Here is a 70,711-nt window from a genome sequence, read left to right as displayed (position 1 = left end):
TTGCCCATAAAATGTTCTTCTTTTTTTCTTTTTTTTCTTTTTTTTTCTGTTTTACGCTTTACTGGTCTTTTGGTATGTTACGATATTTATGAACTGATTTAATGTCTACAACTCTATCCAGCATTAATATATTACCATATTAACCAATGTAATGTCCATATCAACTGCAACTCTATCCAGCATTAGTTAGTCAGCTCTCGAAATTGAAGAGGGGACGAAAGGACTAGCTTGAGAATGGCCTGGATAGAGTTGTCGGGAAAAGAACAAGAGGAATCACCGCGCAGCAAAGGATAGCAACAGCACTTGTATGAGTAATGCTATATTAGAGGCAGCATTTCATGCTACAAAGAACCTACCGGAAATAAGTAAACCCAAGGTATGACAAAAAATCTTCGAGAATGTCTAGCATCTTAGTCATTTGCGAGAATATTATTACGCGATTTCGCCTTTCTTTCAACCTCGGCAGCAACTGCAGAAGGAAACAATCAAAATATTCCCAATATTCAGATATAATTGTGGATCCAAGTCATCTATACAAATATAATGTGTCACTTTATGTCAAATATTTGACTCTGTGATATTAAGTAATAGTGTACATTTTTAAATTATCAGACCTTTTCTAAGAGCAGCAGCTTTCCTGATTTTGCAACAAGTGATAGAAAAGCAGATTCCCGTGATGACTGATACTCTTCCTGTCCTGGAAAAAGATACTGAAAGGAGCATGCATACTGTTAAATACTCAAGTCTTAAATTAAGTAATAGAATGAGAATGCTAGCTACAACACATAAAACCAAAAAAAAAAAAAAAAATCTTATAGAGAAGAATTGAAAAAGTAGTTTCATTCTGTTTTTTGGAAGAAAAAAGCACATAATGACATAATTATGTGTTTGCAGTCTAGTATACCTATATTAATGACATAGATTCATAATGGTGTAGTTATATTAAAATTATTAAAATTACAAATATAATTTACATCATGAAGCATTCTAGTATCTCTACCGCGAAGCATGCTCTACACCCCTTTATTACAATCTCAACAAATGCCAACAACTTAAAGAAAAACCAGCAGGGCATGCATTTTAGGAGACACAAAATCTGCAAACAAAATCAAGGTGATCCAATAATGGTCAACTTCTTGTGCTAGCAGCTCAAAAACAAAAAACAATGTAAATACTCAAAAGTTCCTAGTGTGATTTGATACTCAAGATATCACCACCAGTCAACTGGTGTTTGATCAAAAGTTTATACACTTCCAAGGGGAGGAAGGCACATTGACGCAGGAGGAGCAGAGACCACAAACTTGAGAATAGAAAAGTTTCAGTTTATTGATGTCAACTTGACTATGTTGAGAGAATTAGTCAACTATTCCATTGGACCTTTTAAAACATGGAGTTCTCTGCAGGCCAATCCTATACTGCTGAGGAAAGGAGTAGGTGCTATTGGTGATTGTTTCTTACTGTGTACATTCTTTTACCTTTTCCTCTCGCAAATTGCACGATAACAGGAAGAGGGAAAAAAAAAAAGGAGAGGGAAGCACAGAGGCAACTGTTTAAAACATAATACACATAACCCTAAAGACTAGAAATTCAAGATTTGATAACACCACCATGCTAGGATTACACCATAAAAGAACAAACTAAGATAGCAAGTAAGAGGGACCTCAAAATCACACAACAAATAGCGATCTGGTTCTTAGAGTTACAAGGTAACCTACAGGGTGATTACAACACTTCCGCAGTGCTGAAAGGATGACGTTCAAAGTAATCTTCCTACCTGTTAAAATGTGTGTAGCAGTAATCAGCATAAAGGACATTACATGCGATGATAATATGCATTAAAAGAAGATAAAGCAAACGAACCACTTTGGATTCCCTTATTCAGCTTTTTGTAATTCTTTTCCAAAATATCTATGTAAAGTTCCCTTTGGAAACCCGTGAGGGCGCATGGAACTTCCACCCACTTTTTTGTCGGTATAGACTGAGGAAGAACATCAGATTTCATTCTTCTTAGCATCCTGGATTTCATTATAAAAAACAACTTCATAATCCCAATCAAATAATTGATAGAATTTTAAAAAAGAACTTAACATAAAAAAAATTGCCAGAGACAACACAAACACCTGGGTTTCAAAAGCTCATGGATCTGAGCAACTTTCGTTTCAGAATAATAGGTTTCGATGGCTGAGAAGGATTCGGCTTCAGACTTTGGGTCAGAGAATTCTTGCGGATCAATAAAGTGAAGCAGTGCAAACAATTCAAGCAATGAATTCTGAAGAGGTGTTCCCTGCATTAGAAATAATAATAATAATAATGAAGGGGCTTTCCCTGAGTCAGAAAAGAATGTTTTAAGGTCTTAAGATTTCATCCAGGCAATCATACGTATGCTTAGCAAGGAAGGAATACGGTTGGTGTCCGAGAAAAAAATCACAGGGGAGTAACAAATTACCATATATGCAAAAGATCGAAAAGAAATAGAAAAAACGAGAGGAATTACTAGCATTTTCAAGAAGTAATTTGACATTATTGTGGTATAGTCATAGTTGGGCTGAGTGTTCTGCCCAAGAAATCATTAACTGGAATTGAAGTAAGTCAAGCTATAAATATACAAAAGGAAAAAAGTTTATTTATAAGCATAAAATATCATGAATATGTGAGTCCCAAATTAAGAAAAGTAAAAAAGCAAGACTTCTCACTATAGTAGAGGATAAATAGACAGATTTAGAAAACAAATAACGTACAGTTAGTAGCAACCGAAATTCTGAGTTATACTGCTTAAGGCAGTTGACGAGCTTGCAGTCGAGTTTCTTTATTTTGTGAGCCTCATCAACTACAAGGATTAAAGAGTGATATAAATTACACAATCATGGAATATCAGATAAAAAAAAAGAAAGGAAAAAAATATGAGGAAAAGTCAAGCTCAGATATTTTCTGCTGTAAAAGTATTTGAAAAGACAGCTGATTAGATCAATATTTACAATGTTCAAAAAATCTGTCCGCCAAACCAGAAATGCAGTGAATATAAATGAACCAATAATTCATGTCATTTCTGACAGAAAACACAATGACAATAGAACAAAAGAAGAAATTCAACTAGATTGCTGGTGCAGCTTACTAATTATAGCAGACCACTTAAACTTCTTCAGAACTGCACTATCCAAATGAACAAAATTGTAGCTTGTCACCAAAGCATCAAATAAGGCCCCCTTTTCTGAAGAGTACATCTCATATGTCTGGATGTAATGGCGTGACTGTTTATCTCCTTCATAGATAATAACATTCAGGTCTTTGGCCCAATATCGAAATTCCTACGACACAGAACAAAAATATATATCATTACAAAGCAATGGTCTAATCATTTCAGCAATTTATCTCATCAAACATATATACCTCATGCATGTTTTAAGCGCTTCTACAAAGGCATGAGAATCGGGTTAAATATAACAGTAAGTTAATTTACATAGTAGACAGGAGATTATTAAAGAAGATCCTTCTTGAATACAAGTAACAAAAGGAAACACTCATCCCATCAAAGAGATTGTGAGTTAGGACTATCTATCTCATACGTTATCAGTGGTTCTGATGATCTTAGTAATGGATACACAGTGGCAGTTGTTAGTTCAGAAGACATTACTCAAAGCATGTTCCCCTCGGAAATTACAACTAATGTTTTCGTATATTTTAATTTTCAAAGCTAACAATATATTAACAGACAAAGATCGCAAACCTATAGAATATTCATTTGTATCGTGAATCAAAATAATGCCTTGGAAATGCATTAAGGAACAGAAAATATAGAATAATGATAATCTATCATTGTATATAGCATATGTAACCGATGCCAGGCATCAATTTGACATGCAGCAATGATTATCATTGGAGAAAGACTTGGGGCAGGGTGAGGAGGGAGAGGGGGTATGCAGTTGTACTAAAAGAGAAGAGAATCGGAACTCAGAAGTATCGAACCTTCTCCCACTGTAGGAGGATACTCTTAGGAGCAATAATTAATACAGGGTTGGCATTGAAACTCTCCTGCATTATAAAGTGAACAAAGCAAACAGCTTGAACAGTTTTGCCCAAACCCATTTCATCTGTAAAAAGAAAAGTGGGAAACCGAATAACAACATTAATACTTTATCATGAATGAATGATGATAATGAATAAATTCTAAACACAACATCTAAAGAGAATAATAGGAAATAGCAAAAATAAATTTGTTATGCAATAGTGCAAAAGCATATGCAACAAAATTATGTAGCATGAGTAAATTAGAGAAATAAGAGAAAATTGTTTGAAGATATAACCATTATCTCTAGTTGATTACATAGTTGCAATTACTATTACAACTTAGAAATACTGTTTACTCTTTCAAGCATCGTATAGACTGAAATTGACTAAATATTTTTCAAGTCTAGAATTCAGCCCAGTCTGGAGGCACCTATAGAGAAAGGCTGTTGCCTCCAAATCTCCTTTGTCTTCAAAATACAGAATATTCTTCTGAGTGCCAGATTCATCTTATAAGTTCGAGCAATTTATATTTTTCACAATAATCACTAATATGTTTCTACGATTCAAAAACTTTAAAACTGTCTAGTTATTATTTTCAATTTTAACCAGGTTCTTGACTCATTAATCCACTTGAATATATGTCAAAGAGATCCACACTCAGCTGGGTTTGAGAGCTAAAATTTCGAGTGAACTCTCATCAGAAAAAACAGATTTTCCTTTTGGAAACAGAACTAACAAAAACAATGACAATTCAGCATAAATCAGGTAACACAATCCACAAAAATTAGCTCAATATATGGGGACCCAAATAAAATAATAGAAAGCGTTAAGATAACAACTCATCGTCAATTATGGCCTATAAATCCTTTCGATGGTCACAGAGAGGCAGATTTCTGATTGCACAAACAAACTCTAATATGCCTTTATCACTATAATAATGTTGCATGGACACATGAGGCCTTATTTGGATGCAAATAAATGAGCATTTTACACATGGTCAAAAAGCACCATGGTCTAATAACCTTATATTAATCTTCCTAACCAAAGATTCATTCTAAATTAGTAAGGGTTATCAAGCTAATCTACGTAAAAAAAAATAAAAACAAGCGAACTTTCTGCTTATGAAAACAAGAATATAAAGTATGGTATCCAAACTTTCAAACAGTCTTATCGTGTAATATTATCAGAAAGAAAAATCAAACAATTCAAGGATGTAACAGTAAAAGTAAGCAAGTTTAATAAGATTGGAAAATTTTACATATTTCCAATGAGTCAAAAATAAGAACCTGCAAGAATAACATTCCTCCTGGCTCTAAAATTACTCAAAATCCACTTTAGCCCTTGAAGCTGATAGTCATAGAGAGCATTCCCATACAAGTCTTCTGGGCAAAGAGAGATTGTTGGTTTATGATCATCAGCCCTCTCAGATGCCTTTTGATGCCTTTGAACTAGTTTACCAACAGCAGCCAGCAATTCATCGGTACAGGTGGATTCCCAAGTTGCATTGGTATAATCAAGTCCTTTCCATTTTACAAGAAATTCAAAATCCCCAGCGTGCTCTTTGGTTTGAATGACACTCAAGATTTCACATGACAAGTCAGAACTAGACTTCCTTCGACATGCAATTATACGGTCAATTTCAAGCCACTCAGACTTCCTTTGATCAAATGAATCAGCAATTTTTGATGCGCTGTCAATGAGAATTTTAGATTTAGTAGGAAGCATCGAAAATAATAAGCACCACAGGTTAGCCTAAAAATAAGGGCATGCTTGGGCCAGCTAGAGCTTTTCCAGAGATGCAGTTTGGGTTGAGCAGCTCGAAGAAACACTGAGAGGCTTTCTAGAGCAGCAAAAGAAGAAGCTAGCACCTGTTTTTGGGCCTCAAAGGTAATTAGTTTCCCATTATGGCATAAATTCTAGAATTTTGGTTTGCCAAACAACTATTTGTTGCTTCTCGGAGTAGAGAAGCTCTTCCAAAAGTCTGGCCAAACAGGTCGTAAATACAAGGAACTTTATGAAGTAGACAAAAGCAATAGCAAGAAGCAAGAAATAACAAGAAGCAACAAACAGTTCACTCAGAAAAAAAAAAAGAAGCAACAAACAGGCCGTGACGACATACGGGTATTTCTTCTGATAGCTACGTAGCCTAGCACGATCAAAGATGTAAAGCCACTCCAATGGTACCTACAGCAAATAAAATGCTAGAAGTAAAGACAAAGGATTCTAGAGAAAATCCATGCTATATATTGTGATAGAAAACCGAAAGTATGGACATGTTAGTACAATCTAGAAATCAGTGCAAATACTAGAACATTGAAGAAAATCAGGTTGACCTAGAACAGTGAGGGAAAAAGTAGCACAATTCGTCAAAATGCAGATAGTCCATGCAGGGCAAGTTACAGTCGATAGAGAAAAACTACCCATTATTTCGCACAGTTTTATCAATTTAGTCAACTTTTTAAATGCAATTGAATCGAGAGTTACTAATAGGAAAGCAAAATTTTCGCCAATATAATCAGGTGACTGAATTGCATTACTCGGATATGCAAGCAATAGGAGAACTTGAATTTACTATCTGTTACTTCAGAAATTTAAAAGAAGGGGGTGAGGGCAGATATGGGGTTTGGGCTGAGCTATCAGTACATGAGAATTGTGGATACAATGTAGACATAAAATGTGTTGCCATAGTGGCGTAGATGTCGTGATCAATTCATGCTAAAGCTTGCATAAATCAATGTAATTCATCTGTTCATATTATCTATTAACCAGAGAGAGCATAAATCTACATAACTGCTAAATTGACCAGGCTTTAATTATTCATACTTTTACATCGATCCTTTTGGCCAATTCTTTTCCCTGTTTCTAACCTCATTCATCAATCATATCCTAAATCACAAGCAGGTATGCCCTGAATTTTTTGGTCCCTTTTATCTTTTCTATCTTTTTTTTTTCCATACTCACAATATGGCGAAAAATAGGAAAATAACTTTGTCAAATGGCAGCATAAGTCTAAGGAAGTCCAACTGATGTTGATAGAATAGCACAACAATGTCAGGCTTCTCTCTCAAACCATCCAATTTTTAAGATGTTCCAATAGTTGAAAAGTATGGTAGTAACATTGTAAAAGAAACAATCAAGTAGTACTTAGCATATCATACAAAATGCTGGAAGCAGTTAAAAGCTGACTGGAAACCAAAGAAAACCAAAGAATGAAAACAAAGCAACTGTGAACTTTGTTGGATCTTCTAACACCAAATTCCAATAAAACAAAGAACCAGGAAAGCATACCCAAGAATCATGGTGATGCGAGAGTGATTCCCATTTTACTAAGAATTGAACTTGAGATACATTCTTTGCGCTTTTCAAAATCACTTGCCTATGACCAACAATGTTTTGAATTTTTCTCAGAAGTACTTTCTTCACATTAGTAAGCTTCAAGGAAAAGCGAGCTCTTTCGCATAAGGGGCACGCCCAATCTTCTTCAATATCTTTCAATGGAGGATGGAGGCAAAATGCGTGGAAAGCAAAACAACAGCTCGCATTCTTACATTGGACAAAAAGATTACTGGCAACACCCGTCTGCATAAAGGAGCAAATAAACAGAACAATAGAACTTAGGAAACGGGGGGGGGAGTGAACCTCACAAACAGAACAAATATAGAGAGAGAGAGAGAGAGAGAGAGAGAGAGAGAGGGGGCAAACCTCACAAACAGAACAAATAAGACCATTCGTACTGCATATGCCAGCTTCTATAGCATCACCAGACGACTCATCATCTGAAGGATCAAAAAGTTTATCAACTAACTCATAAAAACTGTCATGTCCGTTCATCTTCTTAATGAATGAAGCGGTAGCAAGCTACCCATTTCTCAAAAAAAAATCAAATAAAAACCAGCGAAGACAATACATCCATGCTAAAAGTCATTTTGTTAACATATAAGAGCACCAGCAATCTGAAAAACTAAGCCCATAAAGTTTCTTGGCAGCTCAAAACCTTAGGCCAAACCAAAGGCTGAAGACAGCAGTGACAGCAATGATAATTCCATAGTGACAAATGAAAAGGTAGATGAGATCCAACATGTAGCAAACAACCGGAAAGGAATAGTAAGGATACATCAAAGACTTCCGAGCCCAAATATACTTATGCTGCAATGGACTATGGAGTGTGCTATTGACTATAAAAAGTTATAGATTGATGCACCCAAATCATGTCTGACTGGTCATTCAGTCATACAAATAGATATGTTAGAACCTCCGCATAAGTCAAGTGTGTGGTAAACAAAAAAGTGTAGTGCTTCAAGCTAATGCAGGAAGCATCTATGAATTTTTAGCACCAAACACAAAAGCACCAATTTGAAGCTTCCATCTAAATGTTGTTAGGGGCGTTTATATGAAAGCTTCTGGGAAGCATTAGAAAGGCAACTACTTTACACAAAAAACAAGGGTCCAAATTTTCACATGCATGCATATATAGGTAAAAATACATAGTTACATACCAGTGAGGGTTCAGGAACAACTCAATAAACCTTACCCGAGATTGAGCACTCTTCTAAGGAGACAGGGAGACAAGCAGCTTTCAAATTGCCTTCCTGAAATAAAATGACTCATGAATTATATACATATGTTATATGAAGTCAACAGTTTCACAAATAATGATCATATACTAACAGAGCAGTTTGAAATTGAAGTATCCTTCATCATTGATCTCTCCTGAAGGCGACTCGACCTCCTGCAAGCACCAGTCTGCTTTTTCCCTGCGTAAGAAAAGTTTGGAGTACTATGTAAGTTACCTGAAATGAGATATCTAATTAAGTAATTATAATTTACAATAAGTTATGCCTCCATAGAAGTTAAACATATATGAAAGCTTCAAGGATACTTTTTTATGCAGGAAGACACAACCATTAGGCCAATTTATCAGGAAAGGGTAAAAGAATGACACCAATTAATTAAGAAGGAAAAATGGCCGCATACATGATAAAAAGAACCCAGAAAGAGTTGAAGCGATAGATACAAACAAAGGTTAAAAAAGGGCATTACTTTAGCAGCTAGCTAAAACCTACACAGCAAACTAGTTGCATACTTTCGGTAAATGAATAAGTGTGAGTAGCTCATGACAGTGATAGTTACATATTTAAGCAAGAACCTAAGTGAAGCAATTTCAGTTGTAATCCTATGTTGTGATGATATGGTTTCACCTAAGACAAGCTTATAGAATGTTACCAAATATTATTTCTATCAAGAAAGCACTGCAAAAACTTCATCAAAAGGAATGGCACTGACGATACATTGTTTGATATTTGTATATTTCTTTCTCTATCATTAATTAACCTCCATTTTCAAGCAGCAATGCAAGCTTTTGGAGTATAAAAATGCCTAAAAGAAAGCTAAAGCTGAAGAAAAGAAATATGTAAAGCTCATAGTAACAACAACCACATTCTGAAGTCAATTTGGTCGCAAAATTTTCCCAGCAAAATGTAGGAAGGTATATGATGGGTTCTAATATGGAGTAATATCACAAATTTGAAATATATTGTGATCTTTTGATGGTACGCGTGCTTCCTCATATCTAGGTTATAAACTAATCAGGATCCAAAACCTTTCCAATATATATGGCATTACAAGAAAATCCTATAGTAATCAAACAATAAGAACCATACAAAGATGTAGAAACCATTAGTTATCAGCACAAACAGAGATTTATAATCATAATGAATAAAGCAGCACAACATCAGAGAACAAGAAGACATCTTTTTCCAATTACCACTGTCGACATTATCGATCTCGTCGATCTCTTTCTCCTCCTCGCTCCTCCCCCTACTATTCCCCCTCCCCCGCATCGACCTCTTCCAATCCCTGCTCACGACATAGCCAACCCTATCGAGCGAAACCCATCGCCGCTCCCCGTCCTCGTACACGACCTCGCACCTGTGATCGCCCTCGGCGGCAGCGACCTCCGCGGGGCGCCACCTCCGGGAGCCGCCGGAGAAGACGACGATGCTGTCGCCCACCGAGAGGCAATGCAGGGGTAGCGCGTACGAGGAGGAGGAGGTGGGAGGGGAATCCATCGAGAAACGAAGGGCCTCAGGAGAAGGAGAGGGGAGAGCTCTTCTTCGCCATTAATGGAGATCGGAGAGATCGGAGCAAGGGTTTTAGAAGGGGTTTTTTTTTTTTTTAATATTTTTTTTGTTGGGGGGGGGAGGGTTTTGAAGGAGAAAGAGGACGATGGGACGGGGCGACGGTTGGGCGTAAAACTGGCGCGCACCGAAGGAGTAATTTACGTGAGCCTGGTTCACCACGTCACCCGTGGACCGGTACTCTAAACACCATCCCATANATATATATATATATTTGCCCCCTCAACTTTTATTTTGAACGCAGCCTCTCGACTTCTAACTATTTAGAATAAAGGATTAATTGCATACAAGTCTCTACAAATATAGTGAATTGTAAATACATTCCTATAAAGTTCAACTTTTAAATATTGTTGAATTGTAAATACATCCCTACAAAGTTTAACTTTTAAATATTGTCCCTACAAATGTCTTAATATTTTCAAATATGTTCATGCCGTTAGAATCCGTTAGAAAAAATTAGTTATTCATAAATTAAATACTTAACCTTGATTAGTTTATGAGATAACTTGATATTTTTACCTCTCTTATATTATACTGTTGTGACTTGTAAAGGGATATATTTGTGATGACAAAATTAACATTTCACTTACTTGCTGTTACAATATAAATATTTCTCTAACGGTAAAAAGCCAGAGAGACATATTTGAAATTATTAAAATTTTTGCAGGGACAACATATAAAAGGTAAACTTTAGAGGAATATATTTACAATTTACTATATTTATAGAGACTTGTATGCATTTAACCTTAGAATTAAATAACTTCAATCAAAATAATTAAGAATTTTTTCAAAGTTACTAGTAATTAGTTTACAAACTTAATGACTTCAATCACTTTTTAGCAAATTTAACTCGACTTATTAGCAGTTACTAATTAAAAAAATTATTAAATTTGATAAATTTTTTGATATAGGCAAGCATAGAAACACAAATCAAAAGAAAAAAAAAAATTTTGAGGGGGAATCACAATCAAAGAAATAAAAGTTGAAGAGTCTCATTCAAAATAGTATATAGGTGAGGGATCTCCATACATATTTTTTTACTTTGCACATATCATACGACGGTCCACAGCTGAAGTGGTGAACTAGTCCAAGCAATTAAAGGGGCCTGAGAAGGTGCAATAGATGTGAGCTCGGTACGAATAGCCGCATAGAAATTCGTACAGTCATGCGTTAATCTACTTACACGTGGCGGATAGCCGCACCTTCTCGGCTAACGAGCTTGCTCGCATATAATTTCCTATAGGACTCGTCACGAAGTACAACTATTATGCGGCGTACTTCCTGGTTAATTTCCAAAGTTAGCAATTCGCTAGGAAACAGGTATAAAGCATTCGGGTAAATTACACCATTAGTCCCTAAACTTTCAATAACTTGCCAATTAATCCTTAAACTTTTAATTTCGGCATTACTGATTTTTAAACTCTTCAAAAAGTCTTATTTGAGTCCCAAAAATCTATCTTACGACTAGACGGTGGATTCACGCCATATATAAATTGTGGAGATAACTCTTACTCAATTCTCAAATTTTCTCGAAGTTGTGAGCGTCCATCACATCTCCGGACATCGGTGATGCCGACTTTTGCCCACTTGGCACTTCTGTACGTAGCCAAATTAAACAGAAACAAATGCGCTCTAAGTTACCGCCGAAGCATCAACACGTATTAAAACTCGTAGCAATTCGCAAGTTCTTTTAAAACAAATCGCATATTCGAGTCGTATATAAACTGTGGAGGTAATTTTTACGCAATTCTCAAATTTTCTCAAAGTTGTGAGCATCCATCACACCTCTGGACATCGGTGATGCCGACTTTTGCCCACTTGGCACTTCTGCATGTAGCCAAGTTAATCAGAAACAAATGCGCCCTAAGTTACTGCCGAGGCATCGACATGCATTAAAACTCGTAGCAACTCGCAAGTTCTCCTAAAAGAAGTTGCATATTCGAGTCGTATATAAATTGTGGAGATAATTTTTACGCGATTCTCAAATTTTCTCGAAGTTGTGAGCATCCATCACATCTTCGGACATCAGTGATGTCGACTTTTGCCCACTTGGCACTTTTGTACGTAGCCAAGTTAACCAAAAACAAACGCACCCTAAGTTACTGCTGAAATATCGATACGCATTAAAACTCGTAGCAACTCGCAAGTTCTCCTATACGAAGTTGCACTTTTGTACGTAACCAAGTTAACCAGAAACAAACACACCCTAAGTTACTGCAGAAGCATCGATACGCATTAAAACTCGTAGCAACTCGAAAGTTCTCCTAAGCAAAGTCACATATTCGCGCCATATATAAACTGTGGAGATAACTCTTACACGATTCTCAAATTTTGTCGGGGTTGAGAGCATCCATCACATCTCTGAACATCGGCGATTCCGACTTTTGCACACCTGCCACTTCCCTAGCCAAGTGAATCCGGAACAAACACACCCTAAGGTACCATCGAAGCATCGATTGTTGATGCGCATTAAAACTCGTAGCAAAACCTAGAAAACTAGAGGGCCCATAGGAAAAATAAGGTCACAATGAGAACCCTCTCATGCATGGCAACGTTAATTACTTCATAGTTTAGCTACCTCTAAATTTCCCAAAATAATATAAACCTTTGTAACACGTCGCATTTAATATTACAACATCCAATTAATGCTAAGATATATATATATATATGTATATATATATATATATATATATGTATATATATATATATATATATATATATATACTAATGCAATGTGATGAGGGGAATGGTACATGCATTTAAATTCTACTATAACTTTATTTACTAGCGGCTAACCCACGTGATGCCGCAGATACTTATATAACGTTATAATGAAAGAGTTAATTAATTTATTTATTATTAATATCTAATTTACAATCTGATTTCTAAATAACTAATATTAAAAAATTTTATATAAAACTGATACATAATTATATGTCTTTAAACACTCTATAAATTACTATATCTACTCTCCGAAACTTAAATCTCTTTAGTACACTGAACAACCATTTTTATTCTTAAATTTATCATATTTATAAAATCTATTAAATCTATCATATCATACAGATGTTTAGAAAAATGTAGCTATGATATTTAAACATATAGACTAAGCTAATAGCATATATCAATTTTTTACCCCGCTAATTATTATTTTTATATAAAAATATTTTTTCAAAAAAATGGTGCAATTTATATTAATAAAAAATATTAAAGTTTACATATATTTTGACTCATATTATTATATTAGCATACTTATATGCATATAAAAATGAAGAAAGTAAAAAAATAAAAAAAATAAAAAAAAGGAAAATTGCATCGTCTCCGCTACGATATGAATATAGGTGAGGAGATTATATGCAAATTTTCCAGTAATGCATTAGGACCTCATTTGGTGCTCAGCGTTATCTAATGCGCCTATTAAACAATACAGAATTAGGACGAAAACATAAGAAAATATATTTCTTCAATTATTATAAAATTTATGAAAAAATATATATTGTACGTAGCCGATCCATTGAGATAAGTATAACGTGACAGTACGTATTAAAACAATTAAAATACTTTTCAATCGTACTTTCTCAATCCATATAATGCATTTTCTCTATAACCCGAAAAAGTCTAATAGATAAATCATTACATATTAATCCATTTGTATTGAATTCATTAAATGCATGCATGCACTTTGGAGTTTACCTGAAACCAAGGGCATATAATAAATAAAGCAATAGAAAAAAAAGCAAAAATAAAATTTCATCCTTAATTTCTACACTACACAAAACTTAGTTTAATGCCATAAATAAGAATTAAAGAGTTTGAATAAAAAATTTAAGAATACACAGAAAATACTTGTTGATTATTCGAGAGTATTTAATTTGATTGGAACAACGTTATATTATTAATTGGATTTAAGAACAATTTGAATTAGATTAAATCTTACTTAAATGGATTGCAATATTTGAAATGATGAATATATTAATTTGATTTACACAGCAAAAGTATTTCCTAAAGTATATAGAAATAATTTTTGAAAATCATTTAAAAGACGAATTTAAGTTCCTCCCCACACGCAATACTATTAATCTTAACCTAGTGCAAAAGAATTGTCTGTAACGTCCGCATCACGTGATCGATCAACATCGTAAGTCAATATCATAAAATACAAAACAATAAACAATAATATGCTTATCTTTTGCTATTTCTTTTAATCTACTTTAAATTATGGGATGCTCTTAATCTCACCAAACCAATGGCCTACATATATTTGAAGGCATAGAACTAATCTAATCAAAGTTTAATCATATGAAGTAGCCTCTACGTAATAAAAGTCGACAAGTAACCTAAGAAATCGATCCAATAGAAAATAGGTTCACGACTAATTTTAAAACTCTCGCTTACGTGTACGGTGGATATATATCAGCACTGACTAAAGACGTAATTGAAAAAGTAATAAAATGATACATATATAAGAATATATATATCATAAAATAGCGAATGAGGGAATCAGATTTTGATACATATTATTTAAAAGATTGATTTACCGACCATTTCTAGTGAAGATGGCGAAGGGCTTAAATGATTAGTAACTGAGGCTCTAAGTTCGAAACTTAGTCGCTTCACATTTTTAGCTAAGCTATATTTTTCTGTGGAAAAAATGTTATAATAACTTATTAATTCCCTACGAAACTTTTCAAATAATTACATGTAAAGAAGTTCACTAATCATTAAACAAATTATATATGTAAATTGCATAGAATCAAGTGGGGCGTAGAACAAATTAAGCACTTAAGCTAAAGAGTTTAAATATGCAGCTCCAATTGTAGGTCCCAAGAGATCACTTGTTAATTTAGAAACTTATATATGTATATATGGATTCATGAATTTAAAACAATGAGAAGAGGTTGGTGAGAGGAACCAAACCCACCGTCTATTTCAACTGGTGAAACATGGGGCCATGCATGATCAAAGAACCGTGTACCGTACGTGTACCGTGGGGTCATTTGGACGGTGATAGATGCGTGGAATATATCTATGAGCATTATTGCATGTAAGTTGTTCACACAATTAATCAAAACTAGTGTTTTAAATGTGCAGAGTTGAGCGAGAATACTATTTGAAATGCACCAAACTTAATTTAATAAATAATGTCGAAACATTACGGAATAAGTACCGCAAATTATATTTACCGATATTGATCATCGATTCGGATGCTCCAGTATCATATACGACGTGGATGTATCAAGGACTTGATTAACTCGATGCAACTAAGGATTTGCTGGTTAGATGCAGTAGAAAACGTTGCGACTGTGAATTAATTGTTTGATTGTTTGCAGTTGAGTAATGTATTTATAAAATTTTATCACTTTATATATAGGGTGGCAATACATAGGTAAGGTTACACTTTGTTTAAAGTTATTTTTTTCAATTTCTATAGTTAGTTGGACGTGGTTCTAATTACTGCAGTTGAGCCTCCTCGTGTGTTTTTAACTGTAAGTATTGAATTCAAATATATCAAATCAAACACTGAATTTGAATTTAGGTATAATTATATAACTGTTATATAGTAACAACTATCTATAACCAAACCAGTCGCATAAAAGAAAAGGATCATCTGAAAAAACTACCGTCCCAACCGGTCAATAAAACTTTGTCATTAACCGCAGACATCTGAGCTACTATCACTGTTGTCTGGAATATTTTCTCGCTAAATGCTTGCACTCCGCGGCCGTATCATTCATACGTGCATGCTAGTGGTTTCACCCCTCGTCCGTCCGAACGTTAGTAGCTACTACTGAAGGCTCTCCCTCCCCTGTAGATTCTGACATAAAAGTACTGTTCTTCTGCTATAGCGACTTTGTTATCTTCTAAGAGTAATATTCATATCGCTTTCGCAATCGATGATTGTATCTTTCTTTTTTCCTTTTCCTTTTCCTTTTTTTGTGTTTTGGTAGGCCTAGAATGTGGACTTTCGTCTCGAACCTAATCTAGGGCACAAGTACCGCAAATTATCTATGAGCATTATTGCATGTAAGTTGTTCACACAATTAATCAAAACTAGTGTTTTAAATATATATGCAGAGTTGAGCGAGAATACTATTTGAAATGCACCAAACTTAATTTAATAAATAATGTCGAAACATTACGGAATAAGTACCGCAAATTATATTTACCGATATTGATCATCGATTCGGATGCTCCAGTATCATATACGACGTGGATGTATCAAGGACTTGATTAACTCGATGCAACTAAGGATTTATTGGTTGGATGCAATAGAAAATGTTGCGACTGTGAATTAATTGTTTGATTGTTTGCAGTTGAGTAATGTATTTATAAAATTTTATCACTTTATATATAGGGTGGCAATACATAGGTAAGGTTACACTTTGTTTAAAGTTAATTTTTTCAATTTCTATAGTTAGTTGGACGTGGTTCTAATTACTGCAGTTGAGCCTCCTCGTGTGTTTTTAACTGTAAGAGTTGAATTCAAATATATCAAATCAAACACTGAATTTGAATTTAGGTATAATTATATAACTGTTATATAGTAATAACTATCTATAACCAAACTAGTCTCATAAAAGAAAAGAATCATCTGAAAAAACCACCGTCCCAACCGGTCAATAAAACTTTTGTCATTAACCGCAGACGTCTGAGCTACTCTCACTGTTGTTTGGAATATTTTCTCGCTAAATGCTCGCACTCCGCGGCCGCATCATTCATACGTGCATGCTAGTGGTTTGACCACTCGTCAGTCCGGACGTTAGTAGCTGCTACTGAAGGCTCTCCCTCCCCTGTAGATTCTGACATAAAAGTACTGTTCTTCTGCTATAGCGACTTTGTTATCTTCTAAGAGTAATATTCATATCGCTTTCGCAATCGATAATTGTATCTTTCTTTTTTCCTTTTCCTTTTCCTTTTTTTGTGTTTTGGTAGGCCTAGAATGTGGACTTTCGTCTCGAACCTAATCTAGGGCACAAGTGACAATGTGCTTGTTCCAAACTCCTAACTGTTTGTAGCATCTTTTTGACCCATCGCATCTTATACTTTAGTGACATCAATAACACAGTAACACACACCCCCCCCCCTAAAAAAACTATGAGATATATAACATTTTAGTTTCGAACTTTCTGAATTATAGTAATATCCTACTTAATACTGCAATAATAATTAAAATACTAAGTTATTTCAATATAATTCCACCAATATTTATTAAAAAGAAATATATATTGTGAGACTTGATTACAATAATTTAAAAATTGGATAACTAAAATATCACATATATATCTTATAATTCAAGTCAAAAATTATAATTAATTAAAGTTTGAGAACTAGAATATCACGCACCTCATAACTCAAGTCAGAAATTATGAGGAATTAAAGTTAATATGATTGCAGAAAATAAAAGGTTGGAAACTAAAGTAAAAAAAAGTAAGTAAAAGTTAGGGACCAATAATGCACTTAGCCCATTCGAGAAAAATTTTAGGATGCACTATATATATTAGTGACGTGACGTTTAGAATCAATCAAATAAATTTTTTTCGATTAATCCAACATATCATGATTATAAAAAAATATTCTTATTATATTTTTTTTAAATAAAAAATATAATTGATTTGTTATTATTGATGTGATACAAATATGACATAATAGTTTTTTTCTTTTCTTTTTCGATACATAGCCCTTGACTGCGCGACACATGACCAACTTTAGGTCACACCAGATGACTTAGTCTTGCAACTTAATTACCTAAATACATGATTGGACACAAATTAGCCCCGAATCTCCCACGTGTGCTCGATCCCCATACTATAACTCCCCACTTTTTAACAAAGGAACAAAATAACACTAATAAATAAAACGAATAACATGCTATTACTGTAGTTCGTTGTTTGTGAGCTAACTCGTCTTTGGCTCGAAATGAGCGCAAAATTGATTATTCGTTTAATAAATGAAGCGAATGCCAGCTGAATTTGTTAGCTCAAATCTAAATGAGCCGAACATGAGCTGGGATCAGCTAGCGCGCTTGTGTTCAGCCTAATACATGTATATATGCTTTGCAAATTTTTATTATTTGAATTTTAGCTCAATCTAAATGCAAAGAAATTTATATTTTGTGAATTTTAATTATTAAATTAAGATTCTAATTTTTTTAATTTGCTTCTAATTTTTCACCTAGTAGTAAAGCCGACAATCTACTTACTGCTCACAAATCATCTTGTGTTAGGCTCGTTAATAAATAAGCCGAACACGAGCTAAATTTTTCAGCTTAGACATTTATTAAACGAGTCGAATACGAGCTAGCCCCAGCTCACTCGTGTTTGGCTCGTTGACGGCTCTAGTGTCCCGTACTTTAACCCAAAGTTATTTGAAAAATTTTAGAATACATGTATTAGGGGAAAATTGCATTATACTAGTCCCTGAGCACTAAGTCAAATTTTTATTTTGATTTTTAAATATTTCATTTTAGCTATTTCCTGAGGCAAAAAATTGTTGATTACATTGAGTGAATCATTTATTTGTACACCATGTATAGATTCTATCGATTCTTTGTGATGATGAATAGATGTATAGTATATGAATATACTGATGCAATTATATATAGGTGATGGTGTTTATTGTGTTGTCTCTTTCTAAAGGTTTTGAAACTTATCCTCCTTTAATTGGTTACATTAATATTCTATATGATTAGCTAGCTTTATATATAGATCAAATATGCCAAGGTGTACTTTAAAATTTAATTAAAAAAATTAAAAAAAAATTGCACTTTGGGCTTAATTAATTTAATTGTCATGTCACAAAAAATGTAGGCATATATATACATTATTAATGAATCTAACATTTTAAGTTCATTTGTTAAACAAATATTAACATGACCACTTATGCTCTAATCAGGTGTAAAGTCACATGTTGGGCAGTTATGAAACATAAAGTTCATTTGTTTTTTTATGATTTTTTGTTCAGCTCAAATTTGCATTTGAATTTGCATTAATTTGAAAATATTAAACTCTATACATCCAAATGAAGGGCCCAAATGATCATCATCTACTAAAAACAAATATGTAATAGATGCATTTTTTATGTATATATTGCTAAGCCAATATATTTTCCCTGCTAACTTTGGTAGTGTATTTATTTTTGAAGCTACTAGGAAAATATTAATTAGTTAAACGAATATTTACTACTCTAAACACTAACAACTGATAAATGTTGTACTCCTACAACACGGAGCAAAACAAGTTAAAGAATTCGAGACGCATCTAATAACATTAATATCTGATCGAGCCATTATTCGAGACTGATCGGATCAGATTCGCAAATCACGCAAAATGGTGACAACAAAACCTAATAGCTTGATCAAGTTCATAATGTTTGTACAACTATATATTCTTATTCCACTAAAATTTGTTCTCAATCATTTATGCAGGTGAATCAGATTCCCTGCATTTTGCTAGATATTGATTCTATACTTATTTTTCACTTTATGTTCATATCATCATGTTTTGTCACATTACTTTATTTAATTACCCTCAAATCAAATTAATGTGGACCTCTTTTCATGTGAGAAACTCTACTACAATTGGAGTAAATTTATTCTAAACTTAAAATTTAAATGTAGTGATCTCTACTCTTATAATTTTTTAAAATTAATTTTTTACTATTAATACTATTCAAATTAATCTAGCCTGCCTAGTTACATGATATAAGATAGTTCAAAATTAAAATATGTTTAACCAAAAAATTTAGAAACTAAAGCATATACCATATACTTTGTACCAAAATATTATTGTATTTGTACTGTGCTAAATACTTTTCGGTTTGAATTTGTATTTATTTCTGACCGTATTTTCTAGAGAAAAATGTAAAATGTATAAAACTTATCTAAACTATGAACCAATTTGAAATGATTATCAAATCTTTCAAAACTTTAATTTATTATCCAACTTTTCAATTTATTTGATTTAAATGAGCCAATAGTACTTTGACTTCAAAATTTAAGCTAATTACTTATTTTAATAAATTTATAGTTATGAAAATTGCACGAAGTAACTAATTAAATCTGTAAAATTAAATAATGCATTCAAAATTTTAGTCAATTGAAAAGTTAAATAGTAAAATTAAAATTTTGAATTGCATGTTGGGTAGCCATTTCAAAATGATGTATAGTTCAGAAAGTTCAGATAAATTTTGAATTGTTGGGTAGCCATTTCAAAAGATATAGAGTTGGACTGGGCTACTATTAGTAGCAAAATTCTATTGTTGCTATCAGTTTTTTAGCCTTTGAATCAATTCTTTTCATTATTTCTAACCATTAGATTAAATATTATAACCCAGTGGGGACCATTCAACCCTAGGGGGACCACTCAACTCTAACCGACTAATATCATCCTGACCCTACAATTTTCATCCAGGGGTTAAAAACTTGATAGCAATTAAAAAGAGCTTTTTACTATTAATAGTATTCCAGCCTAATTATATATATATATATATATATATATATATATATAGGCCTGGGCTACTATACTCTTATGAGTATAGAGCACTTCGTACTCAAAAGTTGTTTTCAATGATAGAGTTTCTGAATCGACTCACTATGTTAAATATGATCTAGATATTTTAAACTTCTAGAAAATAAATTTCATAATTTTTCAAAATCATAATAAAGTTCATCAAGGGGGTATAAAATGAACGGTCAAGAACGACGTCTTAAAAATGAATGATCGGATCCTTCAATTTAAGATCGGAGTAATTGATCTTTATCTATGTAGTGAATAGAATTTTCTATCAAAAATTCAGCTGATTTCGATTTTTTTACACCGTTAAACTAGCAAATATCCCATACCGGCCGTTAAAAATTATCAATTTTATGACCTTTTGATTGTAAGGTAAATGATGTCGAAAAATTATAAATTTTGATTTCTAAACGTATTAAATGCTCTAGATAACGTTTAACGGTGTGGATCGTCAATTCGGAAGCTCTATCATCGAAAATAATTTATGCGTACGAGGACGATCGTACTTATAAGAGTATAGTAGCCGAACTCTCTCTCTATATATATATATATAGTATTTTACTTTGTTATTATTTTTTGAAGTTGTGAGAATGTTTCAACATGTTGGACAACATATGTAGTTACGTCCATGCAGTGTAGAGTGACGTATAATTGTAACAGATTATCCTCATCCAAACATGCATAAATACGTACATGCACGAACTTTAATATATATTTAGTAATATTCATAAGTATAATAATAATAATAATAAAATACGTAACATGCACCCAAAATATTCACACCCAAAATCTCACCTTTCTACTGACATGTGGGACCCATTAGGTGTGTTAAAACTAAAAAACGACAAGTAGTGTTGTAAAACTACAATATTAATTATTATTTCCCACATTATCTATTCTTATTATTATTATTGGTTTTATTTTGACTACTATGTTGTTCTCTTGTGGATACCTATTAATTACCAAATTTGAATGGTGCATGGATTTATATAGAAATAAATATATATAAATATATGCATACCCTAACCTCTTTGTTCCCTTCCACGTATCATGCACGCATTAAATACGACCACTACTGATATAACATATATATAAATGGTGCAGTGGATAAAACTTCTATTTTTTTGGAGGAAAAAAAAAAAAGAAAAATACTTAGATTCCTTGCATGAAACAGTTCCGTTGTTGTCGATCTTATTGTGTACACGAATCAATCAGAAGTTTTTCTATCTATCATATACGACGACGCAGCGATCAACAGCCCATAAAGATTGCATTTTGAAGGACTCGAAGCCATGCCTACGTTCATAAATCTATTTTGGCTCCTTTATAGAATTGTTACATATTAAAATGCTATTTGAGAGAGTAAAACCTGTGAAATAATATTTAAACTTATCATATACGGCGATGCAGCGATCAACGGTCCATAAGGATAACATTTTGAAGGATTCAGCAGCTATGCCTATGCTTATAAATCTGTTTTAGCTCGTTTATAGTATTATTATTAATTATTAAAATGCTATTTGAGAGAGTAAAATTTGTGAAATAATATTTGAAATAATTATTGTTGTTGTTCTTCAAAAGCTTAAGGTATTAATTAGAGAGTATTATTTTTTAGTATTTATATTCAACACTGCCTAAGGCGTGAACTTCTATTAAATAAGAGAGAATTAAATGAAGTTTGGCACTTAGGGGAGCTTAAACATGGAACCTTTTATTTTTAATATCATGCGAAATAATATTAACCAATCTTTGCTTTTTCAAAACTTAAGTTATTAGGGAATTTATGAAGACGCCCCCTTTAACTCTCTCAATTTTTGTATGCAAAGAACAAAAGGAGATTTCCTCTTTCCTCTCTTTTCTCCGCGTTCTCTCTCGGCTATATTTTTGAAATTTTGGAGTGTGAATATAGAAGATATCGAACTCTGATAGGATTCTTCGTATCCCATCCGATTCGTAGCACATCATCCGATCCTCAACTTGTATCCGATTCGTAACGCGTAGGAGAAAGCGCGATACGTGGAAGATCTAGAATAAGGATTTAAGTGCAGTGGTATGTCACTACAACAGAATTAGGTTATAGGGACACATGTTTGGGACACTTTTGAGTAAGTGTCCTATTTATGCTAAAACTTAAAAAAATATCTACTAATGCCTAAATATAAAGCCCAATCCAACCAAAAATAAAAGATTACTCCACTCAACCCACCACACCCAGTCCATTTGGCCCGATTACAAATAGAAAAGAAAAAAAAAAAGAAAAATCAATTACCATATTTTCTTCTCTCTTCACTCAATCTACTCAAATTCTAGACGAAGAGTCATTCCTGTCGTCCTCCTCCGCCACCGCAGCCAACGAGATAGAGTTTCGACGGTTGCTAAATGCTTAAATAAGTTGTTGGTAAATTAGCAGCACTCTTTTAAGTTATAGCGACACTCTTTAACTGTCACTATATACCTAGCGACCCCACATATAGCAACACTTTTTAAAAGTGTCGGTAATTTTAACTCGCAGCACTTTTTTGACATGTCCCTACACTTAAAAGTGTCGCTATAGACCGTTTTTGTTGTAGTGTGTGGTCGTGTCGGAAACTTGTCGGTACGGTACAACACAGTGCAAGTCGGGCCATGCCGATGCTTGTCAGTCACAAAAAATTCGTATGTGGCCGACACATAATAGCATTAAATATATTTATTTTTTAGCAAAAATTTTTTTAACTATTTATTATGCATTTTTATCAAATTTTTTGAATTTTGTTGAGAAAATTACTTATTAATTTAAAAAATAGAGGGTTTTAAGCTGTATCATCAGTATGGGGACTGTATCGTGCTAATATTTTGTTGACATAATATAGCAAAGTAGATACTGCCTATGCCAATGGGCATTTAAAATTCTTGATCCAGAAGCATCAAACAAGAATGATCTAAAAAGGATAGTAAAACAAACAATTCGATCCCATTTCGATTTCTAAATATGTTGACTATTTAGTTTGTGAGATTTTATTGTCTATTTATATTCGACATAATTAACTTTATTACGTAGCTTCTCCACTTTTTAGCAGAATAAAAAATGCAATTTAAATATATTTTACTTTTTTGGGTTTTAAAATTTTATTTTTTGTTCTCACATGTAGCAAAAGCTTTTCCTAAAGAGACAGATACGAAAATACTAGGCGAAACAACCAGACACTAATTATTATTATTATTATTATATTAGAAAAAATTTCAAATACCATTTTGTGGTTTCGTATTTTTTACTTTAGTACCTTGTGATTTAACGTGTATCATTTTTATACCCTGTAATTTTTTTATAATTTTTGTTATCTCCTTTACTAATTTATTTCGTTAAATAAGTAACGAAGGTAAAACTAAAAGGTATTAAAGTGAATATTCGATAAACTATAGATAGGGTAACTGAAGTTTTTTATGTATGATTTAATGAAAATCTAGCAGAAAAACTGACGAAAAGAGAAAAATAAAATCACACGGTGCTAAATTGATATATTTTAAACTATAAAATACTAAAATGAAAAAGCGTGAAACCACAAAAATGTTATTTAAAGTTTACTCTTATTATTATTATTATTATTATTATTATTATTATTATTAGTGAGGCTACTATGTTATCGGAAGCACAGAACCTTCCGTGCTTCCAGCTCGTTTTCGATGTTGCGACTTTCGAATCATCGATCGACTCCGTTAAACTTGATATAAAGTATTTGAAGTATCTAGAAAATAAATTTTATGATTTTACGATATCATTTGCCTAGTGAACGAAGGGGCTCAAAATCAACGGCTGAAAATAAAAATCTTACAAAATGCAATAATATGACATTAAAATTTTAAATCAAAGATATTGATCTTGTTTTATATAGTATAAAGAATTTTCTATCAAAATTTCACGTGATTTGGATATTTCTACACCGTTAAACTTGCAAACGGCTCACTACGGCCATTGAAATTTGTTGATTTTGAGCCCATTCGATCACTAGGCAAATGATATCGAAAATAATAAATTTTATTTTCTAGATATTCCAAATACTTAGATCAAGTTTAACGGAGCCGATCGACGATTCGAAAGTCGCAACATTGAAAACGAGCTGAAAGCGCGGAAGGCTCCGTTCCGATAGCATAGTAGCCTCACTCTATTATTATTATTATTATTATTATTATAGTAATTTGCATAAGCTCGAGGTAGAGGTCAAACCGACACTTATCCACTATAACTAAGACAATGTGGAAATGCGAGCTTCACATGTTTCAAAGCCCACGTGGCGTTTAAGCGTGATTCGTAATCAAAATGATTTTATCATCTGCCTAATTTTAACTTGCTCTTAAGCATATACACACTGGCTTCTCAACGGGTTGAATTTGGTGCGGATTTTCAACAAATCCGAATCCAATTGGACTCCAAATCCCAAATATAAATTTGAGTCTAAATGGACGGATTTTTAAAAATTCATATTCAAATTCGAATTCAACCAAAAATTTAAAATTTGAACCAAAATAATTATTTTTCTTTGCAATATTCAAAATATCTATCTATCTATATATATATATATATATATATATATATATATATATATATATATATATATATATTATGAATTCTTAGTTTGGGGGGATGTTGTTTTCATCTTATTTTTTTCCTCTCTCTCTACTGATATTGACGGAAAAAAATAAAATCAAGCATTTTTTTAATCCAATCTAATTTTTCTCTTTTTATTATAAAAATTTTATAGATAATTTTTTAAATAATTTAGATTGCGTGCATTAAATATAAATTTTGGTTTTATAATATTGATCAAAAGAAGGATTGATGGGGTTTAAATTAATTACTTATTTTAATAAATTTAATTGTGAGAGTTGTACGAAATATACTAAAATTAATTAATTAATTGTTTTAAAGTCAAAGTACTATTGATCGACTCAAATCTAAATATTTTTTTTTTTTTTTGAGAGATAGGTAGCACGCTACCTGCTTCGTTTACTTCATTTAGAAATGTGAGAGATAGGTACTATTGATCGACTCAAAACTACATATTAAAATGTTGGATAGAGATTTTTTTTTTTGAAAGGTTAGATAGCTAATTCAAAATGATTCATAGTTCAAGAAAATTCAATGCGTTTTTAGTTTGATTCTAATATCAAACTTCAATGCCATATTTGTAGTCTGATAAGTAGTCCAACGTCACATTTAAATATTCTAGAATACCTAAACAATGATTAGTTAACTTTTAATTTTAACAATTAGACATTCTAAAATTTATTAGATAGTTTAGTAGATTATTTTGTCGAATGTATATATATATATATATAAAAGATAAATTATAATTTTGGTTCTCAAACTATAAGACACGTGACACTCTAGACCAACCTCGAACTTTAATGCATTATAATTTCTGGATCAAACTATGAGACACGTTACACTTTAATCCATAAACTTTAATAAGTCGCAATTTCTAACTTGCACAATGAAGCACATGACATGTTTTTGCGAAATTTCAGGCTTGCACATGACATGTTAGTCCTCAATTTTTACTACTGTTATAAATATAATTTATTATTTTTATAATTTTTTCTTACTTTTTATATTTTTCTCATATTTTTATTTTTATTCTTTTACTGCAGCAGCTATTGTTTTTTTTTAATTTTTTTAAATTTTTTGACTCTTTTTTTTTGCCTTTTTTCTTTAATTTTATTTATTTATTTATTTATTCGAAATCAACCCGCAACTATGTGCGGATGTCTACACTAGTATTATATTAAATTTGAATTATTAAAATATAAATTTAAATATAATATCAAATATTTATATATATAAAATATAATGTAAAATAATTTCGAGGTCGGGGTCAGGGTCGGGGTCGGATTCGGGTTTGGTTTCGGGTCGGGTATAATCAAAATATATACCCGAATCCAAATTCGTTGGATTTTCATTTTTTATATTCATATCCGAAAGTATATCCATTTAGTAACGGATAAATTCACTTCATTTGGGTTTGGATTTAGATAAAATTTTGGATTTTCATATCCATTATTGACATCCCTATATCACACCCTCTCTAAAAAAAATAAATATTTTAAAAAATGATAAACTTATCTGAACTGTAAATCATTTTGAGTCGGCTGCTAACTTTTTATAAATTTAATTTTACTATCAAATATTTTAATTTATTTGATTTGTCTTATTCAACAATTTAAAATTTAAATTAATTATTTATGTTAATAAATTTATAGTTGTGAGAATTGCATGAAGGATACTAATTCAATCTAAAAAAATAAGCAACGCATTTAAATTTTAAAGTCAATATCAGTGACTGACTCAAATTAAAAAATTAAAAAATCAGATAGTAAAATTAAAATTTTGAAATGTTGAATAGTCGACTCAAAATAGCTTATAATTTAGATAAATTCTGTATGTATTTACCAAAATTAAATAAAAAAAATAAGAAAAAATAAAACAAAGGCATTAATTATCCCTCGTGAAAAATAACTAGGAGAGCTTTCACAATAGGAAAAATTAAAGGCAAACACAAAAAGCATAAAGGTCAAAAGAGTACATGGACTTCAACACATTTGTAATAAATTTTTTGACTATTGATAAATAGTTTTATAATTAGCTTTTGATTTTTCCAATCTAACTCATCTTTATTGCTTAAATGAAAAGAAAATGTGTTTAATTATAGATTCTATAAAAAATTAACTATTCTGAATATATACTTTTCAATTGTTAATAGTCGCGCGATACGTAACAAAAACGACAATTTTGACCATTCTTCAGTTAAATTTTAACTTAAATTTAAATAGCCAAAAGTTCTTGATAATAATTTCAAAATGACCTTTTCTTAGATCTCCATAAAAATTCAAACCTAGCAGAAAAAGGTTCCTTTTAAATTTTTTAATTTATTTTTGTTAAGTAACCCATATATTTTTCTCTCGAAAAGTTAGAGACTAAAATGCCCATTCTGATAAAGCTGATCATGCACGTGAAAAATCCAACCTCAGATCTTTTATTTGGGGACAAGGATATTAAAATTAGGATCAATTGCGTACAGGTCCCTATAAACATAGTGAGCTGCAGATATATTTCTATAAAATTTAACTTTCATAAATTATCCATACAAAATTTCTAATATTTTCAGATATGTTCATACCGTTAAAATTCGTTAGAAAAGTTTAATTAACCATAGGTAAATTACTTTACTCAAGTTAATTTTTGATATTTTTACCCCTCTTATATTATACTGTTATAATTTTTGGAATGACATATTTATGATGGAAAATTTGAAAATATAAACAGTTTTCTAACGGTTCTCTAATGGTAACAAACCAAATGGAAATATCTAAAAATATTAGGACTTGTGGGGACCTGTATGCAATTAACTTTTAAAATTAACTGTACTAGATAGTGATGGTAACGTATCAGAAAAAGAGTTAAAAGGAGCATACTCAAGAGTAAATACAACTCGAAAACATGCACATCAAAACACAAATCCCTTAAAACTTTTTTTTTTTTTACTGAGATCATTGGATAAGATCGAATTCAATAGCATGCTAAAGCTCTCCCCTATAAATGTACAAACCAATTCTCACATAAAAACCATACATACACACATATACTCATATAACTCTCTCTCTCTCTCTCTCTCTCTCTCTCTCTCTTTTGTTGCTTATCACCAAGGCAAAAAAAAAAAAAAAAAAGAGAAGGGAAAAAAGCACAGCTTCTTCTTAGAGCTTTTAGAGCTCATCTTTAGGGCTTAATTAATTTGTTGGCTATATAGCTTTTGGGAGAAGCACGAGTGACATGGATGTGGTGCATGTGTTACATTTCTTGTTTGGAATTTTTGGTGAGAAGTGCTTCTTCTCTTTCTCTCTCCTCTTGTTTTTTTTTTTTTTTTTTCTCCAATCATTTTTTTACCTCTTCTCCCTCTCCACTCCTCTCTTTAGTTTGATAATAATTATGCTAATTGTTCTCTTTCTCTCACTTTATGCAGGAAATGTCACTGCTTTATTTCTATTTTTATCTCCCATGTAAGTACTATACATATATATATATAATACTATTTTTTATGATATGATTTAGTTTCTGTGTCGCGATAAAGAGTTTTTCACGTAAATATTCTAATTTAAATGTTTCTTTCTCTAGATTTCTCTGACTCCGTGTTACAACAATTTTAACATGCTTGTAAAGTTTTATTTATTTATTTATTTATTATTATTATTATTATTATTTTATCAGTCTCACGTTTCGGAGGATCCAAAAGAACAAATCGACGGAGGATTTCTCCGGCGTGCCGTACAACATGACCCTTCTCAATTGCCTCCTCTCTGCTTGGTACGTGAAATTTTAAATCAATTTGATGTTCTATTTGAATTTCAAACTAGCGAAAAGATAAAAAAAAAGTATAGAGCTCATCATGCTACTGAAATTTAAAATTTTGAAAATATATCTGAAAAATAAGTGACCAAGTTCCCCTTGATGGTGTGTGTACACTACTAAGACTATTTTAAACCCTCTAAGTTTTGAATATATATATATATATATATTTGAATTATGGATCATTTTGAATTGACTATAAAATTTTAATTTTACTATTTGATCTTTCAATTTGTTTGATTTGAACTGGTCAATAATACTTTAACTTTAAACATGTAAAGAAAAACGACATATTCAAATTCTGAAGTTGAAGTGTCGTTGCCTGACTCAAATCAAACAAGTTGAAATATTGGGTGGTGAAATTTAAATTTTAAAAGATTAAGTTGCCAATTCAAAATGATTTATAGTTCATATAAGTTATCTACGTTTTTACCATTGGTTTATACTGTTAAGAATCCTGGACTGTATATAATGAAAAGAACTTTTCCATCTGATAGTTTAAGCTTTTGTATTAACATATGTATTATCATAGCTTGGTTCCTACCTCTATGTTTGGTTTCTATATCTGCTAAATATTTTTGTTTTACGATTCCGCTGTCTCTTCCTGTTACGTCTTCAGTCGATGTACAAGACACCATTCACCTGATATTTATCATGCATGTAAGTAGAGGGGTGTTAAGACTAATTCTGAACCGTTTCTTTGAATAACAAGATATATGATAAAAATAAGGACCGAACAAATTAATTTATTAGTACTGCCTTTACCTAAACATTTTTACAAATGACTAAATTATAAAAAATCTTATGTAAATACTCGCTTAAAAACTTATATTTTGCTCTCTTATAATTTCAGAAATATTTTCAGGGGAGTACGGCGTTAATGGAGAGGGCAAATAACCAAATTGCCATTAATTACTTCTTTTATAAAGAATAAATAATTTTTAATATATTTCTGTCATCTTGAATGACATTTTCGATATAAATTTTATAAGAAATGGGCAGAATAGTGATAAAACCCTGACGGAGAGAAACTAAATGCAATAACTTGAAATGTTGAGTGAATAAAATATAGATTTTTAAAAATTAGAGAGAAAAGGTGAAAAAACGAGTACTTATAAGAAATTTTTTTGTAATTTAGTAATTTATAAACTTCTGAACAAAAAAATACAAAACCATGTGCGCAACCAACCAAGCAAAGGCTCAAAGAGGTCCACAGCTGAATCATTTCCTCTTTAATGGGGACCAAAAATAGCAAAGGTAGTACATATGTGCACTGGTTGGGACCAAAAGGGCCAAAACAATGTGTTGTTGCTTGTGAAAAGGGGAATCACACTATTGTGGACGCGCCCAACACGTGTGTGTTAAGCGTGCCAAAAACGTGTAACAGAGTCGTGAACGTTCCATCTATAATATTATGTTGATGATGATAGAAGGTGAAGCATTTAACTTGGTGTGATTGATGAATTATTCCCTCATTATTGAGTTATATATATATATATATATATATATATATATATATAAGAAGTTTAAATGCGATTTTGTTGATGAGCTCCTCAACGAGATATCGCGGAGTAAGTTTGGTGAGCCATGTGACTCATCCTACATTCGGAGCTCAACGGCGAAGAATGATGTACACTTCTCATTCAAATTACTTTTTCAGAAGTTTTATTTAAAAATCCGATCATTTGTAGGTTATGAAGGTTTTACATCTTATGAGGATTCTGATTAGGTTTTCTGCAGCCCCACGTGCGGAGTTTGCCTGCGCAAAAAGGTCATTGCGTGTGGCGAAATGAATTTAGGCTGTCCAAATTAAATGCGTAGAAAATATATATCTTAAAGATCGCGATTCCCGCTGAATTCTTCTGCCACTTAAACTACGATAGTTTGATCACTTAAAGAAAAAGAAAAAAGTTTTTTTCTAAAATTGTACCCTAAATTCAAATCTTAGAGGAATATAGTGCAATTGATTAATTGTGTACTCTTTATTTCAAATGTGGAATAATGGGGGTACTTTTTTGTGGGTTACATTAAACTCTTTCCATCATTCAAAGAGTGAGGACTAATTAATAGTTTTTACTATAGTAAAAAGGCAAAATTTTATTAAAAAAAATTAAATTTTGGGTTCAAAAATCTCATTAAATATTTTAGCTTTAAGCATCAATCATACAAAATGAGGATTTGGTTCATTGCAACTAATTGAAAAGCTTCACCTCAATAATTAAACAATTATTTGCATCCCAATAAATAAGCTATTAATTATCACATTTTCTATTAATTATTATTGACTATGAAATCTCATGGGCCTAGACAATGATGTTTGGGCCCTCATCAAATGGGCCAAGAAAATTTGAAATTTAAATTCGATACTCTTTACGCTTCAAATTTTTCTAATTTGATAGATATGTCTAATCTCTTATTTTCATAGCTTTTAATTTTGATGATCATTAATTTTTTCTTACATGAAGGTACGGCATGCCATTCGTCTCGCCGAACAACCTACTGGTGTCGACGATCAACGGCGCTGGCACGGCCATTGAGCTGGTTTACGTGATCATATTCCTAACTTACGCGTCGACGAGCAAAGTTAGGATGAAGATGCTGGGCCTTCTCATGATTGTCAGCTCCATCTTCGCGGCCGTCGTCCTGATCTCGCTGCTCGCCCTCCACGGGCAGTCTCGTAAGCTCTTCTGCGGCTCCGCTGCGACGATCTTCTCCATCTGCATGTATGCTTCTCCGCTATCCATCATGGTAACATTTTTTTACCCTATCTCACCGTTGTTCCTATGAGTTGTAAGATATATATAAATTTCTAGAATATGAAAGTACGTACGATAAGGGTCTGGCTACTATATATACTATCGATAGCACTAAGCGCTTGGCGCTATCGAGTTTTTCGGCGTTAGCTAGATCTGATCCTTTTGACCATTTTCATCTCTTCAACTTTAGGGGATCACTACCATCCTAACCGCATATCCTTTTATTTAAGGGTCAAAAATCTAATAACACTAATAACTTGGTGCTATTAATAGCATAGTAGTCTAGTTCCACACAACAATATATATTGGTGTAGTATCATGCTCTTTTTATTTTGGGGTAATTACCCTGAATACTCTTCAAAATTTTTGAAATACTCCATACATTCCTCTTTTTTTTTTGGTTTCAAACACGCTCATATATTTTTTCATTATTTAAAAATAACCCCACTGTTAGTATCCGTTAAGTCATTCTAGATTAAACCCGGATTAAATTTCTATCCGAGTAAAAAAAAAAAAAAAAATCAAAATACCTCTTTTGTTCCTAATTTAAGGACAAATAAAAAAAGTTAGTGACGGCAGAAGAATACGTTCGAAAGGGTAAAATGGTAATTTCACATAGATAACAGTTGTTCCTAACTATTCACTAACCGAATCTAACTCTAAGCGGATATTTGAAAAAATTGAAACATTAAAAGAGTTTTTTTTTATATATATATATTAGTCTTCTATGCAGAATAGATAAGAAAGTCTGAAACTTTTCAAGAATACGTAAGCAATTGCTGTTTTTATTTTTCAACAACATCATCAAGGAACTTTATTTGCAGAGATTGGTGATTAAAACCAAGAGTGTGGAGTTCATGCCCTTTTTCCTCTCATTGTTTGTGTTCTTGTGTGGCACATCATGGTTCATCTATGGCCTACTCGGTCGCGATCCCTTCGTTACGGTAACCAAACTCAAACTCTTATAACATTTCATTTCGCTTGTTTTGAATTTATAACTAGCTACAGATTAAGATCATAAAGCTAGTTTATATTTGACATTAGGCTCGGAGTTTAAGAGAGTGTTAATTCATTTCTTTCTTTCTATTTCAGGTGCCTAACGGGTGCGGGAGCTTTCTCGGTGCACTGCAACTGATCCTCTACATGATCTACAGAGACCGCAAAGGGCGCGACACCACAAAAGACGACTCTATCGAGATGGAGGAATCCAAATCCGCTAAAACCACCAACACCAAGCCTATGGAGAAGATCAACATGCAAGTGCACCACCAAATAGACCACCAAGTCTAGAGAGAGAGAGAGAGAATGGTGCATTTTTATTAGGTTATATGCATTAGTGTTGTTTTGTTTGTACTCTCTCTCTCTCTACATGCTCTTTGTTTCTCTCTCTTCATTACCTTTCTATTTATGCACTACTAAGAAGATATATAGTTTGTGAATTGTAATCCACCCAATTATATAAAAGCTTTGTTAATTATATGCATGTATAAGGTGGTATGTGATCTACACAACCATTTATCACTCACAAAAATAAGAAAAAAATATTTTTCATCATATTTTCTCACTACACGTTTCATTTTCATCCCGCAAGTTCAGAAAACGGTTGAGAGAACAAATATAATTAGCGTGAATGTAGTTTTCCTCTTTTATTAATTAATATTTTGATTGTATATTATTATGAGAAATGTTATGCTAGGTACACATAATAATTTTTAATCCGAGCTAAGGATTGAAACGAAACGCTATTGAAAGTTTGAAGACTAAATTAAAATGTTATTAAAAGTTCTAAATGTCAAAATCAAAAGTTTGAGAACCAAATATAAAACTTGACTTAAATTTCAAACAGCGAAATTTTTATACATTATCTAGATGGTGCAGATTATATCTATCAAACTAAAATTTAATTTTAAAAATATGAGTCATAAAAAAAATAGACATAGCATACGACCTGAATATTGGCATCAATTTATTCCATATTAAAGTCTTCATTTGGTTGTTACTTCGGAAAAGGACTATCTACCGCTGACAGACTGCTCAAACGAGGCATGCCTTTGGACCCACAATGCGTCTTCTGTGCGGTACAAGCGGAAAACTGCGACCATCTCTTTTGTAACTGCGTTTTGTTCAGATTCCTACTCCTCTGTGTCGACGAACTGGAGACACCTGAGCTCACCATGGGTGATGTTCGAAATCTCTGGATTGGAGCGTCAGCCAACCCCGTCAAGTCGAAGAGGACACTTTGTTTGACTTATCTGGCAACGATCTGGTGGGTGGTCTAGAGGGACAGGAATAACTACATCTTTCGTGGATTGGTACCTAATGCTTCTCGGTCGCTAGAGTGCGTCAAATTGCTTAAGAGTAGTTGATCAGCAGTGCTTTAAAGCGACCCTCTCCTCTTTTCTTCTTCCATTCTTTACTTCTTCTCTTCCCCCCTCCACCCCCTTCTTTTGCTTGTTTTGTACCTTGTTTGCCTGTTCTTCGAAAGCTCTAGTTGCTTTCCACATGTATGCTCAGTTCATTTATCTCAATGAATGAAGCAGGTAGCTTGCTATCTATTTCTCAAAAAAAATTTATTCCATATGAAAATAATAATTTAATTCACAAACATGATGAGGTAAAATATAAGTATTTTTAGTTTATAGAGTATAGAAATGCAAACTGAACGAATCCGAGGGCGAGATGAGTCCTTCATTATCCACTCCGTTTCTTGTCGGAGACGGATTCGGGCCGAGTTAATTTTAGTCATATTTTTTATTTCCATTTATCATTTTGTTCGGGACGGATCGGAGCAGTAGCGGATCTTTGACAAATTAGGACGGATAAAAAAAAAAAAATTTGACGAATTAGAATGCATTATATATTTTTTTATATTTTTTGTTTTTCATTACGGCCCAATACAGAAGCTCTACCAGCGCGAATCCATTTGCATCCCTAAAAAAAAGTTCCTGCCTTGAGATTCGCGCTGCTGATGGATTTCACAAGATCGTAATTATGGGGGAGACCTCGGGGGTAATCTCGTCCAAAATTAAGTGAAAAAGAAAAGGGGTCTAATTCCGTGGGACCCACTTCTCCTGTGTCGGAGTTGGGGCCCACAAAATGGATGCCATGCCATGGCATGCCTGCATGCCATGGCGAGGATGGACATGGATGGATGGGAGGTGCTGTTCCGTGTAACCGGTTCATGTCACGCTTACATACGATGTGCTCCATGGGCGGTGTTGCGGAGAAATAGCTGCGCGTGCACCCGGTGTATCCGTACATCACATGAACCGCAATTTTATTGCTAAATAAATATTATTGTAAAATTCAAATTAATTTACTCTATACAATCTACAATATATGAAATAATTTAAATATGAAAAAAAGCTTATTAATTTGTGTAAAAAAATAAATCCAATAACTAGGAATCAAATAGATCTAAGAATCTATCTCAATTACCTTCCTATATTGAAATTATGTTAATTATTATCATATACTTTACCATCATTTTAAATCAATCGAAAAAATTAAAAATAAGTAAATTGGATTATAAAATTTTACTAAAATAAGCTAGCTTATTACTTTGTTCCATATCTCAACATTTATTTAATTTACAGTTCAAAAATAGATAAAAAGTTGGATAAAACATATCTCATATTTTACTAACGCTAGCAAAAATAAATTTTTTTGAGCAATTATTATATTATTATATTATTTTATAAAATTTATAATCGAATTCAATAATTATCCCCCATACCTAAGCTATCTAAGATAATAACAAAATGTGTAGATATAATTGAGGTAATTTTTAACGCAAGAGTTTTTCCTAAAAGTGTGTTTGGTTCCTCGTAAAATCACTCCGAAAAATTTTTTTTCAGGTGAAAAGTGAAATTTCGGTGTTTGGTGGCTCGTAAAAAAAATTTTCCGGAAAATTTTTTTACGGAGTCTTAGAAAAAACAAGGGTTTTCATTTTCCGCTCGAATGGAGCGGAAAACGAAAACGCGCGGCGTTGCGCACGCCGCGCGGGAGAAGAATGGGCGCGGTCCACGAGGTCTACTCCACCTCGTGGACTATGTGAGGAGAGGTCCATGATGGACCTCGCGCGGCGTTGCGCACGACACGGGAAAAAAAAAATGCGGTCCACGAGGTCCGCTTGTGGACCGTGTGAAGAGAGGTCCATGATGGACCTCTTTCTCTGCCCCATTTTTATATATATAATATATATATATATATATAATATTTTATTTATATAAAATAAATAAATATATATATATATAATAATAATTTTTTATTTGTAACTAATTTTTTTTCTTCTTTTTCTTTTTTTTCCTTTCAACCAAACAACCGTAATGAAAAACTACTTTTCGTTTACTACAAACCAAACACTAAACCGTAAAATTTATTTTCCTCCAAAAATTTTTTTCTACCGAAAATTTTTTTCCTGTAGTTTTACAAGGAACCAAACAGCCCCTAATCTATTTATTTAGCCAAGAACACGTGTTAATTCCCAGGAGTGCACGGTGCACCGGGTGCATGCAAGTTCTTAGCTCCTGTGGGCTCCACATGTCAGCGTAATAAACCCTGAAATTCCATGCGTTGCGATGATGATGATGATGATGATGATGATGATGGTGGGATGGATGGGGATGGTAGAGAAGAGATTTTTTGACTCGTTTTGAGCGCAGAGAGAGAGAGAGAGGGGGATATTTTCACTCCACACATCATCGCATTATCGCATTTACCGGCAATAGCCGGTAAATTGGTCATTTTGCGTATTGCTCCCACAACTAATCAACTATTTAATAAGTGATACACCAATTTGTGCAGTTTTTTTGTGGTATTTTCGAAATTTGCCTTGTGCAGTTTAGGGACCGTTTGGTTGCATGTAGTTATAATTGTATTGCAGTTGTAACTATATATAAATACAAATTCGGTATTTGATTTGATATATTTAATTTTAACAGCTACAATGGTAACCTCACGAAGAGACCCAAGTACAGCAATTGGAACTATGCTAAGGCGCATTTTTACTTTTTTATTTTGCTAAATTATAGAAAACTCCCTTATAAATATCTTTTTTATTCCTTTCTAATTTTAAAAAATCTATACTTTACTCCCCCAATATTCCGTTTATTTTTATAATTTATACCGAAAATGCTTTTTAAAATAAAAATACATAAAAATATATATTTTTTTATAGAAGTAGTGAGGGCAAATTGATCATTTTACCCTCTCCATTAATGCGGTACTCCCTAAAAATATTTCTAAAATTTTAAGGGGCAAAATTGAGTTTTTTAAAGTCATGAAAAAAAAGTAAAAAAACGAATATTTACAGTAGAATTTTCTGTAATTTAGCCTTTTTATTTGTAATTTAAATATCACACTAAACTATTATAGAGTATTAATTTTTTTTATTGTGAGGACATACAGCTAAATAAAATATTAAAATAATATTTTTTATGAATTATAATGCAATATAATATAGCATATTATTATTTTATAATTTATACTTTATCATCTAAAAGTTTGTAAAAAATATTATTTTGATATTTGATAGTAGATTCTTACTGTCAACTAAAATTAAAATTATAAAATGTTTAGATATAACTTTTTGAATCACAAATGAATAAATTAAAGTTTACCATTAAGACTATTATTATTATTGGTCATTTTATATAGAAAATTTACTAATTTTGAAATTTTATAAAAGTGGGCCATTTTTTAGTTTTTGCAAATTCATACGATTTTTTTTTTAACTAATCAAAATATTTCTACTATTTCTTTCTCCCTCATTGTTTTTTTCTTCTTCCGTTGTCTCACACTTCTCTTCCATCGCCCCACTTTTCTTTCGCACTTCTTCTTTATCTCACCCGCAAATAGAGAGGATGATGACGAAGCTTGGCTCATTTTTGACCATAGCTGTTTTTAGCGTTCTCCAATGTGATCATCGCGATAAAAAAGATGGTGGCACTGATCGTAGTGTCGTCGGAGATAAAGACGGAGGTGAGGGAGGAGGAGAGCGATGATCGTTTGTTGAGAATGACGGTAGTGAGAGAAGAAAAATATTGCGGACGACGTGATGTTTCAGTATTTTAAAAAAGTTGCATTATTTCAATATATATTGCATTTTGACACAGATAATAAACTATAAAATTGTTCGATTTTATTACTAAATAATGCAATATATATTTAAATAATCTATTTTCTTAAATAGTGCAATACCACATTATCTGCTAGATTTTTCTTTCCTATTACCGTCACTATCTCATTGTAATCGGTCATGCTTCGTGTCGCGAACGTGCTTTGGATACATCCTGACTAACGATCGTCTCCCTCCTTCTTTGCCGCCGTATTTTTCATTTCCGACATAGCTCTGAACGGTCACGGCGATGAGCATGTCAAGTTCACCTTCTTATTCTCGCTTGTGAGCAACACCACGACGTCGACGTAATGGAGGATTGGTATGGAGGCAGCGAAGGTAGGATGAGCGCTCTAGACTGCCACTGGCGGTAGAGATATGGACCCATGAGGAGGTAGACAAAGAAAAAGAGATGAGATGTTTAAGGTACAGGAATATTTTGGTCAGTTTAAAAAAAAAATTAACACAAATTTATAAAAATAAAAAGATAGTCTAGTTTTGCAAAAACGCAGAAACTAATGATTTTTGTTTTTTTTTTGTTTTTTTTGTTTTTTACAAAAAGGCCATTATTATTTGCTCTTGTATTGAAAATAAACTCAACACGTTCCCAAATTACTTACCTAAATTACTTTTCTACCTATCAATCTAAATTTACATGTTTAACTTTGCAATAATTATTTTTTAAATTATATTTATCCAATATGGGGCCAGAGTTTATGATACCTAAGAAAAATATCATTAGATTTAACAATGATCAAAATAACTAATAAAAATAACTCATATTAAAACAAATTAAATTTTAAAAGTGTCCAGTAACAACTAAAAAAAAAGAGTCTATTTTAAAATGGCCTAGATGGGGTCCTTAAACATATTTCTTGGGAGTGGTTACAAAATTGATAAATTATCAGGGAGTAAAATGCAAAAGCACCTCACCTAAAAAGTAGCGTAGAACTAGGAAAAAGGGGGGAGTACAAATATCAAATCCTAAACCAAATCTAAGGAAGCTTTGACGTCCGCAAGAACCCCAAAACACACTTCCCTCTCAGCAAAGACGAAATGGAAACTAAAAAATAAAAAAATATTATTATTATTATAAATAAAAAACTTTATTAACCCCAAAAAACAAAGTAAAAAAAAGGAGCAAAAAAAAAAAAAAAAAAAAAAAAAAAAAAACTCGAGGATACGAATTTGAGATCTTCTTCTTCAAGCTCCGGACGAAACCCTAACCCTACGATCTCTTCTTCTTCTCCTTCTTCTTCTTCTTCTTCTTCATTTCGACGAGCTCTATTGGGAACGCATTTGGAGCCTCCCACGTAAGTACCCTCGACTCCTGCGGATTACAATCGCATCGTCTTCTTCTTTTTGTTTTTGTTTTTGTTTTTGTTTTTTTGAGCTTGATTTTAGGGTTTTTGATGATTCGGAGCCCCGGATCGGTGGATTCGGTTGGTGTTTACTGTTTAGTGTGTTTGATGCGTTTCTACTCCAGGTTTCCGCGTCGTGAGGTGGAAAAAGAGCTACGTCTTGGTGCGTTTTGTGGTTGGTTTCTATTTTGGGGGAAAAAGTTCGCATTTTGATCTCCCATTTTGGTGCTTCTTTAGCTTGTTGTTTGGTTTTGGTTGGGGGTGGAAAGGGAAAAGCGGGGTGGGAGATTGGAAAAAAATTTAATCTTTAGGTAAAGATTAAGTTTTTACGGCTTGTTTTGAGATCCGGATAGGGTTCTTTCGGAGAATTGGAAAGAGAGTTTCTGCAACAGGGAGGGGATTGGAATCTACACTATGTTGCAGAGAAAGCTTATTCCTTTCTAGTTTCTTACTCTCATCAGTGTTAAAATCCTACAACCCATGTAACAAAACCTTTCCTTTTATAAGTATACAGATATTGAGCCACTCCACTTGTTAGGAAAAAATTAAAAAAAAAAAATGGTGCCTTCGGGCTCTCCGGCTCCGAATTCAATCCCTTCGCAGCAACAGTTCTCTTCCTTAGTCTCACCTCGCACGCAATTCGCGAACACTAGCACTCAATTCAACAGTAATAGTCTCAACACCATGAACTTGCCCAATGCACCGTCGCTCCTCAACCACTCGTTCCCGAATGGAGGGCCGGTCCCAATGGAGTCGAGTCCGCTAGGTTTTACTTCGTCGTCCGACCAGTCTCATTCTCAACAGCTCGAAGGGGTGCCGAATTTTAACCAGCCACAAGCGCAAATTAGAGGTGCGTTGGGCAATGTGGGCCCGTTGGGCCCGGTCAAGTTGGAACCACCAACCGGCCCGGGGCCGTCCGATCAGAACAACGGCTTAACGCAGCACTTACAGTCGTTACGCGGCTTGGCTCCAGTCAAGATGGAAGCGCAGCATATGCAGTCCGTAAGAGCTCTCGGACCTGTTAAATTGGAACGACAACATTCAGATTCGGCGTTAGCTCTGCAGCAGCAACAGCATCAGCAGCAGCAGCAGCAGCAGCAGCAGCTAATGCAAATCTCGAGGCAATCTTCGGCGGCTCAGATCGGTCTGTTGCAGCAGCAGAGGATTCTGATGCAGCAACAGCAACAGCAGCGGCAGCAGCAGATTCTCAAGAATCTCCCACAGCAGCGGAACCAAATGCAAAGTCTTCCCGCGAGAACTCAAGTTAAACCTAGTTATGAGCCTGGAATGTGTGCTCGAAGGTTGACTCATTACATGTATCACCAGCAGCACAGACCAGAAGTAAGTTTGCCTGCGTTACCGTTGTGGCATGTTGCTTATAAATTTCTCCTTCATGTACCGTAGACGTCACCCCGTAATATCGTTTATGAGTCAGCATTGTACACGAGGCTGCTGTTAATTGGCCTATTTCATAAAATTTCAAACTTGACACTTTTGACGGTTCATCAATTCCAAAACGCTAAACCAATTATTAGTTTCCATGTGTACAAGGCTGACTCGTGAACTGTTGAGGGCATGGAGTATTACTCTTGTTTATACTGGGGGCGGAGAAATTTTATCATATTGTTTGCTTAGGCCCTCTTTATGGTATTGTAGGATAATAATATAGAGTTTTGGAGGAAGTTTGTCGCAGAGTACTTTGCTCCCCATGCGAAAAAGAGGTGGTGTGTTTCTTTATACGGAAATGGGCGTCAAACTACTGGTGTTTTTCCTCAGGTACTCTTTAGCTTTTACTGATTGAAAATATAGTTTGTCACCATGCAACCAACTAGCTTTAGATCTTGGTAGCCTCTTCCGTTATATGAGCTCATGAATGAGGGCCATTATGTTATGGTATGATTAATAATGGCCTTACAATTTTCAGGATGTGTGGCACTGTGAAATATGCAACCGTAAGCCTGGTCGTGGGTTTGGTATGAAGTCTTCTTGATCTAGAACATCAAACTATTTTGCATTTGTTTGGCACTTTTTTTTTTCCTTAAATTTTATATTCCTCAATATTTATGTGACTGAAGGTGCTTAGGAGGCTACAATCTTTTTTCTTGTTATTGTTTGGTTAATCATGAACCGAACTAGAAAAAAAAGGAAAAAGTTAGTACTAAACCCATAAATATAAAGTTTGCAAAGAACCCAAACTTAATAAGGCCGTCCCTACCTTCAATCATGTAGAACTTGAGGAAAAACAAAACAAAGAAGTAAAGTATGCTAAATGTGCACTAACTTGCCTTTTCTAAATTTTATTTGAGCATTCGTTCTCTTATGTTTGGTTAGCTACATCTCTCGCTTCTCTATTCTCCTAAGACCCACTTTTGATATTATTATCTTCTTTCTCCTTATTTGGAAACAATAGAAACAACCGTCGAGGTTTTGCCGAGGCTGTTCCAAATTAAGTATGCTAGTGGCACGTTGGAGGAACTTTTGTATGTTGACATGCCACGGGAGTATCAAAATGCATCCGGTCAGGTAATACTGGATTATGCCAAAGCGGTTCAGGAGAGTGTTTTTGAGCAGTTACGTGTGGTACGAGAAGGTCAACTGCGGATTGTTTACTCTCCTGATTTGAAGGTAATATATCATAGGGGCTTTTACATATATATCCCAGCAAAATCATCTATTCACATAAATACCAGTGTAAAAAATCTTGATTTTCTTATATACTCCCCAAAAGTGCTTTTTTAAAATGAAAATACCTTTTTGTTAAAGCTGGGGTGGGGTCAGCTAATTCGCCGATCAAGTCAGTCTTGTATTTGATTAAACTTTTTAAAGAGAGGGGTATTCTTGTAGATACAATGAAAAATCAGGGTTTTTAAATATATATATATATATAGTTCTATATATATATATATATATATCAGATTTTGCATGAAATTGCTAATTTTGATATTTATGTGTACATTTTCTAGATCCTTTTTCTCCTCCCCAATTTCATAAAATGTCTAATCATTATACATTTGCCTTTGGTTCTCCATTTTTGGCTAGATTTGTTCATGGGAGTTCTGTGCTCGGCGTCATGAGGAGCTTATACCTAGAAGATTATTAATTCCTCAGGTGCGGCAATTTACCATCTAAATATTGTCTTTGCTCAAAATGCGGCCTTGAAGAAAATGCTAAGATATCTTATTTATTCTTATTTCTTTTTTTTTAAAATGTTTAGGTGAGTCAGCTCGGTGCTGTGGTGCAGAAATATCAGAATGCAGCTCAAAATGCATCGCCAGGCTTATTTTCTCAAGATTTGCAAAATACCTGCAATTCGTAAGTCTAATTAATGTTTAAAGCATTAACCAAATATCAATCTCATGAAACATTTGTCATTGGTTTTTAAGTTAGCCTTTGTCCAGTACTGCAGTAACTAAATGAATGATATTCAATGTCTTGTTCTCTCTGTTTAAAAGTTAAACATTGTGGTAATTTATCTTTGTTTTGTTGAACAGGTTTGTGGCATCCGCTCGTCAATTGGCTAAGTCTTTGGAGGTGCCACTGGTAAATGATTTAGGGTACACAAAGAGATATGTTCGCTGCCTTCAGGTAGGATTCTTATCCTACTGTTTTTTGGCTCCATCGATTGTTAATTGCTTTGGTTATAACTTGATTTTCTTTTTACCCTCATATTCATAACGCTGTGCTTTTAACTTAGTGGTTGTTAGTATATTCAATGGATTATTAGCCGGTCCACTGGGATGTGTAACTCATGGTTATATATATATATATATATATATGTTCTTTTTTTTGTGCTTCTCTAAACATCTGTAACCATACTTTTTCACGAAGCAAAATGTGTTGAGCAAGTTATATCTTTGGCTCACAATCCAATTCTGCAGATATCAGAGGTCGTAAATAGTATGAAGGATCTGATTGATTACAGCAGAGAAACAAGGAGTGGCCCCATGGGTAAACCCTTTTCTTCTCCCCCCTCCTTTTGTGTTTCCATTTGTTTGTCGATACTCTGTTTGTTGGCTATTCAGATTGTGCCTTTTCGCCTTATGTAAGTTTCAGTTTGAGTGTGGATTATCGTCACGACATCATACAACCTTTTACGATCGATCTCGAAGTTTTGCATTAACCCTGCTTCTGTTGGTTGCACCAAGCTGTTCAGATTGTGGTTACAGCTTCATTAAGATCTTTTATATTTGATACATAAAAACTCGCAACATCTTTGTGACTTGTACTTGAAATAGTTTTGTATTTTATCTTCGTTTTTAAAGTAATCTGAGATCACCAGCTTTTTTTCTTTCTTTTTTTTTTCGAAAATTTTGATCAAATGCTAAATTTTAGCAGTAGAACTAGATATATCCTTTTAAATTTTACCGAATTTGAAATTGATAAATTCTGCTTGTGTACATTGTTTCAGATAGCCTAATCAACTTCCCACGACGGCCTTCCGCCTCGTCCGTTATAAATCCACAGCCAATCAGACGACCGGAAGAACAGCCGTCGATCTCCCAAAACGCAACACAAAACAATCAAACCGGCCCTCATCCAGCAGGTGTTCAACTCTCTTCTGCAAATAACAATGGCGCGGTCAGCGCCAATAATTCCACCAGTACCATTACCGGCTTAATCCACCAAAACTCGATGAACGGTCGGCAAGATAATCATATAAACAGCGTAAGCAGCCCTTATGGCGGCGGAGGCGGAAACACAGTTCAAATACCTTCCGCAAGCTCTTCCAATTCGATCCCGCCGTCCCAACCGAACCAGAACCCGAGCGCGACTTCCCCTTTCCCGTCGCCGACCCCTTCATCGAACAACAACACGGCCCCGCCTTCCCATAATGCGAATAACAGTAACATGCCTCTGGCGCATCCGACCCCAATTCAAGAACCCGACCCGAATGAATCCCAGAGCTCGGTTCAGCAAATCTTGCAAGAGATGATGATGCACTCTCAACTTAACGGGGTGAATTCCTTGGGCCATGACATGAAGGGAATTAACGGAGGGATGGGATACGGCGGGATGGGCCCGTCGGGCTCGACGGCGAGCGTGTTAAGAGCGGCGATGGCGAACAACGTCATGGCCATGAACGGCGGGAGGGTCGGGATGAGCCACATGTCGCACGACCCAAATGGCAGGAGCAACCACCACCACCACCACCACCATCAACAACAGCGGGACATCGGGAACAGGATGTTGAGTGGGGTCGATTCCGTTAACAGTTTCAACAATCTTCAGTTCGAATGGAAGACGTCGCCGTGACAAACTAAAGCCAACCCCCATCGATCGCAACGACATAATCAGATTTGAGAAATCTCGCCTATTACTCTCTGGTGCTAACTTACGCGCGGAATATTCAGCTGACGAAGTTAACAGTAAACAGGAGAGAGTAGTAACTTTTCCGCGGTTTTTGGTACGCGCGAATGCCGCTGCGACGAGGCCAGACCCTTCACTTTTAAGAATCTTAGTATAAAATGTATGACGAATCAGGATCGCGACGAAGGCGAGATCGCGAGAAATGTGGAGTGTGGTTGTTCTGTTTAAGCCTTTCTAATTAAATTTTATGTGCTTGTAATGTGTAGCTTAGCACAGATGTACTGGTTGTTTGTTTATATACATAACAAGATAAAGAAATAATCATGCTATCTTTTTTTTCTTTTCCCTTTTTTATTTTCTCCTTCGGAAAAAAAAAAAACAAAAAAAATTATGCATGGATTTAAATGTAACTATTTGGTTTTGATTTAATTTGTTCGCTAGTGTGTTTAGCTCGAGTAGTGTTTCTGTTGTTTTTTTTTTTTTAATTAATGAAAACATAGTGAAAAAATAATTTTTCTACTTTTTGTGGGGTATACATTGATCGAGTCGGATCGGAGCGGTTCGGGTCGAAACCTACCCAACCCAACCCGTTAACTCCGGTTACGTTGCGCATTTATTAAATTAAAATTATAAAAAGGGGAAAAAAAGGGGGGAAACTGGAATTCGCGTTCTCATTCGTTTTGATTCCGCGCTTCTTCTTCGTCTTCGTCTTCGTCTTCGTCTTCTTCCTTGTTGAGGAAGGAGGGGGAGGAAGAAACCCTAATAATTGAATAAGGAGGGGAAGGGGAGATGCCGATCGAGATGCCGAGGGGGCTACCGTTCTCGGTGGACACGTGGAGCGCCGCCTCGGAGCGGAAGCGCCACCATTTCCTCACCCACGCGCATCGGGATCACCTCGCAGGGGTCGCCGCCCACGCATCCTACCCCGTCTACGCCTCCCGCATCACCAAAACCCTAGCCCTCCACTACTTCCCCCAGGTGCTGGTCGTCGTCGCTTTTTTCCCTTTTTTTTTTCTCTCGCTTTTTTTGGGCGATTTTTGGCCCTTTTTTGGGGGTTTTTGGGATTTTTTTGGTGATCGAGGTTGGTTTAATAGCATGTTCTCCTTTTTTTTTTTTTGCCGATTTTGGAGGTTTTTTGGGGATTTTTGGCGTTCTTAGTCGTTTTAAGGTGTCAAAGTTGGTGTTTTGGAGGGATTTTGAGGGCTTGTATTTGTGGATATTGAGGTAGGGGTACTAATGCCGTAATGCCCTCTTTCCTCCCATTTTTTTGGGGAAACTTTTGGTAATTTTGGAGGGGGTTTAAATTTGGTGTTTTTCTTTTGATGTGGAATTTCGTATTGTGTTTGCAGCTCGAGGACTCGTTGTTTGTAGAGATCGAGGTTGGCGATTCTGTGGCAATTGATGATCCGGATGCGAATTTTACGGTCACCGCATATGATGCGAATCATTGCCCAGGTATGAAGTTTTTTTTTTTTTTTAGGGGGTTTTAATTTCATCCAATTTGTTTCAATTTAGTGTGAAATATTGAACATAACTAGGGTTTAGTTCCTTTTTGAGTCAAATGTTACTAATGTAGCATGATTGAGCTACTGCTAAGAACCGAAAGGTGCAATTTTTCATTTGATAGTAAAATTGGCAAATGAATATTATAAAGCACAGTTGAAATGATTTTAGAGAGAAAAAAATTTATGATCTTATGTTCCTGCATATTTCAAATGAGTCGGATCATATCCAGTTTGATTGGTTTTATATGATTTTTTGCTACCCATCAGAAAAGAAAGAGATCTATCTATGTTTTTTTTTAAAAAAATTTTCTCCGAGCTATTAAAATGGACGCAAATTACGATACTTCTATCAACAACTCGCATTCGTTCGCTGCCGATGATGTTTATGCTCGCCTTGTTTTAAGTATTGCACACTTCTTGGTGTCGCAACAATAGTTAAGTGACCCCTCGCATTTGCTTTCTATTTTAGGGGCTGTCATGTTCTTGTTTGAAGGTGAATTTGGAAATATACTGCATACGGGAGATTGTCGACTTACTCCTGATTGCCTGCAAAATTTGCCTTTGAAGTACATAGCTAATAGAGGAAAAGAAACCGCATCTCCTCTTGATTACCTTTTTCTGGATTGCACGTTCGGTCGATGTTCGCTCAAATTTCCGAGCAAACAATCAGCTATTCAGCAGGTTTCTACATATATTTACATTTACTCCCCTGCAAAAATAAATCTTCATTTTATGCCCTTCAGGAACTTGATTTCTTTCACATAACCTTTATATTTCCCAAAGTATTGCTTTCGAAGAACATTTTCTAGCACAAAATCAACTTCCTCCATCAATCAGATGACCGCTGTCGAAAGGCTTTCTTAAGAAATTGCTTGCTCGAGAGGCGTATGTAGGAAAATTTAGACATGATAGGGCTAGAATAGGTAAAATAGTTGCGTAGCCCATTAAACTGGCGATTCAGTATTCTGCAGGTGATAAGTTGCATATGGAAGCATCCGCATGCGCCCGTTGTTTATCTCGCCTGCGATCTCCTTGGCCAGGAAGAGATACTTGCTGAAGTATCAAGAGCATTTGGCTCGAAGATATTTGTCGATGAGGCAACTAATTCAGAGTGTTTTCGGGCCCTTTCTCTTGCGGCCCCTGAAATCCTTTCGTGTGATTCATCATCTCGCTTTCAGGTATGCTCTTTATGGTTAATTCCCTTCTCTTGCCAGTACCGAACACAGGCAGAACATTCTTCATTTTTTGTATTGAAAAATTTGTGTACAATTTGCAAAGTTTTGATTCGTCAATTCGCTATCTGAGTTATTCACAAGTATGCGAATCTCGACAAAAAACACAAAAAATCTTGGATTAGCTATATATCTTGTTCGATATTCTGACAGTTATGTTTTAGTTAACCGTTTGACTGAATTTTTGCAGATTACTGAACTTCTATTCATATTTCTCTCGATGCCAAACATGTGACACGTGTTGCATGTCTCGCTTTCCAGGTGGTTGGCTTCTCCCGATTATACGAAAAGGCAAGCGAAAAAATTGCAGAGGCGCAATCTAATCTCCAGCCAGAACCTTTATTTCTCCGGCCGTCCGCGCAGTGGTACGCAGCCAGCGTTTCTCAGAACCCAAAACCAAACCTGACAGAAGCAGAGAGGGACGAATTCGGAGTTTGGCACGTGTGCTTCTCGATGCACTCGTCCCGAGAAGAGCTAGAGTGCGCCTTACAATTCCTCCGGCCCGAGTGGGTGATCTCGACGACTCCACCTTGCCTTGCTATGGAGCTGAGTTATGTTAAGAAACATTGTTATAAGACCAAATTAACCCCCGACGATCCGCTTTGGAAATTATTCAAGTTATCCCCCGTCAAAAAGTCTGCATCAAAGCCGGTCAGCAAAGAAACCCCAAAGACTCATGATTTTTCCGATCAGGACGAGTCGCAGTTAAAAGATTTACCAATAAGCCCTCGTGAACTCAAAAATTTTGAGTTATCTCCACCGTGTTGCGCAGAACCGTCAGTTACTTTATTTGGAAGGGCGAGACTTGGACTCGAAGACGATAATGCATTTATTCAGGAAGAGAAATCTAAGCGTTTTATCGCGAATGAGGAAACAGAAACAGAATTATCCCATGCACAGCATGTTACACTTGTAGAACAAGTTGCAGCTAATAAATCGGAGTCATCAGATACAGCAGCTGCGGTCGAAGAATTAAGCTCAACCGGGGAGAGCACACAAGTGTCGAGTGTCGGGAATTCGGAGCTTACTGCTGATGAATCCGAGTTTAGAAAGGATATGGTATTCTACGGGTCGTTGAAAGGGTATAATCCAAGCTTGAGAAGGCTATATCGATCGATGAATGTTCCGGTTCCTCGACCTCTTCCTTCGTTAGTTGAGCTTTTGGAAACCTCTAAACGGGTTAAGATTGGTTCCGGGTCGAATTATAGTAGACTAAACAGTTATTACAGTTTACCTTGAGGTTCTGTTCTTTTTTTTTTTTTCATTTTAGTCCCTGCATTTACATTCGTTGACATCTTCATTCGATTTGAATCATTCTTGAGGCAGTGAATTTTTTTTTCAGCATGAAAGCTGAGTTTTGAGTGTGTGTACATATATACTGTGAACAATTTTTCGAAAAATTTGTATGCAATTGTTGTGATTTTTTATCTGATTAATCAGTTGGAATTAGCAAGATATAAATTGAGATATTGCCTAACGAGTTTAATGATTTTCCTCATACCAAATCAAAAGTTTAAAAAAATTCTCAGTAAGTTACTGAATTTTTTATCCAAACAAAGGAAGGACCATTTGCAATTTAGTAAAAATTAGTGGTCTTTTTTTTTTTTTTTTTTGTGTGTGTGTGATTTCAATCTGAATGAAAAATATTAAATGCGGTGAGCGTGGATCGAACACGCGACCTTCAGATCTTCAGTCTGACGCTCTCCCAACTGAGCTATCCCCGCTTGTTAATTAAATTTTATGTACATATATATATATAATCCAGATTTTCATTGAACATGTAACAGTAAAAAGCAATAATTTGATTGTGATTCAAGCTTTGTAAATTCACAATTCAATTCTATTATAAAGTATCTAACCAAAGATTTAAGTATCGTGGCATAAGATCATGCCAGAGACTTGCTTGCATGGTAAGCATGGTGCGTGCCGAGTCGGGCTGATGCATGCCGGTCATAAAAAATACATAGATGCTGACACATAATAATATGAAATATTTATTTTTTTTAGCAACAAAATATTATAATTGTTTATTATATATTGTTATCAATATTTTAAATTTTATTGAAAAAACTACTTACTAATTCAAAGAATATAGGGTTTTGAACTGTACCATTAACACAGAGGCTATATCGTGCTGATATTTTGTTGGCACGATACGGCACAATAAATACGACTTGTGGATATGGGCACTTAAACCTTTGTGTATCTGACACTTTATATTTAGGTAAGGTCGTATAATATCCTATACTCATCTATATACTCTTATTGTCAAACAGGAAAAAAAAAAAAAAAAAGAACCGAGTTCTACGCAATAATTCCTTTAGCATTCAACCCAAAGTAGCAAATACTCAACAAAAATGTATGCATCACTTCACCAACAAAAACTTTTCATATAAACATTTCATACAGAGTGGGCAAAACCAACAAATCCGTAAAAGTGGAATAAACATACATGGATATAGCTGTATCTTTATATCCTTCACTTGGCTATTCAATTCGACGAATCGAATCACTTTTTACATGCACTCAAAAAAAGATGTAGTACAAATTAGTTAACATTTACACAACACACAGATACAAACTTAGGGCAAAGTAAGAGCAATAAGTTGTTATTGCCATGCCGAGGCGACAACCAAAGTTTTATCCTCCCAACCGAAGTAGAGTGCCCCTCCTTCCTCCTTAACCTTGTACCTGTCGCAGTACGACTTCAGTAACGATCTTATAGACCCGCTACTGTTTGCGTTAAACGGGCACGAGACGAACCCCGCCATTGTCATTCGCGCTCTCCATTTTCCCGCAGCTTCATACCTTCATTACAATAAGGTTGTGTCATTCATTCACGAATTGATATTAACATATCTATTTTAGTAAGAACATATAAAGTTTATTGAATCTGATCTGTCAATATCAAAGTTAGTTGTGTTGTCACATTACCCTATTTATTAAAAGCTTTTAGCTTTGAGAAATTCGTGAAAGTTGAATAGAATTACCTCTCTATGCGATCGGCGCCTTCGCAAGCTACAATGTTGACGATGTCTCGTGCGAGGCATTGCTTCTCGACGTTCATTCTATCTGCACTCTCCCGTGGAAGAGCAGCATCAAGTGAATTAAATACTGCCGAATAATAATTGTAGACCTCCACAAACCTATGATTCACAATGTTAAAGTTTAGGCATTAGCTTCATGTTTAAAGTAAAGGGTAAGTTTCAGAATGATTCTTCAAATGCACAGTGAAGTAATTCAAATATAGAGAAAATAGGGTTTCCTTTTCTAGATGACCAACCTTGGAAAAAATGGTGCTGTGTTAGTGTTCACATCCTGCTCGACAACCGTCACAAGTTTTGGCCCGAGGCCTTTCACCATGCGAAGGAGCTGGTCTCTCTGGTTCACTGTTGACACGCTCTCGTCCGGCATGTGGTGAAGCTGAAACGCGAAATTGACTAGTAATGCCTCCCCAGGGCGGCAATCTAGCATCGCAGGCGTCACGTCCTCAGTCCTTGATGCTATTGCTCGAAACTCAAATGGAACGCCACAGCCCTCCGCCAGCTTCTCAAGCCGCTGCCCTATAATTTTCAACCCGCCTACCGCCCGCTGCACTGATTCAGGATCATCCACCCCAGTTATTCTCAAGTGAGGCGGATTGTTCGACATAGTCGAAAGCGATTGTATCAGGGTTATGTACTGGCTCCCTTGGTTAATGTCAAAGTCTATTATGTGGACTCTCTCTTCGCCTTTAAAGGCCTCGGTGATAGCGTAGTTGGCGGCCATGAACCCGAACTTGAAACATGGGCAAACTTCGAATAGTATCTGCATTGCCGAGAGCCGATCAGACGTTGGTGGTTCTTTGCATTTCAATGCTTTGTATAGACCCTGTCCTGAAGAGGCTATTCTAGCCGCGAGGCCTTCGACAAGGTAGGCCGCGAGCCTTTGAGGTGGATCCCCTTGGATAGAGACCATGTGCCGAAGCTCGTTTATGATCGCTTGCGCTTCTTCTATGCTATCTTCCAATATCGCGGCCGCGCAGTCGAAAAGCAGCTGCTTGGGAGTTTGTGCTTCTTTACGATTACCGATACAATAGATGATTGACTCTGACGACGACTCCTTTGGTGAGCTTGCAACTAAGAGTTCTTTAATAGGTTCGACCCATTCCTCATCAATACCCATATCTTGGTCTGGATCATTATCATTCAATAATGCCTGCTCCAGTTCTTGAAGCTTCAACCTGATGTCATCTTCGGTGAAGTCCACTTCGTGCTCAGAGCTTCGATTATCCAATACTGACTGAGAACTATGGTGGGAGATATTGGAGCTTAGTGAAGAATCAGGTTGTTTTGCCGAGGAGAAGCAGGAGTTATATGGAGTGTTTAAAATAATAGAGGATCGGGTATTAGCCATCAAGTCATAGGGAGCTGACGAAACTTCTCTGTGGGACGTATGGACTCGCGAAGAATTGGTGAAGTATGCTTGCGCATATATATCAGAAAGGTAGGAATTGGCCCTATAATGGAATCGCTCATCTGAGATGAACATTTGCATTCTCTCGCTGCTGCTTTTACGTGCAGAAAGGTTTGTGTCACCATAGGAAGTAGACATGGTATTTATTTCTCAAATATCCTCGGAATCACTAAATTTCAAGTTCCACACCTTTGTTCAATAATTTAGAAAGAATAAGACTGAAGTTTCAGTTAATGGTTGGGATTGGACACCACAACCAAGAGCTCATGATTCTGATATTTTATCTATCAGCTTATTCAGACCAAAAATAAATATACATCTTTGTTCCTGCAATTAGAATAAAGAGAGAAAATTAAATGACTAGTCTCAAAGCACCAGTTGCATAACGCAAGTAACACAACCCACTAACATGCTTGAATGAACTGAAAAGAGTTAAGTAAATAAATCAAGTAAAGCTTTCGCATCAAAGGGAGAGTTATAATCACTTTAGGATCCCCTGTGCCGATACAACACAAGGACTGTTCTGTTTCAATCGCGTCAATACCCTCTTGTTTTCAATTTCTGAAATGAAACTGTTTTACCTTATGTTCATTGCCATTCGGTTTAATGTACAATGATCCACATAAATATTCCTTATTCAGTCACTTCCAAGTCTAGTTGATAAATTGTGAATGAAGTATAACCTATTCAATGATAAACCAAATTTTTTTAGCATTTTCCCTAATCAGAAATTTAACTCGTCCCAATGTATCATGCCAATCTACTCCTACACCTGACCAAACTTTTCATGTTATGATATGGTGTTCTAGAGTATAATCAGAACCTATATAAAGTAGAAAATATTAAGACACAATTCTGGAGAGCTTAAGTTTTCACCTGATCAAACTTTTCATGTTATAATATGGTGTTCTAGAGTACAACCAACAAATGTACAACTATGATAGAACCTATACCAAATATTAAAACACGGTTCTCTAGAGCTTAAGTTTCCACATGATGATCAAACTTTTCATGTTATAATATGGTGTTCTAGAATATAACCAACAAATGCAGTACCACAATAGTACCTATGAAGTACAAAAATATTAAAACACGGTTCTCTAGAGCTTCAGTTTTCAGAGAGAAATGATTGACCCACATGGTATCAGCACACAAGTTCTAGAATTCAAATCCCGCCAGACTCGTAGTTTCAGCTAATTCTCTTCCATTTTGTTGAAGTCTACATCTTACCAGACTCCTAGTTTTATTTAATTCTTTCTCATTTAATTCAAGTTCATATCATTGAGCCCATCAAAATGCCTCGAGCCCAGACGCGACAGGAAGTATAGAATATAAAAGTACTATTCTAGAGACAAAATGATTGTTTCACATGAAGTGCTTCTTATTTCCACAGAATCTCTTCTAAAACTTCATGATTCCACTAGAATAACAACACATGGAGCTAGATTAATTATATCCTCTATTTGAGATCAGAATTGATCTCCTTAGTCGCATCACAACACTATGTAATCCTTCAATCTACATATCAAGCTCAAATTTGACCCCAAAATCATGATTCCACAACCAATTTTGAGCAAAAACAACTTAACATCACCATATTATTAGCAGAGAAACATCAAATCTACAGCAAACAATTCGATCTAAAAATAAACCACAACAGAAACGAATCGAAGGGAAAATAGATTGGGAGGGAGAGAGAGAGAGAGAGAGAGAGAGAGAGAGAGAGCTCACGAGATCGGAATCGCGGAGAGAGATAGAGAAAGAGGGAGATCGAAAACCTAATTAGTGTACACAGGAGAAATGAAATGTATAACTGGGGGAGTTGAATGTAAATAGAGATTTGTGGGGGGAGATCCGTTAAAATGTCAACGGGCGCGGGTCAGCTTTGATATTACAAATCGGTCCTTGTATTTTAAATCTTTTAAAAAGGGTGTAACGTGCAATAATCAATCACCATAGTTGAGGCGTTCCAAGAACTTTCAATTTTATTTTAGTCCCTCAACTCTCAATAATATTACCTTAAATTTTTATTTTAGAGTAAAAATAATTACTTGTATCCACATTACAAATTTCACCAATTTTTTATGCGGTTTATTTTTTTTAATTTAATGATCCAACTTCTAAACAAAAAAGTTATTGCTTAATACATATAAATGATACTTTAATAAGAGTTTAGGGGCTATAGTATCAAATTTCAAAGTTTGAGGACCGAATAAAACCGATGTGAGAGGTTGGGGACCGAATATATAAGTAAAAGTTTTATTTATATTTTGTTAATTAATAATAATTCGTTGCCTCCCGAAGCTTTTCGTGCCCATTTCGAGATTCCGCCCCCTTCGATTTTACCCCAAATCGCCTCGAAACCCTAGATCTCAGCCTCCTCCTCCTCCAAGGTACGACGATTCCTAGCCCCTTAGGGTTTCCAACGAATCAATTTGCGTTGAAACTGATCTACGGGATCCAATTTATGATTTGTTCCTCTTGTTTTAGGTTTTTTTTTTTTTTTTTGGGGTTAGGTTTTGATTTGATTCCATGGATTCGGCTTCGTCGAGCCAACCCGAGTTCGATTACTTGTTCAAGCTGCTTCTGATCGGGGACTCTGGGGTTGGGAAGAGTAGTCTCCTCCTACGGTTCACCTCGGACTCCTTCGAGGACCTTTCTCCTACGATCGGTGAGGTCTCGGATCGTCTGTTGTGATGTTCTAATTGTTTCGTTCTTGGGATCAAAAATGTATGCTGATTGGATTAGCGAGGTGTTTTGTAGAGATTGATGAGTTTTTGCAAGGAAAGGAGGAGAATTTATTGATTTTTGATGTGAAAAGTAGTGTTTGTGGTGTAGAAAATGTGCTTTTGCTTGATGTTTCTTGTTTATCTGGATTAATTTGGCTACATTTGACTAAATTTTTTGGTAATTCAAGTTATGCAATGTATAATATATTACATTCGCATTCTACTCCTTTAATTTAAAAATAAAACCCTTTCTTCAGGTGTGGATTTCAAGGTAAAAATGGTTAATATTGGTGGAAAGAAATTGAAGCTTGCAATTTGGGATACAGGTGATTGTTCCGCTTTTGTATCGTATGCGGTCTCATTGAGTTTTTTATCTTATTAGGATGCTCCTGAAATGTAAACAATTTATCCAAAACTGGTAATAACACGAGATAATATGTAATGCAGCGGGTCAGGAGCGGTTTAGAACTTTGACGAGCTCATACTACCGAGGAGCTCAGGGGATTATAATGGGTATGTAATTTTCTTCTTTCACCTCGTCATCCTGTAATAATTCAAAATTGTTACTACTAATAATTTAATATGCATTTTCCTATACAGCTTGCTCGAACTGTTAATTAATTTCTTCATATTGTTTTGCGTCTTCAGTTTATATCTAGTGGTGTCCTTCATTCTATTGTTCAAGTTCTGTGAAGTTACTGGTTTTGAATTCATGGTGAATATATTATGGGCATGATTGTAGAAGTGATATTTCCAACCTTGTCCAAAACATTGTTATTATCGATGTGACTTTGGGGTTAAACACATTGTAATTTTCGGAAATTGGCAATCCGTAGAATCGGGATATGTGCACTAAGTTGATGCCAGAACAAATTCAAGTGTTTCTCATTGGCGAGTGATGAAGTGGGAAGGTAAAGTGTGAATATACGCCCTAATTTGCTGAACGTGCGAAAGGAAGAAAAGGAAGACCAGTAACAAAATTAATGTAGCGGATGATTCAGCAGTCAAGTTGCAGGATTTTGATTTGATATCTGATACCCGTCGAACAAATTCTCAAGTTTTAGGTATTAGACTGACGAACAAATTCTCGAGATTTGGTGTGGGAAGGATGGTTTCCCAAAGATAGGTTCTTTATTTGTAAACAGAAGTATACAGCATTCATTTCCATGCCGCTACCAGTAGTAATCTTTACTCTTTAGCTCATGCCTCGAGAGTTACTCTTCACATTGGTGCTTCCGAGGTTCTTTTAGAACTAAATCGACTTCACGAAAGTTCAATGTAAAGTGAACGCGACAGTTGAAATCAGTCTCTGATCTTCACTTTTAATTTTGTTTTTTGTTCTAGTTTATGACGTAACACGGAGGGACACATTTACCAATCTCTCTGACGTCTGGGCCAAGGAGATCGACCTTTATTCAACTAATCAAGACTGCATAAAGATGCTGGTTGGCAACAAAGTTGACAAGGTAATGCTTGCATATTGGTTGGTGATTTCTCGGGCGTTGTTATAGGCCACCCTACTTTTTGAAACTTGTGGGTAATTTCTTGGGCACTTTTACTGTTGTATTTTGACTGAAAGGGTCTTCTTTACAGGAAAGTGAAAGAGTTGTTACGAAGAAAGAGGGCATTGATTTTGCTAGGGAATATGGTTGCCTGTTTCTAGAATGCAGCGCAAAAACAAGAGTAAATGTTGAGCAATGCTTTGAGGAGCTCGTCTTGAAGGTATTCTCTGTTCAAGTACTAGCACTGTTATACTTGATTGGCTGCCATTTACTGTACAGTTTCTCACTAACTGGTTCATTAAGTCACGGATAAACATCTCATGAGTCACAGATAAACATCCATCTCGTTATATAGCAAAGACCAAAGATAAAGAAACTCATAAGATGAACAAATTGAATTCAACATATAAAGCACAATAGAGTACAGCTTCTTTTTATTTTCTTTGTTGTTTTTCTTTGTGTGTTGTATGTGTGACTGTTTTCTACTGTTCGAGGTGAAGGAGTAGGAAAAAAAAAAATCTCCGATTATGTACATCCACGATGTGACCCAACAATAATGTGCTCTTTTTGGTTTCGTTTTAGCCTTTTCTTTTCTTTTGTTTTCTTTTTTGGGTCATAGTACTTAGGTCTAACGAATTCCAGGATCGGAAATGAAATTTCTCTCGTCATGAAAGCAAATTTTGCACAAAAAGCTATCTTTGCTATCTTCATAAGTTAACCTCCAACACCAGCACATATGCACAGACTTGGACACAACCCATAACAATGAATACTAAATGTTGGAGGGAATTTTGTCGTTTCATCAACTTAGTCCGTTCTGATTTCTGAGTTCTGAGTAAATTTTGCAACAAAGATGAGCATGCACCCAAGTAAAAAAAAAACAAGGGGAACATGAATTCGCCATATTTTGGCTCAGCTTTTCACCATGTTTCCTCAGTGGACCTTTTTAAGTCACAGTACATCAGCTAACGACTGGTCCTGTGTTCCCTAACTATGCCGCAGATCTTGGAGACACCAAGCCTTTTGGCCGAGGGTTCGTCGGGCATCAAGAAGAACATCTTTAAGCAGAAGCCGCCAGAAGCTGATGCTTCCACAAGCAGCTGTTGCTAACCTGACTTCTCTTGTGCGCGGTGATACAAAAAAAGATTCATGGTTTGAGGTGATTTCTTTGTTATTTCTTCTCATGTATAGTACATTCTCTAAAGATATGCTCTCTCTTACTGTTATATACTTTTCATACATTTTTCTTGTCACAGTTGCTTCGTTTTATTATACGTGCAGTTTTACGGTTTAGTATTTACTCATTTTATAAGAAAATAATGCATCCTATAAAGTTGTTTGTTGATTTGTTCCAGTGCTCAATAATCCTGTATAAATGTGGATATACAGATATACTTGGTGGCATCTTAAGTAAGCAAAAAAATCGAGTTCTGTTTGTGTGCGCGCGTGTATTTTTTTTTCATTCTTTTCTTTTTCTTTTTGTGGAGTATGTGACAAAGAATAATGAACCTGCAGAACAGGAATTTGCCTAAGTGTCTGAAATCTTTGCTGTGGCCAGAAGTAGAAACATCTAATCTCTATTCGCAGCTTTCGAAGCTCATACTTGATATTTTGAGTCTTCTCATTGCTGAAATTTCATCTGATCAGATCAACAAACCTTATGCAAGCTATTGTTTATCTGGTTCAATCAACACTAAGATTTGATTTGGCTTTCGATACCATATTTTCAGCTGATCAGCTACTAGGAGCCCATTTGAACGAAGTTCTTTTCTAATAAAATTATAAAAAATATATCATAACTAACTCATTGAGCTCGACATGATGCGATATTTTATTTATAAACAGGCGATTATATTTTTCTTTCATACTTTTTCACTGCACGTAATCCCAAATGGAGCTTAAGAACCTTCTAAATGTAAACCAAGAGGGTTTAAGAAGCTTAAGGAAACTACTGAACAATAACCAACAGTTGCATACTTGGGAGTCATAACCAACATAGGCCAAGGCACATCATTTACTTATATATCCTTCGTCGCAAATCCGCGGTTTAATTTACTGAAGCCTCTGAAGAAACAGTCCCAGCTATATTACATATAAAGACCATCCATATATATATATATATATATATACACATACAACAAAACCTTAAGTGCGATTTAAAACACGCCTTTTCGAGAACCCATTCAAACGAAACACACCCAGCAGAAACAGACTCAGTAAGCATGGTTGGAAAGGACCGATCTCCCTGCGCGGTGAGCCTGTACCGCGCAGGCGCAGTGGACCGAGGTGAGGCTGAGGCAGCCGCTTATGATGAGGGAGTGGCGCTCGGGGCAAGTGTGGAGGGCCGGGAAGGAGTCGCAGACGGCCTGGACGGCGGGCGGGGTGAGGGCGGTGCACTGGCCGATGTTGAGGCTCGCGAGGCCTTCTTTCTCGTCAAACCCCCCGCCGCGGGTGGTGGCGCTGCCGCAGATCTGGTCCTGTGGGCCTCGCTTGCTTCTCACGCGGCCATTTTTCGCAAGGGAGTACATTGCGCGGTCGGTGATGTTCTGGCAGTAGTAGAGGCCGAGGGTTCTCAGGTGGAGGCAGCCGTTGGCCAGAGCAATCACACTTTCATCTGCACTTGTTTGTAAAAATGTAGTGGAGGATCTGAGGTTGTTTAAATTGTCCAAACTAGTAGAAGAATGATGAAACACAAGTGAAAAGGCACATGAGATCACTCAAATTGTTTTTAAAATGTTTAAGAGCTGATGCATATTTTGCTTATACATCTATAGCAACTCGAAATCTTTTAAGATTTAGAACCAAAGCATTTACGAGATCAAAATCATGTTCATTAAGTTACAGTTACTGGAGGAAAAATAAATAAAATAAAATAAAATAAAAAACGGAGCAGACATATACGACTAACTTAGATCAACATTATACACAACCGACACAAAATCCAACAATAAGGTTAGACAACCCGCGGTTTTCTAGTTCTTTGCATACCGGTGCTAAGAAAGAAATTCAGTGAGACCATAGATTCAAATAGTTTTGTGAATTAATGTTTTGGCCTACGCCTATCGTCGTACTTCACAGCGACTAAAATTACCATTTGAACACTTGTTTGACGTAATTTAAGTCGCACTGTAAAACACATAGGGTCGAGGACGACTTAATTGACCAACTCAGGAACTAAATCATGTATCTAAATGAGGACCAACTCATGGTTCCTCAATTCCAACAGTTTAATGATGACTCACTTTTAAAAAAAAAAAATAATGTCGACCATCTAAGTACCTGTTATAAGGACGCAGCCACATAGATCGAGAGCCCTAAGATCAGGACAACCTGATGCCAAGCTTGTCACTCCTTTATCACTAACAGCCTCGCACCATCCGAGATTCAGAAACTGCAACTGACCGCAATTGCATGCAATAGCCTGCATCCAAATAAATAATTATAAAACTTCATAGAAGAAAACATAAGGAAAAAAAAACCCTGCAAAATTATGAACTTATAATTGTCCCTGCAAAATCTGAATTTACATGCTATAATGCCCTTCAAAACATTTTCTAAAGAATTAGACGATTCCTAGATAAATAAAGGTGTTTTTGCAAGAAAATGCACCTTCAAGGAATATATATGAAAATTCAGATTTCAAAGGGGTATAAGGGGGTGTGGAATTAGCTAGTTGAGAACACATTGGACTACAATACCTCTAGAGCTCGGTCTGTTGCAGCTTTCACACACCCACAAAGATTCAAGTAATTGAGGTTCTTGCAGTGACTTGTCAGATAAGCTAGGCCAGAATCAGTAAAAGAAGAACACCCACTAATATTGAGTCTTGTAAGGTGAGGCCATCCGCGAGATAGGGCATACAACGAACGGTCACTCAACTTTAAGCTTCCGCTAAGATCAAGATCTCTCAAATCATGGCAGTGTTTTGCGACAATTTCGACCGCACTGTCCTCAAGTTGCGGTCTGTTCTGTCGTAGAGTCAGGACCTGAAGTTTCGTGAACTTGGGAGCGAGCGAATCTACAAGACTAGTCATGTTGTTCTTGCACCTGGAATGAAACTTAAATACAGTAAGTTAAAACGAAGGGATCAGCAAAATCAAACTGATCTCAACTACAATCAGGTAAAAAAAGGATGGAGACCTCCTCTCTATATGCCATTTGAAGAAAACAAACCAAACTTCTCTGATTTCTAGTGAACGGTTAACAGCTTACAGCTAGCAGTGCCGCTGATTTCTAGTGAATCACAAACTCAATTTCTAAAAAGCAATTAAAATTGAGAGAACTCAATCACAAAAGTAAAGTTAAACGATCTGTATCAACACAACAAAAACCCACTTGGTACTCTAGAAATTGGAATACTAATAGATTCTCCACTAACAATATCAATTCTGAAAAACTTTCATTATTAAATTGCGACGACGGTACAACAGCGATTGTCGATTAAAGTGATCTATGCAAATAATTTGATATCATTAAAGTAAAGAGAAGATCAGTTTTGAACTCTGAAGACAATATATTCTTCCAAAGAATCCAAAATTTCACATTCCTATCATTCCACCATTTTTCTTGCCTATTATTTCACCTTTTCATCTAACATCACGAATCACAACAAAATCCCCAGCATTCCCATTTTAAGGGCCCGTTTGGTATTGAGGCCGATCTAATGTTAAGCAGAATTATGATGAAAGTATATAACGATATGCTTTCTCGTTTTTCGGTGAAACCACAGAAAATATATCCTAATCTACTCATTGTGATGTGCGCAATGTGCTATTACGTCGGAAGACAAATCGACATTTTCTTATTGTACTTTCTCGCCATACGTATCGCAATCTCTCCATAATTCTCCATAATTCCAAACAGTGCCTAAGTAACAATCCTAAGCTAATGCGACATATAATTACAACATATGGAAAGAAAAGAAATAACAAAAGGAGAAGAAGAGTTTGAGTTGCTCACCATGAGAGGGAGAGGCTAGTGAGGCCCAAACACAAAGCATCTCTCCACCCGGTACAAACGCCGGAGGCCACGATGACCGTCTTGTCGTCGACGAGCGACACGATCCTCAACAGCAGCTCCATCGGGAGATCCTTCCAACCGGCCATGACCGGCCCCGCCCGCTCCATCTTCCCCCCTTCGCCCGCCACCATCAGGTTCTTAAACCATACATCCAATCCTCCTCCACTCCCTGGCCTTCCACTCACCATCTTTGTATCTCCTAAATAAGGGTAAATTACTCATTAGCCTACATATCAACCAGATACTTGGATCGAAATGGCACATACCAACACATCAAACAACTTCTCAACTAATTAGCTAATAGATCAATGAAAGAACTAGATCAAAAATGTGATTTTGATGAGATCAAATTCAAAACCCGATTAAATGGTTCATAAATACATACAAAAGGTACTAATTTGGCGATCCTAATCCTAGCAACAAAGCAAACAACTTTTGAACAAGTATTATTAGAGCTATATTTAGACATAATAAAAACCTAACTTTCCCCTTAAAAGAAGAAGGAGAGAGGCGTTACTGAAACGCACTGAACACAAACTAAGACGAAACGCATAAGCTTGGAGAGGGAAACAACAAACACAGCGATAAAAAACCCAAAATTACCACAAAATTACAAAATTTTGAAATTTAGATATGTATAGAAGAAGAAATTATAAAAAACAATTGGAATTACTCGCCGGTGTCAGAGAAAACTAGGAGAAAAACGGAGAAATCGGAGCATCCAAAACCCTAATCGGACAAACAAGGGGGGGTAAAACTAAAGCTACAAAAAGCGATCGAAACCCAACAAAACCAACAAAAAGAGTAACCCTAACTCCACAAACGAGTTAAAAGGCTCCTAAAACGAGGGCGATAAAGCAGAAACAGAGGCCAACCGATTAAAAACCCACAAAAAAAAAAAGTAGCCAAAATAAGAGAAAAATCTAAACTTGGACACGATCGCAGCGAAATCAAACACCCCGAGGCAGGGATTAGAGGACTTGGACACAGAAGAAGCGATCGATCACTCACCTGGTGCAAAAACCCCACAGAGAGTTCTCGATTCTCCAACCAAACGGCTACAAACGGATCAAATTGGGTGAACTGAGCGATTGATAGATGAAAATTTTGGAAATTTTGGGTTAAAAGGTGGAAAATTGTGGGTACTAGGCGATCAAAATGGAGCTCGAAGCCCCGAATTGAGACTCCGCCGCTTAGGGTTTTAAATAGAAGGGAACAGCGACGTATGCGGCTGTGGGAGAGAGCGAGGGAGACGACACGAGAACGCGGAAATAGTTGCGTGGACCTGGTCTATAGACCTGGTCTATCAAATTATAAAAAAAATTATATTATATTAAGCCGGTCCTACCAATTGGAGCCGTCAATGGGCGAACAAGAGCGAGCTGGGGTCGGCTCGTGTTCACTTCTTCGTTAAATGAGCTGAACAAGAGTTAGCTCACGAGTAGCAACTTAGATCGTCAGTCCTTCTACTAGTAGAGGTTACGAGAAAATTAAAAATTAAAATTTTAATCTAATAATTATATTCACGAAATATAGGTCTCTTTTTATTTGAATCGGCTTAAAATCTAAATAGTTGAAACATATAAATATATATTCGAACTTCAACGAGTCAAATACTAGCAAGTGGATCTTAGTTCATATTCGGCTCGTTAAGATTTCGGGTTGAAAAATTACTCGTGTTCAGCTCAAAGTAACCTCGAGACTGATGCTCTCTACTAGCCGGCGAATAGAGAGATAGATTGCCAGCAGCCTAATACGAACCAAAAAAAAAAGAAAAGAAAAGCCTTCAAATACGATCCTTATAGTTTCACACTTTTTTATTTTAGTATCATATGATTTAAAGTGTATCAATTCAGTGCCCCGTGGTTTTATTTTTCTCTTTTTATTATTTTCTTTACTAATTTTTTCGTTAAATCAGTGAGAAAAGTTAAAACTAAAAGATATTAAAGTGAATATTCGATAAACGTAGATGAGATATTTAAAATTTTTATATACAATTTAATAAAATATTAAGGACACGAATTACTAAATTGATACATTTTAAATCAGAGTACTAAAATGAGAAAGTGCGAGACCACAGAGATGACATTTGAATTTTACCCCAAAAAAGAGTACAGGGATCCGGTGTACAAAGCGCGGTGCACGGAGAAGGGACGACGAGGAGTATGGACACGTGGCGAACGCAGGTAGGGTGCAGCGGGGGAGGTGGGGCCCAGTGGGCCGGGGGAGGGAGATGGCGACACGCAAGCAGTGCCGTGGAGAAGGCGACGAAACAAATAATAATAATAATAATAATAATAATAATAATAATTCTTATTATTAATTATTATTTAATTATTTTTGTGAGGTGGAGATGCGTCGGGAGACGCGAAACGCCGAAACCGCCAAAAAAGTAAACACAATTCTAATTAATTAGGTTTCCCCCAATTTTAGCTTTATATACTTTTCCTAGGGGTATATTAGTAAATTTACTAAAAAAACTTTTTTTTTTTTGGAGGGGAAATAAAAAGCCTGTTTGTTTAGACGAAAATCCGACTAAGAATTCGTGAATTCATGTAACGCAAGCAAGAGATCGCTGGCATTTGGACGTAACCACTATCTCCGACTTCCATGGGACCCGCACGGCCCGCAAGTGCGAGGTCGTCTCAAAGACCACGAAGTAGTGAGTTTCGTCGTACAGACGAAACTCACCGTCTTCTATGGAGTGTAGTTCTAATTAAGAATTTGAGTGCCGTGACATGAAGTAGTGTCGAAAGCTTACCGGCACGGTACGGCACGGTGCGTGTCGAACCGTGTTGATGCGTGCCAGTCAAAAAAACTCTTGTGTGCTGACACATAATAGCATGAAATATTTATTTTCTTTAGCAACAAAATATTTTAACTATTTATTATATTTTTTTATCACATCTTTTAAATTTTATTAAGAAAATTACGTATTAATTTAAAAAATAGAGAGTTTTGAGCTGTACCATCGGCACGAAGTCTGTATCGTGTCAGTATCTTATTGGTATAGTATCTTATTTGTTATATTAAAACCTTAGTTCTAATATAACAAATACGGCCTAAATTTACGTGTTTTTTCCGCGAAAATTCTTCTTTTATTATGGTCCAAGAGCTCAAACACTCCATTCATCCGTACTAGATAGTCAAGGAGATTCTCTGTATATTTTTGAACAATTTGAAAAAGAGTTAAAGTTTAGAGAATCTATATACATATATATATTTCTAAAATAAAAAAATTATTAATAAAAAGTTGTTAGGGCATATTCTAGTAAGTTTATTCAATAGTATTTTTTTTCATAAAGTAAAGAATTCGAATTTAAAACCTCCTGTTCCAATATTATTATGTGAAATAATTAATTTTTAAAAAAAATTAAGCAAAAACAATATTTCAATCATTTAATTATATTCCACAAGTCGTAATAATTAGAAGTTAAAAAATAACAGCAACTTCAACTTAATTTTTTTTTGCCTCTATTACATATATAAATATTGTTAGGAAATTAAAATCTAATGAAAAAAATATTTTTTTTCCCCAAATGAAAAGTAAAAAGGCATTGTTATTAGGGATCTCATGTTAGTTTTACTCAAGCTCCCTCAACTCAAGTAAGTTTCAAATCAATTGGGTGAGACTTGTAGATAGGGTTTAGTACTACTTTTATTCTTTCCTTCATTGGGATATCTCATACCTAACCTATGATAAAGCAAGGAGAATAATAATAGAAAAATAGTAATAATGGGATAAGTTGATTAATATTATTATTTTTTTAAAAAAAATTTAGAGCCAATTTGGTGGGATTGTTGATGTTGAACTTAGAATCTTAGGAGCCCTCACTACTATAAATTTGGTTAGCTATATACATCTTAAAAGTCTTTCGCCTTATTATAGGGTGTCGTGTCGTTAAACAAAGTGTTACTTTAGTAGTGCTTATAGAAAAAATAAGCATTACACTAAAATTTCTTTAATGAATTTTCTTTATACATAATTAAAGTTTTAAGTTTCAAATTACAAGTTTCTGTCTTAGGATTGCAGAATCTTATCTTTGATTTTTGCTGTAGTATATATATCATGATTTATTTACTAAATGCTTATTACAGATGGCCGGTTATCTGTTACTGAAAGCAAAAGCAGATCATTTTCAAAATGCTTAGTAGCAAATGCTGAATCTTGAAGCACTAAAAGTGTGAACATGATTCGAGTCAGCTTCAACCGAAGATCGTGGAGTTTCGTTCGTGTGCTTTGAGATATGATAATAGTATTTTATTTACGTAACAATATCTCTAATCATGCTAACTAATATTAACCACTAAATATTACATAATATTTGGGATTATTTATAGCATTAGTTCCTATGTTTGCATCAATGGTACTCTATATTAATGGGACAATAATTGTTTAAGTTTTCTTTTTTCTTTTTTCTTTTTTTTTTTGTATAAGCTAGAGATAAAGGTTCTTTTTCGAAAATGGTTAGCTTTGTGGTTAACTTAACCCACTCCCCCTACTTTTTAGTGAACAAAAGGGTCCACAAAATACTTCATATCTTGTCTCCTTTGTGTCCTTTTGCTCCCCTACAATGAACCTGGCCTAAATTTTGTACCAAATCAGTGTCAAAGTTGCATGAATTACAGGGAGTAGTACAAAGATGATAAGTTTCCCCTATTTGGATAATAATGTGACATCAACATAACAAGCGTGTAGTGCACTTAAGAAAGGGAAAGTGGTGCTTTTCATGTCACAATGAATGAAACCAAGTTCATATATTCACCTTTGGATGGTGTTTGCTTATCTAAAATAGTTCTTTTCTAAAATGCGAGATTAGATCCACGCTATCTGATCGAATTTAGTCGAGATGAATGATATATAATTGCGTTAAATGAATCTCTCTGTTAATAGTTAAAATGATGCAATTATTAATATTATGATCCTAGTTTTTAAACAAAAATTAGTAAAATGTCAGTAGAGAATTTAGATTAGATATGAGAATAAATACCTCATAATATTAATACTACTTAGAACAGTTAGTTGATACTCTCCACTCTGAGATAAGAAAGTCTTATTTTAAGGATGAGTTTGCATCAAAATGGGAATAAAACTTGAAATGGATTGGAGTGGGGGTCAATTTGGTTTAGAATAAAAATCGGAATTGCTATTAGATATGGATTGATTTATATGGTTGCATGCGACAACGTGTATATGGTGTCGGTAGTAGCGATGGCGACTATGGCAGTGGCGATGGCAACGGTGGTGGTGGTGGCAATGGCTGCAGCGACGATAGCAGTGGTGGCAGCGGCGACAACAGTAGCAATGATGGTTTCTGCAGTAGTAGCAGTGGTAGTGACAATAATAATAATGTTGAAAATACAACAGCAGCAACTAAGATAGAGCCAATGATAGTACGCGGTGGGAGTAACGAAGCAACGGTGGTGGCAAAGGTAGATTGACGACCATCGGCGGCGACGATAAAGATGTTGATAGGGCAATAATAGTAGAAGCAATGGTGCACGTACAGTATATCAGCCATAGTGTAATCATGTCATATATATATATATATATATATATATATATATATATATATATATATATATTTTTTGCAACTTGTAAGTAAATTATAATTTTCTTTTACGACGAAAAATAAATTTTTTGTATAACGTATTCAAACATCCAAACGGCGATAAGGAGAATGATTTAATATTCTGAAATAGTTGAATCATGGATAGGGAAAAATTTAAGTCGCGTAGCAAACAAGACATGGATAGTGTACACACTACGATCTAATCCATTAATTAGACCCGTGAACGAGACTCTACAAAAATGGTTAGGGTTCGAAAAAGCTCGGATTCGGATCAAAATCGGATTAAATATATATAGTATTCGACAATAACAAAACAAGTAGTGTTGTTATTCATTGGGATATTCAACTAATTATGAAGTTATTAAAATAATTTTTTTTGTTCCAATTCGATTATTTTTCGGGTGTAACTTTTCTCTTTAATTGTGCGAGAGAAACTCTCTCCACAAAAAAAAAAAAAAAAAAAAAAACACTCACATAAGCAAAAATAATAATAATAATAATCACATAAGGTGGACGTCATAAATTATGAAACCTACAAAATATATATATTGTCTAACTTTTTTTTAAAAAAAAACTATTAAGATATTTTAAATTTTATTTAACTATATTAAGTGTGTCCATATCACATGCTGTGGCAAAATTGGATTTGAGCTTTTCATACTTTCTAATTTTTGGCCGGTTGAGTAATCGTGTGTTAGTGGTGTTTAGCGCGTGAAATTATTTATATCATATATTAGTCGTGCATAGCATCTAATGTGAGACTTCAGATAGTTCTATATATATAATATAATAGATGTAATACTATTAACTTGACTTAAGCATTTTGGGTGATGACTAAGGCTAAGAGCTTAAGAGAGTTAAACATGTTAGGACGAAAGTAGTCATAGGATGAATAACCTTCTGAAAAGTTGGGGCGTCGTATTTGGTATTAGTGCCAATTATTAGCCAAAAGTGTGAGATGAGTCTTAGCTGTGACTCCCTAAAAAGTTAGGGTGTCGTATCTAAACTGAACAATATGTAACGAATTACACTGCACATTAGTTATAATCTGATATGCGAATTTTATACGATTGCATTAAATTCATACAGCGTGTTAGTAGCACCTAACACGTGTCAGGAGTGTTAAGAATAATAGTCTCATATTGAATACAAAGTAAAACTCTATTTATTATATATATAGAGAGAGAAAGATAGAGATTATTCCAACCAATTAGTTTAAGTTTTCGGATTAGGTTCTAATCCTTTAACGAAAAGTAAGATCATAATTAAATTAAGTTCAAAATTAAGCTTGCTTAAAATAAGCTGATTATTAAGATTGAGTCTTAAACAATTTTCAATTTTGAGTGGTGCATGTGGATGGATTGGTTTGTTGGTATAGTTCCTATCACTTTCTTAATCTTAATTATTAAGAATATGAGACCATGATTACCTCATTTCCTTTGAAAAATTTTATTGTGATTATGATGCACCAAATTAAAAAAGTTTGCTTCTAAAAAAGACTAGGCAGCTTCTAGAAACTAGAAGACTATTTTTTTTTTTTTCGAAAAACACAAGTTTCTTTTCTCTTTTTTTTTTTTTTAATTGCCTAGATGAGAATGAAATATAACTAATTTAGTGAAATTTCCTAATCATGCACCTACTTATTTAATTTGTGTATCATGTGGCAATAACATTATGAAATCCAACTCTTCATGTGTGGAAGACCCCCTCAACTATATATAATTTGGGACAGGACCCTATCATTATTATATATGCTCTTTTAAATGACACATTCCTAATCTTAATTTATTTGTTTTAATTCATGTTATTCATCAACTAAGTTAGGAGTTGATCTCCTCTACTTTTAAAAATACACGAACTCAATGTGCTTGTAATTTTTTAGCTGTCGGATTATGTCAACATTTGTACAATTTTAGTAAAAGAGACTCAGCGAAACACATCGCGAAATGTTGTATGGATTTAGACGATTCGACGGCTAAAAAGTCACAAATTAAGAGTTTTTTTATATAAAGTTAAAGTATTATATATTTTACGTTCTCTGATGATTAATATGCTGAGACAAAAAAAACCTATTTAGATAATTAATATAACTTTCGAGAAGAATTACGTGATTCATGAATAAAATAATAAATTATAATAATTAGAAAGAATGAATAAAAATATATTATATCAAGTATTACACTATTTTACTTACAATTAAGCTAATATCAGAGCATTAAAAAAAAAAAAAAAAGTCTCCAAACATTTTTTTTTACATTATTGCCCCTAATAATTTTTATTATTATTATTATTATTTTTTTTTTTAAAGAAGCATCTGGGTCAAAAGGGGGAATCTTATTCTCATCTCAAACCACATTCACAAACATAAAAAGTTGTACCATAATAATGATGGGTACAACCTTTTTCTATTTTTTTCGCATACAGATAAAATGATGTGATGGCTGGAAAAGAACGGTTGACAATGTGCCACGTCAGCATGTATCATAATTTTTTTTTGAAAAAAAAAGAAGAGGGTACAACTGTACAACCTGAAGTTGTTGACAGAGAACTGCACCCTTTACACCTAAAAAAATGTATTTGGTTGCTTTTTATTATATTAATTTTAGAAAAAATTTTAAATATAACCACTGTAGTTTTATATTTTCTAACTTTAGAATTTTACGGTTGAATATATATCAATTTAGTATTCTGTAATTTTTTTTTTTTTTTTTAGATTTTACTAATTTTTTTTGTTAAATCAGTGACAAAGTTAAAACTAAAGAGTACTAAAGTGAATATTCGATAAGCCTAGATGGGGTATCTGAAATTTTCTGTATATAATTTAATAAAATACTAAGGGAGAAGCTGACGAAAAGATTAAAATTAAAATAATAAGACACTAACTTGATACACTTTAAACCTATGAGTACACTAAAGTGAGAAAGTGAGAAACCACATGGGTGGTATCTAAAGTTTACCCTTAGGATGCGTTTGGTTCGCGCTATCTTTTAAAGATTCCTAATAATCCAATGGGAATAAAAAAAATATGACGGTGTTTCGTTAAACGCACTAAGTAATCTAGTTGGTAATATTGGATTAACTTGGAAATAAGATTCACCCCAAAGTACTAATCTCATTCCTTTGAGGGAGGGTGGGTATCCTCATATTAATGGATTGGGGTAATCATAATATGTCTAATTTCTTTCTTTTTTTTTATGCGCCGGCTAATTGATATTATTTTTCTTTACACTCTAACCTTATATCTCTCTCTAAACTTATTTTTCTCTCTAAAATTCAACTTTTTTTTCTCTCTCTAAACTAAGCTTTCTCTCTCTTTCTCTTTCTAAAATTTCAACTCTCTCACTCCCTCTAATTTCGACTATATTTTTCTTTCTATTTTTTTAATTATGCTCTCTCTCTCTAACTTATACTCTCTCTCCCTTTTTTCTAAAAAGATGTTGAAACTTTTGATAATATTATATAAAATTAAATTAATTAATTAATTAATTAATTGTATATTTTTTGTAATATTAAATAACATGGCTAATTAATATTACCGTGCGAACCAAACACAGGAATTCCACATTCTTAGTAATAGGATGAATAGAAATAAGATTCTCGAATATCTTTTATTCCTAGTAATCTTTCATAATGCGAACCAAACACACCCTTAATTTCATCACAATTTATCAATCCTATTCATACATTTTTATATATGGATATAAAAAATTGGGTTAATTTTATACAGATTCCTGCAAATATATCCTTACAAAGTTCAACTTTTATATGTTGTCCCTACAAAAGTCCTGATGTTTGCAAATATATTCCTGCCGTTAAGATCCGTTAAAAAAATTAGTTAACCATAAATAAAATACTTAACCCTCCTTAGTTAATAAGGTGAATTGATTTTTTTATCCTTCTTCAATTAACAGTTGGGACTTTTGGGGGGACATATTTGTGATGACAAAAAAGTCATTTCACTTATAAATAAACAGCGCTTTAACGATAACAAAACAGAGGGACATATTTGAAAATATTAGGACTTTTGTAAGGACAATAACATATGAAAGTTAAACTTTGTAGAGATTTATTTGTAATTCACTATATTTGTATAGATCTGTGCGAAATTAACTCTAAAAATTTTA

General features: G+C 34.6%; 7 protein-coding genes and 1 non-coding gene across 9 annotated transcripts in view; 4 read left to right on the top strand and 4 right to left on the bottom strand.

The window, feature by feature from the left end:
- The window catches only part of LOC109721162 (chromodomain-helicase-DNA-binding protein 3-like), an 11,770-nt gene extending 1,586 nt beyond the window's left edge, over positions 1–10,184 (bottom strand). Inside the window, exons 1-15 of the mRNA XM_020248607.1 lie at positions 9,770–10,184; positions 8,674–8,759; positions 8,537–8,594; positions 7,708–7,781; positions 7,294–7,584; positions 6,125–6,189; positions 5,292–5,695; positions 3,964–4,088; positions 3,113–3,305; positions 2,739–2,827; positions 2,121–2,284; positions 1,861–2,015; positions 1,716–1,774; positions 615–710; positions 357–469 (exon numbers count right to left, since the gene is read on the bottom strand). Of these exons, the coding sequence (XP_020104196.1) occupies positions 357–469; positions 615–710; positions 1,716–1,774; positions 1,861–2,015; positions 2,121–2,284; positions 2,739–2,827; positions 3,113–3,305; positions 3,964–4,088; positions 5,292–5,695; positions 6,125–6,189; positions 7,294–7,584; positions 7,708–7,781; positions 8,537–8,594; positions 8,674–8,759; positions 9,770–10,073 (2,276 nt within the window). The 5' untranslated portion in view covers positions 10,074–10,184. The remainder of the gene's footprint in view (positions 1–356; positions 470–614; positions 711–1,715; positions 1,775–1,860; positions 2,016–2,120; positions 2,285–2,738; positions 2,828–3,112; positions 3,306–3,963; positions 4,089–5,291; positions 5,696–6,124; positions 6,190–7,293; positions 7,585–7,707; positions 7,782–8,536; positions 8,595–8,673; positions 8,760–9,769) is intronic.
- LOC109717722 (bidirectional sugar transporter SWEET1b) lies at positions 28,295–33,269 on the top strand. The gene is made up of 6 exons (XM_020243610.1): positions 28,295–28,500; positions 28,648–28,684; positions 28,893–28,988; positions 31,496–31,778; positions 32,611–32,730; positions 32,879–33,269. The coding sequence occupies exons 1-6, from the start codon at positions 28,458–28,460 to the stop codon at positions 33,074–33,076; spliced, it is 777 nt and encodes a 258-aa protein (XP_020099199.1). The 5' UTR covers positions 28,295–28,457; the 3' UTR covers positions 33,077–33,269.
- On the top strand, positions 39,845–44,918 carry LOC109712008 (transcriptional corepressor SEUSS-like). Its single transcript, XM_020235424.1, has 9 exons — positions 39,845–40,606; positions 40,922–41,041; positions 41,190–41,238; positions 41,676–41,890; positions 42,305–42,373; positions 42,480–42,577; positions 42,757–42,850; positions 43,144–43,213; positions 43,674–44,918. The coding sequence occupies exons 1-9, from the start codon at positions 39,950–39,952 to the stop codon at positions 44,516–44,518; spliced, it is 2,217 nt and encodes a 738-aa protein (XP_020091013.1). The 5' UTR covers positions 39,845–39,949; the 3' UTR covers positions 44,519–44,918.
- On the top strand, positions 45,212–48,738 carry LOC109715088 (5' exonuclease Apollo). The gene is made up of 5 exons (XM_020239894.1): positions 45,212–45,550; positions 45,922–46,027; positions 46,547–46,758; positions 47,049–47,255; positions 47,571–48,738. Exons 1-5 carry the CDS (start codon positions 45,362–45,364, stop codon positions 48,546–48,548), a joined length of 1,692 nt encoding a protein of 563 aa, XP_020095483.1. The 5' UTR covers positions 45,212–45,361; the 3' UTR covers positions 48,549–48,738.
- TRNAF-GAA lies at positions 48,961–49,033 on the bottom strand. Its single transcript has one exon. It is a non-coding gene; the product is annotated as a tRNA-Phe (tRNA).
- LOC109715094 (scarecrow-like protein 1) lies at positions 49,680–53,582 on the bottom strand. The gene is made up of 4 exons (XM_020239904.1): positions 53,496–53,582; positions 50,593–52,091; positions 50,300–50,455; positions 49,680–50,117 (listed from the first exon to the last, which is right to left on the bottom strand). The coding sequence occupies exons 2-4, from the start codon at positions 51,900–51,902 to the stop codon at positions 49,919–49,921; spliced, it is 1,665 nt and encodes a 554-aa protein (XP_020095493.1). The 5' UTR covers positions 51,903–52,091; positions 53,496–53,582; the 3' UTR covers positions 49,680–49,918.
- On the top strand, positions 54,027–57,432 carry LOC109715107 (ras-related protein RABC1). 2 transcript variants are annotated; one of them, XM_020239929.1, is made up of 7 exons: positions 54,027–54,157; positions 54,281–54,435; positions 54,751–54,819; positions 54,941–55,006; positions 55,838–55,959; positions 56,087–56,215; positions 56,998–57,432. In XM_020239929.1, exons 2-7 carry the CDS (start codon positions 54,297–54,299, stop codon positions 57,103–57,105), a joined length of 633 nt encoding a protein of 210 aa, XP_020095518.1. In that variant the 5' UTR covers positions 54,027–54,157; positions 54,281–54,296; the 3' UTR covers positions 57,106–57,432. The 2 variants fall into 2 exon arrangements, with proteins under 2 accessions (XP_020095518.1, XP_020095527.1); XM_020239938.1 differs by having other exon boundaries at positions 54,044–54,157; positions 54,255–54,435.
- On the bottom strand, positions 57,983–62,200 carry LOC109715102 (F-box protein SKP2A). Its single transcript, XM_020239915.1, has 5 exons — positions 62,026–62,200; positions 60,955–61,213; positions 59,694–60,042; positions 59,275–59,416; positions 57,983–58,609 (listed from the first exon to the last, which is right to left on the bottom strand). Exons 2-5 carry the CDS (start codon positions 61,200–61,202, stop codon positions 58,209–58,211), a joined length of 1,140 nt encoding a protein of 379 aa, XP_020095504.1. The 5' UTR covers positions 61,203–61,213; positions 62,026–62,200; the 3' UTR covers positions 57,983–58,208.

This window comes from Ananas comosus, linkage group 1 (genome assembly GCF_001540865.1).
Source record: "Ananas comosus cultivar F153 linkage group 1, ASM154086v1, whole genome shotgun sequence".
NCBI classification, from domain to species: domain Eukaryota; kingdom Viridiplantae; phylum Streptophyta; class Magnoliopsida; order Poales; family Bromeliaceae; genus Ananas; species Ananas comosus.
The sequence above is the reverse complement of the archived record's forward strand: the minus strand, read 5'-3'. Positions and strand labels throughout refer to the sequence as shown.

What these genes read in the sequence shown, in the direction of transcription:
- LOC109715107 (XM_020239929.1), top strand. Translation starts at nt 54,297, where the DNA reads ATGGATTCGGCTTCGTCGAGCCAACCCGAGTTCGATTACTTGTTCAAG. An exon ending in GGACCTTTCTCCTACGATCG is followed by an intron (nt 54,436 to 54,750) that starts GTGAGGTCTCGG and finishes CCCTTTCTTCAG; the next exon opens with GTGTGGATTTCAAGGTAAAA. An exon ending in AGCTCAGGGGATTATAATGG is followed by an intron (nt 55,007 to 55,837) that starts GTATGTAATTTT and finishes TTTTTGTTCTAG; the next exon opens with TTTATGACGTAACACGGAGG.
- LOC109715088 (XM_020239894.1), top strand. Translation starts at nt 45,362, where the DNA reads ATGCCGATCGAGATGCCGAGGGGGCTACCGTTCTCGGTGGACACGTGG. An exon ending in AACAATCAGCTATTCAGCAG is followed by an intron (nt 46,759 to 47,048) that starts GTTTCTACATAT and finishes AGTATTCTGCAG; the next exon opens with GTGATAAGTTGCATATGGAA. An exon ending in ATTCATCATCTCGCTTTCAG is followed by an intron (nt 47,256 to 47,570) that starts GTATGCTCTTTA and finishes CTCGCTTTCCAG; the next exon opens with GTGGTTGGCTTCTCCCGATT.
- LOC109715094 (XM_020239904.1), bottom strand. Translation starts at nt 51,902, where the DNA reads ATGTCTACTTCCTATGGTGACACAAACCTTTCTGCACGTAAAAGCAGC. An exon ending in ACAGCACCATTTTTTCCAAG is followed by an intron (nt 50,456 to 50,592) that starts GTTGGTCATCTA and finishes TGTGAATCATAG; the next exon opens with GTTTGTGGAGGTCTACAATT. An exon ending in GGCGCCGATCGCATAGAGAG is followed by an intron (nt 50,118 to 50,299) that starts GTAATTCTATTC and finishes ATTGTAATGAAG; the next exon opens with GTATGAAGCTGCGGGAAAAT.
- LOC109712008 (XM_020235424.1), top strand. Translation starts at nt 39,950, where the DNA reads ATGAACTTGCCCAATGCACCGTCGCTCCTCAACCACTCGTTCCCGAAT. An exon ending in TTGCAAAATACCTGCAATTC is followed by an intron (nt 42,578 to 42,756) that starts GTAAGTCTAATT and finishes TTTGTTGAACAG; the next exon opens with GTTTGTGGCATCCGCTCGTC. An exon ending in GATATGTTCGCTGCCTTCAG is followed by an intron (nt 42,851 to 43,143) that starts GTAGGATTCTTA and finishes CCAATTCTGCAG; the next exon opens with ATATCAGAGGTCGTAAATAG.
- LOC109715102 (XM_020239915.1), bottom strand. Translation starts at nt 61,202, where the DNA reads ATGGTGAGTGGAAGGCCAGGGAGTGGAGGAGGATTGGATGTATGGTTT. An exon ending in ACTAGCCTCTCCCTCTCATG is followed by an intron (nt 60,043 to 60,954) that starts GTGAGCAACTCA and finishes GTTTCATTCCAG; the next exon opens with GTGCAAGAACAACATGACTA. An exon ending in CAACAGACCGAGCTCTAGAG is followed by an intron (nt 59,417 to 59,693) that starts GTATTGTAGTCC and finishes ATTTGGATGCAG; the next exon opens with GCTATTGCATGCAATTGCGG.
- LOC109717722 (XM_020243610.1), top strand. Translation starts at nt 28,458, where the DNA reads ATGGATGTGGTGCATGTGTTACATTTCTTGTTTGGAATTTTTG. An exon ending in TTTCTATTTTTATCTCCCAT is followed by an intron (nt 28,685 to 28,892) that starts GTAAGTACTATA and finishes TTATTTTATCAG; the next exon opens with TCTCACGTTTCGGAGGATCC. An exon ending in GTCGCGATCCCTTCGTTACG is followed by an intron (nt 32,731 to 32,878) that starts GTAACCAAACTC and finishes TTTCTATTTCAG; the next exon opens with GTGCCTAACGGGTGCGGGAG.